We start from the raw sequence: 71,929 nt of genomic DNA, 5'->3' as shown, positions 1-71,929 counted from the left end.
ACAGATTCTGGAAGTTTCTAGAGGAGGCTTTGGGATTTATACCTTAGTGAGCTTCAGGCTTTAATTGTGGAGTTTTGAAGCGCAGCCTGAGAAAAAAAGCTATTACTTGAAGCCCATGTTTTATGAAACACAGATGTAATATTGATGCTCAGAGCCACTTAAGGAGTAATTTTGTGCAGGTTTCCCAAGCGATTTATTGGACAGGTCTGGAGATTTGCAAAATGGATTTTATTCTATTCATATTTTGGTTCTTAATCCCCTTTTATGCCAAATACTTCACATTTCAATTTGGAATTTCAGAACCTATTTAAATAAATCACGAGAGCTTAATGGAAAATCAAAATCAAATTAGATAAATGGGTTAGCTGTTCAGCTGCTAGGTTTTACTTCAGCCATTACAGGGTTAGGAAAAACCACAGAGCAATTTATAACCAACCCGTCTGCTCAGGGAGAGACCTCTATATCACCATACCCTCCTGGGCATACTTAACCCATCTCAAATGACACATGGAGAAAACATCTGTTCTTTGACAAATACCTACACAAGAACAATTCAAATCACAAGCCCAAATCAATACCAAACGTACATCCTGCTGCATTTTAAATAGAAATAGGAGATCTAGCAATGTAGAATTCATTGCAAGTCATTAAAGTTTATTTACCAAGTGTAAAGCTTGGAAGGGAGTTAAATTCCTTGAAATGGAGAGAATGGTCTATAATGCTGAGCAGTGAAGGAGGAGAGAGCCTGACAGGGAAGAAATGTGTTTTCCAGAACTTACCCTTCTCTTGGGGTCCCTGAGGCTCTCACACATCTTCAGGACTCTTTATTTCCTCTCTCTCCCTGTACCCCCGCTTTACCAGTTACACTGTCATTCCACCCCACACTAGCACTGCTGGACAAAGTTCCTGAAAAGACAAGTTGCTCCCATTTTCTAAAGTTGTTTCCTCACCTTTGTCTCTTCCTAACCATCCTCCTTGTCTTTGCTTCCATATGCTAAAGAGTGGTCTTAGTTGGTAGTTTTCTACAGTAACAAACGACTCCAGGTTCTCATGGCTTATGAAAATAAACATTAATTTCTCATCATGGGACTGTAGTTCAACAACTGAGGCTCAGTGTGTCTCACTTGCATTTGGCCAGACTCCACTGGACTGGACTAGGTTTGGTTCCAAGCCTCAGGTCAGATTCAAGCCTGCTTTGTGTGTCATTCATTTGGAGCCCCAGGCTGGAGAAGTAATGGCTCCCTGGGGCATTCTTTTCTCAAGGAGGATGGTAGGAATGCAAGAGAGGAAGGGCAAAGCCACAATGCCTGCTCAAGTCTCTTCTTTGTACTGGCCTGCTACAATGCATATCAGATTCCAATGGTCAAAAAAAGTCATGTGGCCAAGCCCAAAGTCAAGAGAATGAGGATCTATACGTCATCCTGGGGTGTGGACAAGGAATATAAACTTTTCCTGAATTATGGGGAGTTTGGGAGACTGTGGAGTGCAGGGATCTCTCCATCATGTTTTATAAAGAAAAACCAATATTTCTCCAGCTTTTATTATGCAGTGGAGGCTCTGCCCTCATTTTCAGTGCTCCTGGTTAGTGCCTTAACTTCTCTGGAGAAAGAAGGCAACCTAAAAATATAGCCAGTCAATAGCAATCATAGTAATACTTAGAATTTATCTCGCAACCACCATGTGCGTGGGTACTTGATGCATATTCATACAGCAAGCTTTGCAAACAAAGCAACTGTTTATGTCTGTACCTATTTTCTGTTTCAGCATTCAGTTTAGTGTTCCCATTCCCAAGGATTGCAGAAACCCAATCTCAGTCACTTTGGGGGTGAAGCAGGTGGTGTGGGCATGGTGGGTTATCACCTACCAGAACAGGCACGTTCCTGAGCATCCTTATTCCCACCTGGCCTCCAGTGATGTGAGTGGCACTGCCACTTCACCAGTCTTATTGAATGAGAACTTTTAGGTGTGGCTCCCCGTCAGCCCCACTCCTCTGCCTTTTTTTGGGAACATGGAAAATCGCCCCTTTGTTCATTGAAATGCCACCTGCCAATTTCTGCTTTACTGCCTCTCCTCACTCTTGGGCTCAATGGACTTTGAGGTCTCATGGACCTTGAACATTTTACACATGTTCTTGGGTCTTTAAAACTAGTTGGGGTTTCCCTCGATCATCTTCCCTCCCTGAGCTTGGCCTGAGATGGTTGAGATGGGGCAGGAGGCAGGGTTCTCTCTGGAAGCACACGCCAACAACCAACTGTCTGGACTTCTATAAATTTTTCTCTTTTCCCAACCTACAAGCTTTTGTCTAGGTTTAGTTGGGCTGACTCAGCTTTAGGGAGTCTTGCCAAATGTGTTGTTTAGGGCTTAATTTTATGCTGTGATTCCTTCACTTTTGTCACAGGTAGAAAATTGACTTTGGGGCAGATGAAGTCAATTTCCAAAGTTGATTAAGTTGGGATCCAAAGGCTGCCATCCCTCCCCCAGTATAACCTGGACAAGGACATTTTTTAAGTAAAAATAGGCAAAATGGGGATCTTTTGACATCTCAGCTCCAGTATGAAGATCGCAGTGACATGCATAGGACCTAATCAAACAGCATTTCTAACTCAGGATCATCTGTTGGGTGGTGGGAGTTGCCTCTCTTGTTGGGGCAAAGTTTCAAAGTTTCAAAATGGCACATTTTCAGCTCTTGTTTCTAAGTCTACAGAACCCAGTCCAGATGGAGAGAGTAAGAGACAAAGTTTCCCCCGCTCCTGGAACTCAAGCTGCAAGGGTCCAGGACGATGGTTGGCCACACTACTCCATAACTGCTCAGGCATGGGGTTTGGAAAACAGGCTTTTGCCTGTGTGCTGAGAGAGCATTTGCTTACACATGGCATGATTCCTACCACTTTTGGAAAGGACGTGGTGAATGTTAACAGTCATTTCATCTTCTCTGATCTCTACTACAGGTGGTACTTCCTCCATCAGGAAAGATTTTATTCCATTGCTGAACACTAGAAAATACAGTTTTGTGACTTGTAATGAAAACTGTGTATACACACACACATAGATTATCTATGATTGACTTGGCGAGACACCCCGTTCTCTTTATTCTCTGTTAAAACCACATAATATCCTTCTCTCTCATTCTTGGTTTCTCTTGGCTGTCAAGCATGTGGTGGTGTACCCAAATATTATGCTTGCAAGATAATAACACCAAGGAAAGAGAGAAATTAGATGAACATTTTTGTAGTATAACTGTTCATCTTTTCTAGTCTCTGCCCATTTTGAGAGACGTTAGAAATTAGGACACTTCTTGAAATATGACTGTCTGCCTGTTACTTAGTTTCTTTGAACCTCATAAAAGGGGAATAACAGGAACACTGACTGGAGATCAAAGAGGGGGATCCAAGCTGCCTATATGGCGTATCCCATTTGTGTTAAAATCTATACATAAGCAACTTGCTGGAAGAAAATACGCAAATGTGTTGATGGTACTTATCTCTGGGTTGGGAGATTATGGGCACATTTGAATTTCTCATTTATATCACTCAGCTTAACCTCATCTCTTGTTCACTATACTTTTTTGAAATGGCCTTTCCTGTCTCCAAAATCACATGCATTCTCAAAGGATGGAGATTGTTGCCTTTAACAATATATTTTGTAATTGAATTACAGTTGATATACATATTTTTTAAGTGTATAGTTAGCTCTGATGGAAATTACAAAAAAGATTTTCAGCACACCTTTGAGCACTGGAAGTTCTTTGCAATAAGGTGACTGATTTGAAGGAACAGCATTCGTTTTGGTGTTTAATTTCTGGCATATCGTGAAATCAGTCATGGTGCTTTGGTAGTTACTCACAGGTGGGAGGAAAAGCTAGCTTACCACCATTGTTCAATTTTTTTTGAAAACTCCAGATCAACATACTAGCTGAATATAATAATTTGACCAGTCATCTGGAAAGTTCCCGTATATGAAAAGTAAATGTGTTTTTTAAAAAACCCCAGTTCATTGAATGCTTTCATATAAAACAACTCTTTCAGCTTACATTAATAAAAAGAGGAACTAGATTGTATTTGAAACTAAATTGTTAAAAAAAATGCAATTCTGAAGAATTTTCTCTACTCTCAAATATAGAATACGGAAATCAAGGATTATTGGCCTTCATACACAGAAGGTCATTTTTGTTAATAAAAGTTAAACATGCAGAGCTGTCTAATTGGGAGTGAATATTTGCTTTTCAGAAGGTTTTACTTCATAGGTATTTTAAATAGGTGGATTCTGTAGCTCAAAGTCACAGGGCAAGGTCATGTGTATTGAATTCTGTAATAGAATGGAAAATGGTAATTCAGTCTGGCAAAGTCACATATTCGAAAAACAGTGCCAAAATTGCAGACAGTACAGATCAGAACCCCTCACAGTCTAGGACCCAAGTGAAGAACACGGATATAGATCATCATGTTTCTAGGCCCAGAATGGAAAGACTAACGGTCATACTGTAAGGTTTCGGAAATTTGTGATAGCACTGAGGCTGACTTGTTCATCATCTTGGATGAAAAAAAATATTAGTAGACCAAAGTTAAATAAGAACTTGTTAGAAAATCTTCTCTCCTTGGGAACTAAAAAACTGGTTGAAAGTGCTAGACGAGGCGGAGCATCTATTTCTGGCTCTTCAGGTAGAGGGGGCTGTGTCTCGTCTCATAGAGGTGCATGGACACGATGATCCCTTCAAGCCTTTTTTCCAGTTCGGGGTTTCTGTGTTGTCATGCTGCTTCCTCTCCCAAAACCCCCCAGCAGTGGCTAAGTGTCAGAAGCCACAACTGACAAAACCCGTGACGGTCTTTGTTGAATTCTTCTTTTGGTTTCTCTGGCAGGAATCCAAAGGAGGAGGAGTAAAAGGCTAGAGTCCTGCTTTGGGGCTGTGGTCTCAGGATGGTTGGTTCACTGATATCAAGATGCCACCCCTAGAAGCCTGGCCACCAACCCCTTGATGGCATCCTTGTGCTTAAGAATGTTATGTTGTGGGAAACCACAGGTGCCTGATTTGTGTGGACTGGACTTTATCAAAGGCCAGATTCCATTTCCAGAGTTTTCATACAGATAATAGGGCCCTCGAAAGTCATCCAGGTGGAACAAAAGTGTTATTGAACCTGACTTTGGAGGCACCTGGGTGGCTCGGTGGTTGAGCTCAGTGGTTGAGCATCCTTTGGCTTGGATTGTGATCCTGGGGTCCTGGGATCAAGTCCCGCATCTGGCTTCCCACGGGGAGGCTGCTTCTCCCTCTGCCTATGTCTCTGCCCCTCTTTCTGTGTCTCTCATGAATAAATAAATAAAATCTTAAAAAAAAAAAAGAACCTGACTTTGCCTCAGTATCCTCAAGGTGCAGTGGGGGTGATACCAAGCTACCTCACAGGGCTATGGAGATTGAACATGAAAACATATGTCCAGCATAGTGTCCAGCACCTAATAAGTATCTGTCACTGGCACCTTTTCTCCTTTTTTCTTTTTTCTTTTTTCTTTTTTTTAAAAGACAACACCAAGAGAATCCCATGATATGGAAACAATCAGGTAATTTTTTTTTTTTTTAGAATTTTCATTTTTAAAAAAAGATTTTATTTATTTATTCATGAGAGACAAAGAGAGAGAGAGAGAGAGAGAGAGAGAGAGGCAGAGACACAGGCAGAGAGAGAAGCAGGCTCCATGCAGAGAGCCTGATGTGGGACTCAATCTCAGGTCCCCAGGATCACGCCCTGGGCTGAAGGCGGCGCTAAACCGCTGAGCCACCCAGGCTGCCCATTTTTTTTTTCTTTTTAAAACTCAGTTTGGCATTATACAGACACTGCTAGCCTTAGGCAATACTGCTAGCTGCAGGTTGAGGTCCTAGTAAAAAAAAATCCCTCAGATGCTCCCATGTAGGGAAGTCTGGTTAAAAACAAAAAAAATCCCTTATCAAGAACTGTTGTTAATCAATGGGCAACATGATCTGGCCTTGGACTCCACTGCAGAAGCATGGTGGACAACTTGGGCAAGCCTCCCCTATCCTCAATGGTTTTCTGACCCCAGATATACACTTGACCTGATTGGCTTGTAACTTGTTCCAAAGTGAAGGTGACATCTTATTCATTGTTGTAGGCTCCATGGTGTTAAGTCTAATGGATTGTAAACTCCATGTACACGAAGTAAATGACTATACCTATGGTACAGGAGATATTCCATCTCATGAGACCATCCCGTTGGCTGTGTTTGAGAACCAGGACGTCGTGCTGAATGAGCTGTATAATGAACCCTGGCTGCCTCACCAGCTAGGGCCCTCTGGCTGAAATTTCATTAAGCTTTGATAGACCTCTCATCAAATTTACTGAGAATTTTATTTCCTCTGTCAAAGCATAAAACTACATTTAGGGGAACTTCCTCATTAGTGTGTTGAGACTAAACACAGTCTCTTGTGGGTTCCACATGGAAACCCATCAGAATGTCACCCAGCCTTTGTAAGTTTCTGCCTGGCTTCCTGTCCCCCCCACCAGCTGTGCTTGTTCTCACTACCCGGACACCAGGCCTGACGTGGACAGCCAGCAGCGTCACTAGTTCCCCTCCCAGGGAAAATCCTAGAGGCTGGATTTTTTTTCTTGCCTCTGAACTTGCTCTTCTCTGTCCTTGACCCTGTTCCTGCACAGACATACCAAGTTTACCTGTCTACCTGCTAATCACTTACTTTCCTTCTCTCAAAATCTCTAGATTTTGTATCTCAACCCACAGAACATGAACTTAAGTCCTAATTCTTCTTTCCTTTCTTTAACCTGTGAACTTTATGTACCAATTTTTATTTGTGGTGGTGGCTGGAAACTCAGACGCATCTCAGAAGGTCATGTCATGAGTGATGCTGCTGGGCAGTGTGGAAGTGGGAGTGGGAACGATGAAATCCTTTGATGGCTAATATTTTGCCTTCTCACTTTGGAGGACATACAGGTACAGAGCACTAGTTCTCTGCCACGAGACAAATAGTGGTGTGAGATTCTACGTGGCCACTGGAACCCACCCTCAGTTCAGATGCAGGTGGGTGATGGGGAACCGGCGGGCATATGAGCCTCTCATGCTGGATGAAGTGTTCTTTACACACAGATCTGGCCAGTGTTCCCAGTCTTGTTTGTTTGTATTCAAAAGGAGGCAGAAAATCTGGATTTGTATATGAAATCCCAGAATTTTTTCAACACTGGCTGGCTTATTAAAAACAAAGCAAAGCACAGCAAAACAAAACACCTGTATGTTGGCCAATTAAAACAATCAGTAAGCTGTGTTCTGGCCTGCTGGCTACTGGTCGAAGGACTCTAGCTTACAGACACCTTTTGTAAGCAGCAATTCTCTACTTGGGGCATTATTGTTATTGTCCATTTGTATTGTGCGAGTGAATGGGAGAGCCAGGATCTGAACCTACATCTTCCGGCCCCACATCCCTGGGTCTTGCTGCCATAGTAACTTACTGTCTTCCCAGTTGCAGAGGTTCACAACACACACCCTGCTGTGCTTAAGTTGGGATAACAGAACCTTCATTTGAGCCTTGCGGACACTGGGTCTCCTAGACCCTTGGGCTGGCCTGGGAAGTCCATGTTCTCCAGGGAAGCTCCTCCCAGCACAGCTGGAGCTGTGGTGGCCACGCACGATGGCCTCAGAGCATCTCCTGTCTCCACCCGAAGGAGATCTATGGTTTCTGATCAAACCCACTGCCTGTGAGCAGATGGGGGCAGGCTGACTGCATACTGAAGGTGGTCTGGGGCACATTCTTCCGGGGTGACTTTGGACCTCTCTCTGCGCCCTGTCGGGCCTCAGATTCCACATCCATAAAAGGAGAGGCTGGACTTAGAATATCAGTTGAGACAGAATGCGTGTGACAGAAAACCCGACTCCAGCAGGCAAAGGCAAACACTTGAAATGGTTGGTTCACAGAATCAAATAAAAATAGTAGGTGCTTGAACGATATTTCCAGAAATTGGGCTCTTATATCTCTTAGCTCTGCTCTCCTCCATTTGGCTTCATTTCAGGGTGGCAAGAGGGCTGCCAGTTGTGTCAAGTCTACAACCTCCTGGATTCAAATCCAGGGAACAAGAGGAAGGTGGCCTTTCTCTGAACAGCAGTAGCCAGAGGTTGGTGGCACATTGATGACTCCATCTGTGTCTGGTGCCCAATGCTGAGCCAGTCCCTGCGGTCAGAGAGGTGCAACATACAGAATTGTGTCATGTGCCCACCCGACCTGAAACACCTGTGGGCCAAGCATGTGGGAGGAATGCTTCCCTAAGGAAAATCAGAGCATGGCCACCCAAAGAAGGGCAAAGGGGTACTGGGTGTGAAACTCCATCCATGACTTAACACAATTTTTAAATAACAGAACATTGAAATTCTACCCAAAGTCAGAACTATACAGAAAGGTACACTCAGAGTAGCATCCCCCCGTGCCATAATGCTTTTACCCCTTTCTCCCACACTCCTTACAGGAAACCAACAACATTATTTTTTTATTTGTTCATCTTGTGCTTCTTTGGAGAAATATGCATGCAAATCTTATTTTCCTTTTTTTTAAAATATTTTTTTTATGTACTCATGACAGACATGGAGAGAGAGGCAGAGACATAGGCAGAGGGAGAAGCAGGGCTCCCCACAGCGAGCCTGATGTGGGACTTGATCCTGGAACTCCAGGATCACGCCCTGAGCGTGAAGGCGGACGCCCAACCGCTGAGCCACCCGGGCATTCCTTGTATTTTCCTTCTTTCCTACACAGAAGATAGCAGACTGCATACGCTCTTTTGCACTTGGCTCTTTGCTCAACAGTGTCTCCTGGAAATCACTGTATCAAAACATTTCAAATAGAGCCTTAGAACTCCTCCTTGTACTTTATTCATATCTCAGCACCTCATTATGTGTACATAACATATTTTTTTGCAACCAATCTCCTGTGCTTGGGCATTTAGGTAGTTTCCAATATTTTGCAATTTTAAATAATGCTAAAATGATTACCATCCAGATACCTAGAGTCCATTAACCTTGGGTATCTGTATCTGTACTTTTTTATTTGGAGCAAATTCTTAGAAGTGGAATTTCTGGATGGAAGGATAAATGCATCTTTTCCTTGGCTGAGCTCCCCTCCACGGGGATGGCACCATATCCCAATCCCACCAGCAATGGCACTTATTTAGTCTCATCAGTAGCAAAATAACAATTATTAACAATAACAGAGGGTACTGTTAAATTCTTGAAAATTTTTTTGCTAATCTGATGGGTAAAAAATGGTTTTTAACATAAATTTAATTTTCATTTTTTATTTGGAATAAAATTGATGGTATTTTTACATGTTTAGGGAATAATTTTACACCTAATAGTCTGTTCGTGTCTTTTGTCCCTTTCTTTTTAAAGATTTTCTATTTATTTATTAGAGAGAGAGAGAGAGACAGAGACAGAGACAGAGACAGAGACAGAGGGAGAAGCAGGCTCCATGCAGGGAGCCTGAAGTGGGACTTGATCCCGGGTCTCCAGGATCACACCCCGGGCTGAAGCCAGCGCTAAACGGCTAAGCCACCAGGGCTTCCCTTGTCCCTTTCTCTACTGGATTTTGGATCTTTTGCCTCAGTTTTTAGAAGTTTTTGAAATATTAGATATTGGTTCTTTGTGATCAATGTTGCAAATATTTTTCTGCCAGTTTTCATTTGTGTTTTGATTATTTTAAAACTTAAAAAAAATTTATTTTAACATTTTCTGTACTCAAATCTACCAGTTTCTCATCTAGACTTTTAGTCATATTAAAAAACATTTTCCTGCTCAGATTACATAAAAGCTCATTCTTGTCCTCATGTGGTACCTGAACAATTTCATTTTTGCATCTAGATTTCCAATTCCTTTGGCAATTATCCTTGCAGATAGTACAAGAAAAGATCTAATTTTATTTATTTATTTATTTATTTATTTATTTATTTATTTATTTAAATATTTTATTCATTATTTGTTTGAAGAGACAGAGAGAGCACAAGAGGGAGAAGGGATAGAGGGAGAAGGAGAAGCAGACTTCCCATGGAGCACAGAGCTTGACATGGGGCTTGATCCCAAGACCCAGAGATCTTTACCTGATCCGAAATCAGATACTTAACCAACTAAGCCACCCAGGAACTCCTGTATAGTTTTATTTTTTAATAAATAAGAATGACTATCCTGTCAGCCTAATACCAGTTAGCCCCAGTGATTTTTGGAATATTACTTTTATCGTAGCTCAGATTTCTACAAGTATTTGAGCTGATTTCTTGACTTCCTATTTTATTCCACTCATTTGTCTTTTTTTTTTTTTAAAGAATTATTTATTTATCTGAGAAAGAGAAAGAGAGAGTGCACTTGTGTGTGTGTGGTGGGGTGGGGCAAAGGGAGACAAGCACACTCCCTGCTGAGTGGGGAGCCAGATGCGGAGGCTCCATCTCAAGACCCAAGATCCTGACCTGAGCTGAAATCAAGAGTCGGATGCTTAACCAACTGAGCCACTCAGGTGCCCCTCATCTGTCTCTCTTTAGGTGTTGGTATTAGGCTGTTGTGATGATAAAGTTTCCATGGTATGTACTAATATCTTATGACCACTCCTCTTTCATAGAAGATTTTTTAAAGTGAAGAGTTCACAGAATATTTGCAGGCAGATGGCAATGACCACGTAGACAGATGAGTCAGGAGAGAGGGGGACAAATTCCAATGTCCTTGAATAGGCACAAGTGAAGTCTATAGGGAACCAGAGAATACTGATTCGGGAAGTTGGTAGCTTTGTTGGGAAGAAGAATTTTCTTTTGGTTTGGTTTGGTTTTCCAGTGAAATAAGGACCAAGGTCAACAGGCCAGGTGGGGAAAAGGATGAAGAAGAGAAGGAGTTATCTTGCAGAAGGAGGTTGCAGAGTGACCAGGGAATTACTCAGATGACACAGAGGACCCACCTTCATTGTGGTCATGAATACCAGGCAGAGTTCATTAGCATGATTGTGTGTTTTTCTCTATCCTCATATAAAGGGCTTGAGTTTGGGAGCTGAGTGGACGAATTTAAACAAAGTTGGGATTTAGCCAAACACACATGACAAATGGAGGGATGGGTTAAATAGTAGTGGGACCTGGATGCAAGTGAGCAAAATGATGGGCCAGGGATCCAAGCCAGGTAAGATGGAGATGAGGACAGTGGTGGGTAGTGGGTGGAATGGATGCAAGAAGATGGAAGTGGTCTAAGAAATGTTAAGGTCTTTGGAAGGGCAGGTAATGATCCTGGGTAATGGCCTACAGTATGGTCTTAGGAGTGGGTAAGACATCACCAGAACATGAAAAGACCAGAAGGTCAGAACACAGGGTAGGTTGTCTTTGGTGTTGTGATAGTGACAGAGAGACAGTGAGTCAGATCCTGAAATCTTTGTAAGAGACATGGCTGGGACACTGGAGATGACAGCAGCAAGAGGCGTGGCAGCTGGTGCTCCGTATTTCATTCCTCATGGACTTGCAGGATTGCAGCAGCGGGAAGCTCTAGTCCCCATCGCCTCTAGAAAATCTCCTCATGATCCTCTTTAGTCTGCTCCCCTGGCAACGTTCCAGGGTTGGATTTAGCTGTGAAGTCTGAGTCTAAGAGACTTGCCTGAGGGATTTGTCTTTAAGTTTGTAGAGGCTGCTGCTTCTTAAAACTCAGAGGCAACGAGGGAGTCTTGAGGGAGATGATGGAGAGTCATGTGGGACATTTTCTGAAGGCCTGGCATGTGTTCCTTCATAGGTCCTGGGGCTCCTCTGCAGTGTAGGCTGGGTGAACGGAGATGCTATCTGTTGTCATATAGGAACTCACTCTTAAACGCTCAGAGTCAAATGGGCAAAACCCTGTGGAAGCCAGGGGGAGCCCTGCCTACATGAGGAGGCACTGTACACCCTCAGGTCAGGCCTACCCAAGCTCCAAAGCCAAAACCTTGGCTCTTTCTTCAAGAGTTCCTAAGTGCCCAAACTACCCTCTTGCTTCAAGCTTCCTTTCCCATTCAGACCTCCTGAGAATCCCCAAGTATCTGAAGTCCCAGCCCAATGAATGGACCTCGGCCACTTTCAGAAAGACCATAGCTGTAATGAGCCCTGGCCGAAGCAGTGACCGCAGTGTGACTTCAGACACGGAGCTGAGGCTCACTACTGGAGGCCTGTTAACAAGAAGGGCCCCAGGTCTCCATGAGGAAAAAATAGATAATGTCCAAACAATGAAACTTTGAGAGAACTGGTGTATCAATGGACTTACGATGGTGTCCCTGGGTGACAAATGGGACAAATGAAATGTAAGATCTGGGTCTGTGTTAGAAATTAAAGATTATGGTCTGTGGCAAGTTAAGATGTTAGAAATAAAACTCAAATAAATATTATTTTTAGTTATGTACAGTGGTTTGGCAGTTGGTGTAGAGGTAGGAGGAAAGTGCCCGCTGGACTTGGGGTCCCCTGACTCACGCTCACATGACCAGAGAGAACCGATAAGAATTCAATGGGAATCATTGTAAGGATTAAACCGTGGTGTGTGTGTGTGTGTGTGTGTGTGTGTGTGTTTGGTGAGTACCACTCTGTAGAGGTCACTTCTTTTCTCTTCCTAGTCCCAGTGGAATGTGCTTTGCACATTTGATATATATTCTTTTTTTTTTTATATATATTCTTAAAAGTAAAACCCTTGGGGCACCTCGGTGGCTCAGCTGGTTAAGTGTCAGACTTTTGATTTCGGCTCAGGTCGTGATCTCAGGGTCCTGGGATTGAACCCCAAGTTGGGCTCCATGCTCAGGGGAAGTCTGCTTGGAATTCTCTTCCTCTGCCCCCACTTTCTCTCTCTCTTTTAGAATAAATAAATCTTTAAAAGGCAGTAAAGCCCTTAAGAAACCCTGGATGTCTTTGTGTGTGAACACCTTTGCCGCCCTTACAATCGGAGACTGATATATCAGCTCTTCCTCTGGCAGCTGCTCCCAGGTCTGTTCGAGTGGAGGAGACTTTTCCTGGCCTTCCACAGAACCATCATTTGTGCAGCATCCCCACGGCTACAAACAGCAAGGAAATGAGGAAAAGCAAGCAACATCTGGTGCTAAACAAATACCATCATCTTACAAATGAGTTGTCTGTGGGATAATGATTCTTGCATATGTAGAGCAGAGGGAAGTCAAGACCAGGATCCGATACTAGAGAATAAACACCTGAAAGGCAGTCATAGGACCTGGCGATAGCTCTGCTGTGTCTACAGCTAAATTCCAGGAGAAAGCTAAATTTAGACAAAAGAACAGGTGCTAACGTTCATAGATTTTAGTCACACCACACAGAAAGCCCACCTCTTGCTCTGTTTTGAAGAGCAGGATTCTGCAGGCACAGAAGCATGAGAGCGGGTCAGGTCAGTGTTGGCAGTGGTGCCTAGTGGAGGATGAGCTTGTGTGGGCCCCAGAAGCATCTCCTCTCTTGCTCCCTTGTCCTGGCCGAGACCATTCCTGCTGTGCTGCTGCCACGGTAGTTGGGAACTACTGAGATGTTCTCCAGCATCATACAGAGTTATGTATGTAAATGACTAAGACAGATGCTTTATGCCTTGTCTGGATGGTTCTTCTGGATGTTATACCCCCAAAGAAGAAAAATATTAATGAATCATTCAGTAACACTTAAAACTCCAACCAGGCTGTGATGGGAATGGCCCTGGGCCAGATGGTGATGGAGAACTTTGTCTTTGGCATCCACTTGTTATGTCTTCTTTCCCCTTAGTGTGATTTTTCCTCTCACCTGAAATTCCAGGCCATCAAGGATCCTCTCTGTAAGGTCCTGGACAAGCCTGCTGCCACCAGGTGTTGCACACCATGACTTAAAGAAGAGGTTGCATGGTGACAGCCATAGAGGGGTTAGGTTCATCTTGCATGGTGTTTGCACAAAAATCTATAGTTTGCAGCATTTAAGAGATTTCCTTAAAAAAAAAAGAGATTTCATAACTATCTAGATTCTCAACTTCTCTCACTTTCTCTTTCATATATGCAAAAACACAAAAGAAAGATTTGGCAAGCCTGAGTGAATTTCACATTGGCTGGAGCCAAGTAGCGGCTGCTCCTTTTCCATGGGCTCCTGCTGTTCAGTCTACAATAGTCTTCACTATTCCCTATTGCCTCATTCTCACTTAGTTCAAATTTATAGTCAGGCAACTGGCTCTTTTTATTCACTCACACTTTCCTTCCTGGTCCTGTAGGTGTTTGAAGTCTCTGCTTTGGATCTTCTGAACATTCCACCTCCTCACCTGTTTCCATACAAACCTCATCTACTTGTGCCTATTTCCACAAGCTACCCTATTTCAGTGACAACCGAAGAAGCTCTAATTGGATCAGCAAACTGATAGAACAATATTCATGGTCCTTAATGGTTTGATAACTTTATCAGTTAATGATGGCCATGAGACTCTTGCTTAAAGACTAATCACAGAATCTTTGCAGGGATACAGCAGAAGGCATTCAGTTTGTTCGAGTCTGCTCGGTGGATGACGGTCAGCTGTTCCAGGTTGGGTTTGGCTGGTTGGAGAAGGCAGAATGGCTCTGATCCATGTTTCTTACCTTCTTCCTGGGACTTGTGGGCTAGCCACGTTCTTTGTACGGTGATTGCAGAGGTACGAGAGAGAGTGAAATTGGCACACCTTGATTACTACCTCATTCTACCAGCCAACAAGTCATAAGATGAAACCCAAGGTCAAGAGGTGGAGGAGCATTCCCACCCACAGTTCAAGGGTATGACAAAGTTACAAGGCATATGTACAGTGACAAGTTAACCTTACCCCAAAAGAAATCTGGCCTTTGCTGGCTATTGGGAGGTGATCTCTAGGCCCCTGGAATGCCCTGCTTGATAGGATTGTCTCTGTCAGCCTGGAGGCTTTGGCCACTGGACAGTTTAACAATGTGATCTATGGTGGAGGTTTGTGATGGGGGTAGTATATCGATGCCAGCTCTGGAGGGACTGGGGACTAAAGGTTGAGCCATACAGGTAGTATATGATAGAACCCAGTGAAACCTCTGGACACTGAGGCTTGGGTGAGCTTCCCTGGACAGTAACATTCCCTGCATACTGTGGCACATCATGGCTGGGAGGGCTTGATGCTGTCCATGGCTACGTAGGGAGAGGACACCTGGAAGCTCCATGTTTGGATGCCTCCCAGACTTTGCCCAAAACTTCTTCCTGAATTTAACCTGTGTCTTTTCCCTGGAATAAACCATAGTTATGAGTGTAAAGGTTACCAGTGAGTTCCAAGAATTTTTCTAGTGAATTTTCAGAACTGAGGGTGGTTTGGGGAACTCCCCAGAAGTGGAGTCGGTGTCAGAGGTGAAGGCAGTCATCTTGCGTGAGCTGTTGCCTAACTTTGCAGTTGGCCTAAACTCACAGCACAGAAACAAAAAGGGATGAAAACCAAAGCAAATAATGCAAATTGCCACAATATCCCTCTCAAGTACATCTTTATCTATTTACTCATCCATTCAGCAAACATTTGTTGAGCACCTACTATATATGTCTAAAGCTATTCCAGGATCTGAGACTGAAAGAAATTAGTAACACACAGCCTTAAGGTCTAGTGGAGGAGACAAAATATAAAAGCTAACACGTCATCACGTCAGATTATCAGACATACTATGGAGAAAAATAAAGCAGGGTGGCAGAGGTCAGTTCTATTTATATAGGGTAGTTAAGAAGGACTTTTAAAGGGGTGCTTGAGTGGCTCATTCATTTGAGTGTCTGACTCTTTGTTTTAGCTCAGGTCATGATCTCAGGGTCCTGAGATCGAGCCCCATATCAGGGTCTGTGCTCAGCAGGGAGTCTGCTTGTTCCTCTCCATCTGCTTCTCCCCTCACTCTCTATCGCTTACTCTCTCTCTCTCTCTCTCTCTCTCTCATGAAAAAATGAAATCTTAAAAAAAAGAATGATTCTTAAAGTCATGGAAGGCATAGGACCTAGGAGCATGTGAACAGGGCACTCCAGCAAAGATGTTCCTGTAACACAAGGAATTCATCTTGTGATGAGGAAGCTTTTCCTCATGTGTCCTTGGAGGATTGTGTTGTGCCTAAAGGCTTTCCTCCCAAGGGTCTCAAATCAAGCCTGAGGCCAATTTCTCTGCGTTTTGTTTTTGTGCAACTTGCTTATTAGGTGGTGTGGTTTCTTCTGTATGGTCAACATGGGGATCATTTCACCTGCCTCTTTTCTCCCTTACAGTGGATGAGCAATTGTCTCTAGATGCTTTGAGTTTCCCAGAGGGCGAGAAAAAAGAAGAAAGTAAGAAAAGCACAAGGATACAAGTTATTTCTGTTTATTTTGTTCATTAAGTGAACAAATGAGCACATAGCTGGAAAGTACAGGGTGACTAAGAAGTAGCCCAAAGGGAAAAACCTAATGGGGGAATTTTATTAAAAGACGTAATTTACATATCCACACTTTGGGCTTCCCTCTCAGCCTCTCTGTGGTTCTCAAAATCCCGGGGAGGGGGTGGTGCAGGTGCCTTGCTAGAAGAAACACGAGCTGTGAAGGGTGTGCACCAAAGGTCTTCTCGGCTTAAGGGAAGAACCCTGGGAGTGAGAACCAGGACCTTGTGGCCAGCTTATAAGAGCTCTCCACATAGGACTATTTTGGGGGCTGTGATTCAGAAGGTGCTTCCCACAAACTTTGACTCTTGACAAGGCTCAACAGTTGGTAGCTGCTGTGGTAAAACTGTTGCTGTGATAGAATTGTTGGTAGTTCGAGTGTATTCTTTTCTCTCAAAAACCCTTTTCTGGAGAGGAGGTTCAGAAGGTACCCTTGGGGCAAAGGAGAACCCTGTCTTCCCCTTTTGTGGGACTTCCTCATCTACTGGGTCTGTCAACCCAAGGGGGAAAGACTGGAGACAGTTGGGTGCACAGGGTATTAACCCTGCATTTTGCCCCCCATCAACCCACAGCAGTCACTAGACAAGCTATTCCCAGTTGACCTCAAGCAGTTTTTGCAAATTTGTGATGGGCTCAGCATGTGAGAGGTGCCTGAAGGCTAGACCACAAATGGGCTCACAGGGCCCTCCTGTAGGACTTTTCCTTAAAGGGCATGCCTTCCTCTCAGTTCCTTTTTCTCCTTATCCAAACTGTGCCTTCCCTGAATGTCCTCCTCACTGGTTCCTTCCCTCCTTGTAGAGCTGCCCTCCCACCCTGTATGCCACCCCCCTCGCTCCCAACCTCAGCCTTTCAGAGACAAGTGGTGTAGAATCGAGAGACAAAGCAAGGTCCACTTGAAGAAGTTGTGTCCTCCTTTGTAAACCTCTTGAGAACACTCTTTCATATGCACAACATCCATGCTGCCTAGTAAATGCTTAACAGTGAGCTACGATTTCCTCCTGTCTGTGCCCAACCACCGCCTCCTCCCCCTCCACTCCGGCTGTCCCAAACCTGGAAGGGGTAGATGAGAAGAACGCATGGAACTTTCTAGAACTTTCTCCTCCCAGTCTCCATTCTCTGACCAGGTTCTCAAATGTCTGGGTTCTAAATGTTATGACATACTTTTATACTGGCATGCTCTCTGAGAGAAATAAAACAGAGCCGCAGGCCTGACCTAAGTAGTAAGGAGAAAGGAGGCTTTGAGGGTTAGCAGAAAGGGCAAAGAACATCAGTTGTCTTCTATCTTGCCCACAGTTAATGAATGCCTGCCCAAGGCAGTGAGGATGTGTAACCACGATGTTTTCTAATGATTTAGGGTTTTTCTCTTTTTAAAGTAACAGAACAGAAAGATGTGAGGGTGACAGCTAGTGGTTTCAGGAAGACAATAAGCACTTTGTATTCACTTTCTTTTCTCTCTCCAGTCAAAGTGGAGATCAACCCGTTTGTAAACTTCTCTCACTTGTTCAAAGAAGACCCCGAGCTGGTGCTTGGACCTGTGGCTTTCCCACATCCACCACCACTTCAGACACACGCTGTGGGGCACTCTAGTTTTTCAGTGAAATGTGGCCTGTAGTTAACCTGAGAATGTTTCATAGGGAATGGCCTTGTCAGAAATACGTTCATGCCTCAGTATGAGGGACTATTTAGAAGATGAGGAAGAGTAAGTGTTTTCACACTTATATACTTGGGTACTCCAGGGGGTTAAGAGGGCGTTGCTGTGAAGTCACATTTTTAGGCTATTAAATAATAGATTGGGTACTTCTATTTTCAGCAATATGGTTCTTGGTGTAATTAAAAAAAATCTTTTGCAAATTTCTAGAACTAAGGGATAAAGTCTCACTGCTGTCTAGATTACCTGTGAAAGGGTAAAAGCAATCTGGAGGGCAGAACTACCAAAGCTTATGAATCTGCATGAGCTGCCCTGGAGGCAGGGCTGCAGGTGTGGGAGGTAGGGGGGGGGTGCAGGTGAACAAGAGCAGTAGTCCAAGTTGGGATCTGGCTGTCGAATCAAGGAGCTTAGGTTTTAACGACCAGCAGACACACAAGAGGCACTTGGATACCAGGGGAGTTGAAAGGTAAAACTGAGACCCCTCAATCTCCCTCAGGGAGAAGGATGAATTGAAAGCAGCTGCCCACTCCTACCCAAAATGAAAAGGAAGCTTGTAGTTTTTTAAAACAAAAGCCTCCCCTTAAAATAAATAATCATAGAGATGCCCTCACATGAATGTGATATTTACATTTATATTACTAGAGTGGTCTAGCACACAGCCCACCAAGAAATTAATATAAAATGCTGTCACAGGCTGGTAACGTCCTTAGGGCATCTGGTTAAGACAAACATAGTATCTCCCTGGGAGTCTACACCCTCCACTCAGACCATTTAGGATTCTTCTATGTGAAGTCCCAGCTAGAGATTAATTTACAACTAAAACTTGGGGCTCCTGGGTGGCTCAGTCAGTTAGGGTCTGCCTTCCGCTCAGATCAGGATCTCAGGGTCCTCGGATGGAGCCCCACATTGCACTCCCTGCTCATTGGGGAGTCTGCTCCTCCGTCTCCCTGTCCCCCTTGCTCATGCTCTCTCTCTCTCAAATAAATAAAATCTTTAAAAAAATTTACGACTAAAAATTGCAAAACATATGAAAAAAACAATCCATAAAAAAGTTAGCAACCCCAAACAAAAATCAATATTAAAGAATTTCGGATAATACAATTGTCCAGCTAGATTATAAAATACACATGTCTAAAATTTTGAAAGTCATGAAAAAAGTAGCAAAGAACACCGTAAAAGAGTAAGACACCATCAAAGAAGATCAGACCTTGAGTTAATTAAGAAATCAACTCTAACTTCAGAAATTAAAAAAAATTTAGAATTTAATATGTTAAACTGAAGATTACATATCACTGAATAAATAACTAGAGTATGGGAAGATGGGTTGGAGGAATGTTCAGAGGTCTACATAGAGGGGTGACAGGTGGAGGAGGGGCTCAGTGACATGGGATGTGTAGTGGGAGAGTCCAACACACATCTATCAGGCGTTCCAGAAGGGAACAGCGGAGCAAAAGGAGATCAGGCAATATTCCAAGAGAATAAATGAGATTTTTCTCGAACTAATGAAAGCTGAATACCTTAACAGGTTAAATAATACCACATTCTCTATCAGATACAACAATGCCAAATAGAAAGGGAAGATTTTGGAAGCGTTTTTATAGAGAAAAGACCCATTGCCTACAAAGGAATGACTATCGGATTGTCTAGAACTTTGCAGCACCAACAACAGAAGCCAGAGGACCATGGGATAACATATTCAAGGCCCTAAGAGAAAATAACAACCTACTTACATTCCAACTAAATCATTGTTTAAGAATGTGGACAAAGAAATATTTTCAGACAAATGAAAATGAAGAGTGTCTGCCACTAACAGGTTTTTGCTATAAGAATTACTCAAGAATATATTTCAGAAGAAAATGACCGTAAAAAGCAGCAGTGAGACTGATGATATTAGATAGATTTGAACATATATTTAATATATAAAAAAGACTAATGGGACTAGAGAAACAGGTTGGAAGGAAGGTATTGGTCATACCAGTATGATGTAAAATGGGCAGGGAATGGGTAGAGGTCAGGCATTTAGACATTTTGGGGAGATGTGTGGCAATATTGGTTAACTTTAGACTTCATTAAATCAACTATACTTATTAAAATTAGATAAAGATAATCACGTCAGATGAGAAATTGTATGAATAACATTTTTGTTTTCTATTTTTTATTTTTTAAAGATTTTATCTATTTATTCATGAAAGACACAGAGAGAGGCAGACACGTAGGCAGAGGGAGAAGCAGGTTCTCCATGGGGCGCCCGATGTGGGACTGGATCCCAGGACCTGGGATCACAACCTGAGCCGAAAGCAGACACTCAAACACTGAGCCACCCAGGTGCCCCTTGTTTTTTTTGTTTTTCTTTTTTTTAAAGATTTCATTTATTTATTTGAGAGAAACCAAGAGCAAGAGAGATCACAGAGGGAGAGGGAAAAGGAAAAGCCCACTCACTGCTGATCAGAGAGCTCATTGCAGGGCTTGATCTCAGGACCCTGACATTATAACCTGAGCTGAAGGCAGATGCTTAACTGACTGAGCCACCTAGGCACCCCAATAACTTTCAAACCAGTAGAGAGAACATCACTGAATACAAAAAATTTGGTCAATGTTTAATAGATGCAAGAAAGAAAAAAAAAGAATCAGATGGAAAGCAGGTTAAGTATAAAACATGAAATAAGATGACTGAACTAAATTCAATATAGCAGAATTCAGATAAAAGTAAAATTAAACTCTGAATTAGAAAGACAGATTGTTAGCTGTATTGGATTAGAAAAATCTAGCTATATGCTTTAAAAAAGATATTAGGGGCACCTGGGTGGCTCAGTCGGTTAAGCGCCTGCCTTTGGCTCAAGTCATGATCTCAGGGTCCTGGGAGACCCAACCCATGTTGGATTCTCTGCTCTGCGGGGAGTCTGCTTCTTTCTGCCTCTGTTTTTTTCTCTCATTATCTCATGAATAAATAAATAAAATCTTTAAGACATTTAGAATTTAAAGGCAAAGAAATAGTGAATTTGAAAGTAAAAAAATAAAAGTATAAAAAAAATACTGGCAAGGTATTAGCCCAAAGAAAGTGGTGTGGTTGTAATGAGTGGACAAAATTCTTTGAAGCAAAAAAAGGAATATTAAGGAGACAAAGGTCACAAAATAAAGATAAAAAGGAACAATTCACTGGGAAGAAATAATTATAACTTGCTATCACCTAAAACATAGCATCAAGTTATATGAAGCAAAAAAATTTGATAAGAATTAAAAAATAAATGACTTCATAGTCACAAGGAGGACTTCAACTCATCTCTTTCAGTGATTGATAGTTTAAGATGATGAAAAGTTAGGATGAATGTAGACTCGTCACACAGGAACAAGCTTGATTGGAGAGACCACTGTGGGTGCATCTGGGGGGCTCAGTTGGTTAAGCATGGGACTCTCGATCTCAGCTCAGCTTTCAGTCTCAGGGTGGTGAGTTCAAGCCCTGCATTGGGCTTCACTAGCATGGAGTCTACTTAAAAGAGAGAGAGAGAGAGAGAGAGAGAGAGACCCATGTAGAGAATGCACATTCTTTCCAAGAACAAATGACACATTTACCAAAAATCCACATAATAGGCCAAAATAATTTCTTGAGAACCTGCAAAAAAATCATACAGACCACATTCTTGGATATTTGCAACTGCTAAACATCAGTAGCAACAATTAAAACAAACCTACATATTTGAGATTTTTCGAGAAAAAATCCTCCAAATAATTCATGACTATAAAAGTGTCTTAATGGAGAGTCTGAGAACAGGTTGCTAACATTAATCAGAAAGTTCAACAAGATTGCTGACTATACAAAATTGATGTTTTATTCACTTGTATTGAGCAACTAGAAAAATTTAGTTTAGTTTAGAAATTTTTATGTCAAAATAGCCACCAAAAATATAAAGCTACTGTGGCGGGGAGCCTGGGTGGCTCAGTTGGTTAAGCATCTGCCTTTGGCTCAGGTCTTGATCCCAGGATCCTGGGATGGAGCCCCATGTAGGGTTCTCTGCTCAGTGGGGACCCTGCTTCTTCCTCTCCCTCTGCCACTCTCCCTGATTGTGCTCTATCTTTGTCAAATAATTTTTAAAAAATCTTAAAAAAAAGGTACCTGGAAATAAATCTACCAAAAATGTAGATGTTAATGTATGAAATTGTAAAAATTCTTGGAGACCTAAACAAATGGAATAAGTAATATTGATAGATTTATAGAATCACTTTTTAAAGATGTTAATTTTCAGGGCGCCTGGGTGGCCTAGAGGTTGAGTGGTTGCCTTTGGCTCAGGTCATGATCTGTGGTCCTGGGATCCAGTCCCACATCGGGCTCCCCACAGGGAGCCTGCTTCTCCCTCTGCCTATGTCTCTGCCTTTCTCTCTGTGTCTCTCGTGAATAAATAAATAAAATCTTTAAGAAACAAATAAAGATGTTAATTTTCTGCAATATATAATTTGAATGTGTTCCTTTTAAAATTCAAAAGAGGTTTTCTTGAGATTCAGAAGCTGATTTTAATACGTATAAGGTAAAGCAAGAAGAATTCCAGGACAATTACTGAGGAGAAGATCACATATGAGGGCTCCCTCATCTCCCTCATAGCAAGACTTAACTATGGTTTAACTAAGTAATAAGAAAGTGATAGTTCAGGGAGAGATGGACTATAAACACACATAAGGAAATTTGTATATAACAGAGATGGTATTTCAAATCAATGGTGGAAAATAAAGATTTTTCGTAAGCAGCACTGAAACAACTGGTTATCCATATGGAAAAAATAAGTTAAATCTCTACATCAAATCATAGTTAAGTGGATTAAAGACTTGCTTACAAAAAAGCATGACTTAAAAAGTTTTGAAAGAAAATGAAGGAGGACGTTTTTATGTTCCCAGGGTAGGAAAAGATTTCTTAAACACAGCACCAGAAGCATAAAGCATAAATGAAAAGACCGAGACATTTGACTACATTATTTTTAAAAAACCCTTTTGTACATGAAGGCATCATAAACAAAGTAAAGAACACAAACCTTTGACTTGGAAAAGCTCTTTGGAATGCACATAACCAAGAAAGGATTTGGCCCAGAATTTACAAACAGCTCCAATGGAAAAGGCCAAACGATACGACTGGCAATCCTCAAAAGAGGACACCCAAAAGTTTCAAACTGTAAGAAGAGATGTTCCTCCCTCCTGTAATCAATGTCATGCAAATTAAACAAAAAAGATCTGATATTTCAGACTCATTAGATTGGTGAAAATGGAAAAAAAAAATCTGATGATGCCAAATCTCTCTGAAGAGAGACTCTGAAGAGGGTGTATTTTGGAGGAAAAGATGTCAATGTCTGATAACGTGGTGGGATTGCTGGGCCAGGGGATTTGACTATCTCCAGCTTCAGGCAACATTGTTTATCACAGTAAAAAATTGGAAAAAAAGCGTAAATGCTCAGGAATGGGGTCTGGCAAGGGACAGATGTTTTACTATGAGTATATTGCATAGAGATGTGTTTGATTCCTTTATTTTCTGTACGTGTAGGCCTAAAAGTTTCCTAATAAAAAATTAGCTTGACGAAGGTTATGGGGAAAGCACTGGCACAGTCAGTTGCTGTAACCACTTCTAAGCGCAAAGGTGAAGGTTTGATGACAATTTATGCCAGCAAGAATGAGGGGAAAAAGGCACTCTCATACACTGCAGGTTGAGAATGCAGGTTGAGAATACCTCAGTAGAGGTAATTTTGGCAATATTTAACAAAATTGTAAATTCCTTTTGGCTTAGCACAATTTCCTCTAGGCATTTATTCAAAGAAAATAATACTAGAGCAAAGGTTTATCTCCATGGAAGTTCATCACAGCAATCACAGCATCTTTTGTAATGTTACTAACAAAGAAGCAACCTACCACCACCAAGGAGAGCCTACTAACTACGACCTTACACTAATCGTGTCTCACACGATCTAATTGGTTCTAATCTACACAGAACTGTATGATGGAATATTCTTGAGCCCCCAACATGACACTGTGGCAACTTTTTAATGAAAGTTTTAAATGGTTCTAATCTACACAGAACTGTATGATGGAATATTCTTGAGCCCCCAACATGACACTGTGGCAACTTTTTAATGAAAGTTTTAAATGGAAACTCTTGCAAAATATTCAGCTAAAAGAGAGTAGGTTACAAAATCGTATGCAGAATGTCCCATTAAAAATACCTATGAAAAATTAGAAGGATCCCTGGGTGGCTCAGAGGTTTAGCGCCTGCTTCCACCCAGGGTGTGATCCTGGAGTCCTGGGATGGAGTCCCACATCGGGCTCCCTGCATGGAGCCTGCTTCTCCCTCTGCCTGTGTCTCTGCCTCTCTCTCTCTAGCCCTGTGTCTCTCATGAATAAATAAAATCTTAAAAAAAAAAAAAGAAAGAAAGAAAAGAAAAAGAAAAAGAAAAAGAAAAATTAGAGAGGATGACCAACCAGGAGAGACTAACTCTGGGAAACAGCCAAAAGGTTTCAGAAGGGGAGGTGGGTGGGGGTATAGGGTAACTGGGTGATGGGCATAAAATAAAGGAAGGCACATGATGAGATGAGCCCTGGGTGTTACACTCTATGTTGGCCCATTGAGTTCAAATAACATTAAAAAAAAAAAAAAGAAAAGAAATAAAAATAGCTATGTGTGCACCGAGGCTAAGACACCGAAGTGCTAACAGAATTTACTTCTGGATGAATAGAAGGTGATTTCTATTTTCTTCTGTTGTTTTATTTTGGTCTTTCCCCCCAAACTGTGCGTGTGCGTGTGTGTGCGTGTGTGTGTGTGTGTGTGTGTGTGTGTGTTTTAACAGGAGAGGTTCTCCTTTGGCTGAAACCCTTTGGACAGGCGGACCTGATGACCCAGGCCAGAAGGCGGGGGCGCCTAAGGAGTCTCGGGTTACAGCAGCATCTGGGGAAGAGCAGGCCCCGGGTTCACCTCCCGCGTCACCACCCTCGCCTCTGCGGGGGGCGACCCGGGCAGCAGCGCCACCTCTCCGGGTCTCGCCGGGCCTGCGTGGGGAGGGGGGACCGCCCGGGGCCGGAGCCTCTGCCCGGAGCCGTCAGGCGCCCCCAGCCGCCGGGAGAGCCCAGGAGGCCCGCGTTACGCGCGGGTGGTGACCACCGCAGCCACGCGGACTCCGGGCCGCGGGGGCGTGTCGGGGGCGTGGCCTGAGGCGTCCCGCGGGCCGGGGGCGGGGCCGGGGGCGTGGCTGGGGCGTGGCCGGGGCGGGGCCGGGGGGAGGGCGCCGGGGGAGGGCGGGCCGCCCGGAGCGGGGGATTCCCCGGGGCTGGCGCCGGGGGAAGTCCCTGCGCGCGGGTACAAGAGAGCGGCGCGGCGGAGCGCTCCCCAGGCCGGCAGTCCCCAGCCATGTCGCGCGGCCTCCGGCTCCTGCTCCTGAGCTGCGGTAGGACCCCAGACGCCTGTGGGCCCCCCCACCCCGGGGCCCCCGGGGCCCCCCGTCCCCTCTCGCTGGCTCACGCCGCTCTCTCTGTCCCCCGTGCAGCCTGCAGCCTGGCGCCCGCGGCGCGGGAGGTGAAGGTGGCTTGTTCCGAGGCGGTGGACTTGCCGTGCGCCGTCCGCAGGGAGCCCCGGGGCCCCTACACCGTGTCCTGGGCCAAGGTAAGCGCGGCCACCCCCGGGGCTGCGACCCTGTGGACCCCGCCGGCCTCCGCGCCCCGCGTCTTCCCGCACCTCCCCCCCAGCTCCTGCATCTGCTCAGAGGTTGCTCCCCGGGGACCTAATCCTCGTCCTGCCCCGGAGGTGGCGGGGTTGGAGCGATCCGAAGAGCCGATGGGAAGGCGGAGACTCTTACCTGGGGGAATCCGGGAGGCCACCTGTGGCTGTGGCCCGCGGGCGGCCAGGAGGCGGCCCGGGCGGACCAGGGGATCCGGCAGGAGGCGTGTCCCCAGATTTCTGATTTCTCGTGTTTGGGGACTGTGATGCCTGGAGTTCGCGGGCAGGGAGGCAAGGGCGAGGCGCGTGGAGAGGAAGGCCTGAGACGCAGGCTGCCGTGGTCGAGGCTTGCTGCCCGGGGGGTAGTTGTGTGTCGGCCACCCCCACCCCTTTGTGGGCTACCCTGGCCCCTCGCTGGTCGCTGCCGCTGGGCGCCCCCCCCACCCCCGAGGCCCCGCCAGGGGGGCGCCTGGGACCGCGCGCGAGCAGAGCAGCGCTCACTGCAGCAGCAGCCAGCGTCGCTGGAAAGAGAAGGGAGTTGCTCTGGGGCGTTTTTTTTTACGGATTCTGCTCAACTGGAACATTTTCAGATGCTGAGACTGCGGTTCTGGCGCCTTTGCAAAGCCAAGCAGCCCCTGCTCTGTCGCTCACCTCCATGCTTGAGGTTAGGGCCCCCAGGGCACCTCTAGCTTCAGCCCAGTGCATGTGACAGCCTAGCCTTCCTCCACAGCTCTGATTGAAACTCCTGGCCTTAGAGGACATCTCTGCGTTTGCTGCTTTCCACAGAGTGCAGGGCTCTTCATCTACCCTCCAAAAAAAAAAAAAAAAAAAAAAAAAAAAAGATGCTATCAAAACCTGCATCTGGCCAGTTAGCCAGGCAGCATAGGACAGTTATCTCTTGGGTGTGTGTGCGTGCGCGTGTGTGTGCATGCATGCGCGTGCAGGCATGTGTGTGACTCCTCTCCTGGCCAGATTTCAGTTTCCCGGATGGTGCTGCACACTGCTTTTGTGTATTCTGCACAACACGAGCGTTTGCCCTGCTAATTGGGAAGGTGCTCAGTGAATTCAGGCTGGCACTCGGTGGGTTACGTACACTGGCCATGTTGGTGCTGCCTTGGAGCTGGGTTCTGTGTATGAAAGTAGGTTTGTGATCATTTCCACTTTATTTAGTATGGGATCAGAGAAGGGAACAATTCAGAAATCGTTCTTGTAGTAAAAACAAGGGCGCATAAAAAAAAGTATTGTAAAAACATGATTTGAAAAAAAAAACATAATTTGAGTGCTCTCTCTGTGCCGACCTCTGAGATGAATATTTTTCCTAATTAATTTTTTAAAAAGATTTTATTTATTTGAGAGACAGAGATAGCGACCCAGGTAGCACAAGTGGGGAGAAGAGGGAGAAGCAGGCTCCTGGCTGAGCAGCGAGCCTGATGTGGGGCTAGATCCCGGGACTCTTGGATCATGACCCAAGCTGAAGGCAGACGCTTAGCCGACTGAGCCACCTAGGCACCCCCGAGGTAAGTATTTACTATTCCAATGGACTTAAGAAAGAAGTCCTGCTACTACTGTTCCCATTTTACACATGAGGACACTGAACCTCAGGGAATGAAGCAGTCCCACTCACTGTTCCGTAGCTGGCTACGGAATGATGGAGATGGGATTTGAATCAAGTAGCCTGAGTTTTTAGAGGCCTGTCTTGATGTCTCTGTTTTCTACCTCAGTTACTTAAAGAAAACAAAAGTGTCCTTGATCTAGCTGGGCAGGGACTTAGTTATCTTAAAGAAGAGGGGGTGGGGAAACATGAAACCACAATCTCTTCCTGAGAGGAATTTAAAAAAGAAAAATAATATTAATATCCCCAGGGGAGTAATTAAAAAGTACTCATGAAACAAGTAGATGGAATTTCAGACTGTAAAGTTCAGACAGTTGTCAAGGTAAATCTTCTTGCACAAGGTCATTTGGAATGATGCAGTAAACCATAGCAATTAACCTTTGGCTTCTCCTTGGATGTCAGCTGATGATGTAACTCTATAATGTATGGGCTTGGTTATTGAACACAGTTCTTCCATGATTTACCCTGAAGGTCTCTCAAAACTCTGTTAAAAAAAAAAAAGATTAGCAGTCTCTTGGCATTTTCTTTATTTCTGTTGGATCATGGAATAGGATCATTGCAAAATCATACCATAGTTATTATTTTTTTTTTAAAGAGGTAAACAGTGATCGAGTTGTGGTGGACAGGGAAGCTGTGCTATGCCAATAAACTATTCAGATACCTTGAAAGCAAAATGCATTGTTCCTTCAAGTACTTTTTAACAGGTCTCAGCATGTTCTGTAGATGTGGTTCTTTTCCAGCCCAGTAATTATACCTTTGTGTTGATTTTGTTTGTACAACCATAGTGGACAGAGTATTCTGGGAATAAGGTCAGTGGTGAAATACTGAAATACTTGGTTTTACAGAAGATTAAGCATCTTGTCTTTTTTCCCCACATACCTTTCTTGTAAAATGTTTTAGTGAACTGGAGAGGTGGCTCTAAAAGGAGGACTTTAAGCCTGATGAGCACAGCTAGCTTCGCTCATGTCACCTCCCTTGTCATCACTAGTGTGGTTTGTCAGGCCTCTTTGCACAACTGTGGGCTGTGGGCAGAAGCAGAGCAGAGAGTCCCTTGGAGTGGGGTTTTTGGTTGTTGTTTTGTTTTGTTTTGTTTTGAACCATCCACCAGATTGATTCACATTCTCACAGGGCTTCTACATATCACAATTATGGTTATAATGACTCACAATTTAAAATTCCATGTACCACTCGGTTCTCCCGCACCATAGCGCATCCTGCCACTGTCCAATTGGCAGTGATTACTTGTGATTACCAAAGGACCCATGTAAACCATGTGTTTCTTATCATGTCCCTTTTACAGAAAGACCCAAAGCAGAGGGCATCCAATTAGTGTTTGTAACATTAGGGTGAGTGGGGGAAGAAACAGTGTCCATTTTATCCTCTGTTTCAAGGGTACAGTGAGAGGGGGTTGGGGGAGGCTTAATACAGACATACACAAGGGGACATGGGGGAGCCAAGAGTGGGTGGAGATAGCCCAATGCCTCTTAACCTGACTTACTTCCCGTGGACCAATGTCCTTCTAACTGAGATCCATCATTGGGTCCTCCTCTTATCCTCTCCTTATGTACCTGTTAAGGCAGAGTGGATGATTGAGAAGAAATAGAAATGTGCATACACATAGCCATCTGGATTGTAGCTAAATTTAGCCTTTGAAGTTGTGAGTTGACTGTGGTTGTTTAGGGTATTTTGAGAAAATATGCAAGCCGACTTTGGTCCAGCACTCTCTCTCATTGGCTGCAAGCGATGCAGGGAGTCTTTTATGTCTGCCGGGAGTAAGAACATCCATGGAAGGGCTACTCCTGTGCTCCATGCTGAGCCTAAGCGGAGGCATGCTCTCTTTAATGAGGCTGCGCTAGGTTTGGAGGGAGAGGATGATACTGGATGGAGGGTTTGAGCATGCTGATGTTGGCTATTAATAATAACAACTGGTTATTTATCAGGGAGACGTAGTACCATCTTGTATCACACGAGGAGCCCGGATAACCTATGTCGATGCATAACGAAAGAGGATATTTAATGTCAACCTAGGATGACATTGCGGGGGTGAGGACAGAGATGCGTCACAAGACAAATGCCCTTTTGAGATTATTTCCAACGGAAGGAAGAAAGAGGAAGTCACGCTGGTTTCAGAGGTCAGTCTTGATTTTGTAATAGTGAGAAGAGCCCCAGCTGCGGCAGATCATGGACCGTCCCCCTGGCCCTCGATGCTGGCCGAGAGCAGGTTCATGGTTTGCATGAAGCTGCTTCAAAAGTTCCAGGATAGTCAACCATGCAGAGCTTGGTTGTCCTGGATTTGTTGTGAAACCGTCCCATGTATGTTGCCAATCTCCTCTTCTGTGTAGTTGTATTTCCTGTCTCCATCATCTTGTGTGATAAAGCACCACAAAGCAAGGAAGCATTGAGAGAAGCAGATCCCGTAATAGGGCCTGAGGGTGATGAATGGTCTGGGCAGATGTAATCTGTACAGACATAAAGGCTGATGGACTCACGAAGGAGCCAGTGTGTGCCACTCACTAGACTTCCTTGATTCTAGAGTTTTGTCTGTTATAAGATAGAATTTAAGAGCACGTTTTTAGGAGAAAAAGGAAACAAACACACTAAACATAGAAGCACTGAAACATTGAAGCATGAAAACGATGTATGTAGTTAGCATTAAAGAAAAGTCATCCTGTGTGCATTGGCACCTATATTACGTGTCCTGGTTGAATCACTTTTATGGGCTGTACCTTAGGTCAAACCACGAAAGACATAAAGTTGGTTTTCAGAGGTCTCTTATATTTACACTTCATTAGTCAATATTTCTAAGTCCCAAGTGTGTTCCAAGCCCTGGGCCTTGTGCTGGCCATCTTAAAATCAACAGGGAACTTTTGCCAGAGAACCATCTAGAGCAAAGGCAAGGAAAAGGAATCCACAGCAAGCATTTTGGGGAACCAGTGGGGGGACTGGTGATCTGGAAGGAGAATTACACAGGAGAGGGCTGGGGGATGTTACAAAGAAGGCTGGGATAGATGGTGAGGACCCTTGAATGCCCAACTATGATGGCTTGAACTCCTTTTGGTAGCAAGGAGTCATTGAAAGTTTTTAAGCAAAGAGGATGTAATGACACAAATCTATAAAGAAAAGCGTATTTCTTGTGGTGAAAGACACACTCTGATTCATCCTGGAAGATGAGTCCCAGAGGGAGGCCTTGTTCCCTCACTACAGCAAAATCCAATCAGGTCAACTCAGCCAAGACTTCAGCACATTGCTGAAATTTACCTTCCTTTCTTTCCTGGCCACCCATTGTGTCCTCATGGTTCTACAGAGGAGTGGGCAACACAGCATGTGGCTGCCTTGGAGGGCTTCTAGAAGTCTCAGTCAGCTGTGAATGAGCCATCACTGAGATTTTGGGACAGTGACAAATCAGAGCAAAGTTACTACAGTCTTTCAGTGTGCAAGAGAGTGAGGAAGAAGAAGGCAGCTGGGGGTTAAACAGAAATCGAACACTTATTTTCCATGAATAAAAGGGGGAACCTAGGTCATGTGAGAAACAGCATTATCTTAGTTCTATATTTGGTTATGTCACTACACAGAGAAGAGGAAGTTAGGAGAAGGTCTCAGTGATGTAAGGGAAGGTCTAGTGTAAAGCAGGGTTAAAAGAGATTCATTACCTAAAAAAGGGTGTCTTCATCTGAAATCATTTGCATAAGCTTTTCCTGGCCACTCCAGTGATAACCCCAAATTTTCTACCAAAAGCTGTAGTCAAACCAGAGGTAGACCCAAGTACTTCCCCAAGATTTAAAAAACACCCATAGACCTACTTGGATTTTTGTTTTTGCACTGGGGTCTATTTGGTTAAAATTCCCGTGTGGGACATGTAATATTGGTACAGTCTTGGGAGCCCAAGGCTTATTTATATCACCTGGTGTTTTTGTCGAGACCAACTAGTCTACTGCATATTCTTGTCCCAAATCTTTGAGATGACAGATCCCAGAAGAGTGAGTAGTTGTTTAAGATTATAAATCCAGGTGGGGAAAACCTACAGGAGAAAGGATGCCAGTTGCCATAAACAATTCATAATCACCTTAGACCAGACACTCTGGTTTCTCAATCAGATTAGGCCTGTATGTCTCACTTCCCTGAGGAGAGGGGAACATGTGAGCCCAAGGGACAAGAAGGACTGGTCTACATGTGGAGATAGCTCCCTCTGTAACACATTTATTTATGGGGCAGTTCAAAGTGTCCCTGTGAGTAGCACCCTTTCAGTTGCGAAGCATTGTAATCCAGGCAAAACTCACTTAAAGTAAAGGGCATATATTAGTTCATATAGTCGAAATGGAAAAAACTTCAAAATTGTAATTCACACTTCAGTTATCTCTGGTGTTGTGGGTAAAATTGTTTCCCACAGAAAGATTATCCCTGGTATCTGCAAATGTGACCTTATATGGAAATAAGGTCTTTGCAGATGTCATCAATTTAAAGTGAGCTCATACTTGATTAGGGTGGGCCCTAATCCAGTGACTGGTGTCCTTATAAGAAGAGAAAACAGAGATACAGACATTGCACACAGAGAGAACACCCTAAGGTGGAGGTAGTGACTGGATTGATGTGTCTACAAGCCAAGGAATGCCAAGGAAGGCTGGCAATGCCAGAAGCTTTGGGAATGAGGCGTGAAACAGATTTTTCCCTAGAAGCCTTCAGAGAGAGCATGGCCCTGTCAGCACCTCTCTTGTGGACTTTTGGCCTCCAGAACTATGAGAAAATACTTTTCTTTATTTTTTACATTTTATTCAAAAAATTTTAATTCCAGTGTAGCTATCCTACAGTGTTATATTAGTTTCCAGTGTGCCATATAACAATTCAGCAATTCTATACATTACTCAGTCCTCATCATGGTGAGTTATCCTTCATCCCCATCACCTATTTCCCCCATCCCCCCAACAACCTTTCCTCCGGTGACCTTCAGTTTCTTCCCTATAGTTAAGAGTCTTTTTGTTTGTCTCTTTTCTTTTTTTGTTTCTTTTTTCTTTGTTCATTCATTTAGTTTCTTAAATTCCACATATGAGTGAAATCATATGGTGTTTGTCTTTCTCTGATTGATTTATTGCACTTTATATTATGCCCTTTAGATATGTGTTGTTGCAAATGGCAAGATCTCATTCTTTTTTATGGCTGTGTGTATGTATACACACACACCCTACATCTTCTTTATTCATTCATCTATCAATGGACACTTGGGGGGCTTCCATATTTTGGCTATTGTAAATAATGCTGTGGTAAGTGTAGTGATGCATACATCTTTTCAAATTAGCCTTTTCATCTTCTTTGGGTAGATACCCAGTAGTGGAAGTAGGGTAGTTCTTTTTTTTTTTTTTTTTTTTTTTTTTTGGAAGTAGGGTAGTTCTATTTTTAATTTTTTGTGGCACCTCCATACTGTTTTCCACAGTGGCTGCACCAGTTTGGATTCTCACCAAAAGTCCATGAGGGTTCTGAGAACATACATTTCTGTTAATTTAAGTCGCTCAGTTCGTGGTGCTTTGTTATGGCAACATAGGAACAAATACAGCTGGATTTAGAGGTTCATGGATATCCCCAGGACTTGGTGTCTTTCTGTCCCTCAAGTCTTCTTTCTTCATATTAGTTTTATCATCAGCCTCCATCCACATGGCACTGAGGTAATAGCTGATAGCTGCAGTCTTGTTTACCCTCTTGGGATTATATGCAAAGGAAAAGATAGTGTCTCTCTTCTAATATCTCAACAAATGTCTGATTATATTTAAGTGGCTTTGATTGGGTCGTGTGGCTATCAGAGCCAATCTCTCTGGTCACAGATGTCAGGCCTGAGCTAAATGTGCCTCTCTAGAACCAGGTGTAGTGCCCTCTGAAGGACGTGACTCAGAGTCATAGGAGTGCCCCTTCCAGGTCCAGCCGGACCTACAAGATGGCAAATGGAAGAAGGATGGTTTGCATGAACAATGAATGGGCAAATCCCAGTTCCAAAGAGTTTTGCCACATTTATTATCATGATGCTTTAGAAAATCCAGAATGTTGTGGATATTTTGGACACATTGTGGGTAGAAAAATAATTTTTCTTTAGAGCAGAGGTTGGAACTTCTAGAACAACGTTGCCAAGGAGGAGACGGGAAGTATCAGCAGGAAAGAATGACCAAGAACATGGATAGAATGGAAAGCTATGAGACATAAGAACAAATTCTATGACCAGCCTTACCAATTGTAAAGCACTTTCATGTATTTTCCCTTTTGATACTTAAAATAGCTTCATGTGGCAAGTAAGAGAGTCACAGTTGGGGAAATGAGACTCAGAGATGAGGTACTTTACTGAAGAAGACCCAGCTAACTGACCACGAATCTGGACTTTGGGCCTTCGATTCCAAAGCCAATGCCCTTGTAACTCCCTTGTTTTCTCTAAAATTCACTCATTCACTCAGCAAATGCTCTTTGAATAATTCCAATGTGCTGGGAACTATTTAGAATGTGGGCTGGGAAAGTGAGAGAGAAGAGTAACATGTTTAGGGCTCCGTGTGTGATGAACAGACACTATGCCATACCATCCGCGCCCATCATCATGGATGTCTTCACACCACCCTGATGAGATACAATTACCCCTGTGTCCACTGAGCAGATGGGAGCCCAAGAGCTGTTTGGTCAGTTGGCCAAGAGCAGAACTAGCAGGACTGGAGTTTGCTTCCAGGTCTGTTTGACTCCAAAACCTGTGCTCTTAATTACGTTGCCTCTGCCATACTCATAACTCTCTCAGCAGCCATAAATTCAGCTCTGTCTATTAGACCCAGTAAATTTCAAAGTGGAAAATCATTTTTCCAATAAAACTACACTTAGAAAAAAACGATGTTAATGCGCATACATTCTACCCTCATTATGACATCAACCTCCGAGCCAAACTATTTTGCACGTTATAAAGAGCTGTTTTTATGATGAATGGGGATTATATTGGCACTTTAATTGAGTTAGAAACCAAAGTACATGAAAGTTAGTGCATGAGAAATGCAATAAAGAAAAAGCTGTTCAGTGTGATTGGAATATAGCAGATTACTCTCATACCATGTTTAAATGCATAACGTCCATACCTTTAAATACATTTAATCAAATTGTTGAGTTAAATATTTATATGTATATATAAGCACACACATTTTGCCCATCAGAAAAAAAATCTCTTCCTTTTCTTCTAGTTTTCTATCACATTCTTAACAGATCTCATGTCTGGTAAATTTGAATTCCAGGTTTGTGATCTAAATCCTTTCTTTGCTGTAGGTATGGAACAATTACTCTCTTCTATTTAAACATGGTAATCTAGAAGGTGAGCATATATTTGGATAAAATTATTTAAACTTAAAAAAATAACTTTCCACCATAATAGGATTTTTGACTGAAATATCAGTTCAATTTCAAACATATTAATTCTTCATTTGATTTCTTTTATTCGAGTTCAAATTTGTCCCTCATTTAAAAAACTCCACTTAATTCACATGCCCTTAAAATTAATTCTTGTATTTGCTTGCTTTAACGTTGAGCAAATTAAAGAGTTTATTTAATTTGGGGCTTGTGGTTTCCTTAAGGTCAAATTTCCATTTTAGGGAGAGAATATGCTGCTTAAATTATTTAGTCTTATAGAGGGCTTTGAGACAAATCAAATATCCTTCGGCTTTCTGAAAATGAGATGTCCTGTATTTTACCCTTCTCTAATCCAATCAAAAATATAGAATTGTCAGCGTAAGAGTTAAGGCATGGAGAGTGGATTTTTAAAACATAATTGGGATGAGTGTTTTGAGGAATTAATTTGCCCAAATCGTGTTGTGGTTTAGCGCACTACAATATTAGCTTTGTAAAGTACGCATTAAATAGTCCCCATCAATTATGCTTGGCTGTGAATGAATCTGAGGGTTCCTTTTGTTATAAATTACTATTTCCTAAAATGCTTTTGCACAGAGGCAATGAAACACTTTCAGATTTGGAATGTTTAAGAGCTGTTCTTTGCCAGTGGTTGATTTTGAGCCAGCTCAAATGTTTATAAGAACTCATAAAACAAAGCAAAGTTGAGGATGGCCCCATGTGCTGGTTGCTTCATTGGCCTCTTTCTGAAAGTCTCCTCCGGTTCTTGAATGGTGCAGCTCTTGCCACAGCAGACTCACCTGGTAGCTGCTTGGCCACAGAACTGAAGTTAATGATCTGAACTTTTGCATAAAAAGTCCCTCAGTACTGGTGGTACCTGCTTGCATTTTGAGCGTGCAACACGAACATAAAATCTGCGACTATTTTTGCAGCTGTAGGCAAGTCCCAGAATCCCCAGATGGAGTCACATGAGAAGGTTTATCTCGAAATGGCATAAAGAAGGGATGGAATAGGCATCGTGTGTACCTACAGCTTGAAGCTGGAGGGAGCATTCTGAAATATTTCCAGGTGCATTGTATGAATTCACAGAAGGTTCCTTCTGCTGTAGTTAGTCATCAGGCAAAGACCGCTGCTCATGACTTTAACAAGAGTTCCCAAGTTCAACCACTAAGTTTTCTGGGTCTTTCAGGAAAAGCCAGGAAGAGGTTGCAAGATGGCCTCAATGAGAGTTGAGATATTTTGCGATGACCCCACGGATGGGTGTGATGGATCAATCAAAATTCTGTAGGTTGCTTTGGCACTCCTTGTTCTGCCTTTCTGTCTGCCCTCTGTCTTTCTCGTGATCTCACTCTGCCTTTGTTTTGCTGGTTGAAAATAACTAGAGGCCACTGGAGGTTTAGCCACAGGCCCATGGAAATCTGACCATCAAATAAGCGACTGTTCACTGTTGTTACTGCTGATTTTTAAAGGGAATTCTTTTCTGCAAATAGGTGGAAGGCCACCGCCAGCCAGTGTTGATCATCTGCACACACTCGCTTCAGCTGGCATGATAATAGGGCCACTTTTTGTAAATAAATGTAATAGTTTATGTTTCTGCCCCCTCCAGAGGGGTCTGCAGTGTTGATCTTGACTTTCAGATGGATCTTTCTGAGTTGAGAGAAGGATCACTGGATGGGACCAGGGGGCCCCAAGGAGAAACCCGGAGATCAATAATCTCAAAATGTTTGCTGCAACCAAGTTTCCGTCCTTCCAGATGCAAGGTTTTTAGCAAAGCAGAGTCCGCTGAAATCTATTAGAAATAAACCTGAGTTGATGTATTTGGAGGTAAATTCAGAAAAGAAAAGCAGGATGAGACATCAGTGGAGACTGCAGAGACTGGGCTGAGTTCGTTCAAACTGGTCTCGTGAAGGTGTGAGGGCAGATCTCGGGACCCATGGGCCCTGGAGGGTCCTGGGCACCTGCCCCTCAGTAGCGCTGGTAGGAGGGAGCCCCTCTGCCACGTGTGGAGGAGGGGACAGCATGAGCACACGATGAGGCTGCAGTTTTTGGTTCAGTTAGGCTTGGAAAGGGAAAACCTGGGTTAAATTGGATGTTTAACCACACACATGCACTACACATGCCACACACACCAGATTCAGTTGGATGGCTTTAGCCCCTCCTAACTTTCCTTGGGCACTCCTTATTTTTTGCTTTATTTTTGAACATCTAAAGGCTCCAGTCTGTAGATCCTTGATTATTTAGGAAGGGACCTTTCAACACAAGAAGAACCGTCAAGAAATGGGATTTACTTTCATAGACTCTGCCTGAGAGAAGCCATTAGTCTCAGCCCCGTGTGCTGGCGGTGAGTGGAGCAGGGTTCCTTGCGGGAGCGGTAAATCTGCCACCAGATGTCTCTGTAGCCCGCTCCGCAGAATGCTAACAAGCATAACAAGCACCGAAGGCGAAGGCCGTGCAAGCTGGAGCCCTGGCTTTCTCTTGACCTGGAGGTGCATTCCCTCACTTAGTAAATTAAGCAGAAGCCACTAAGTGTGTGTAGTACATGGTGTGTGTTGTGTGTGGAGTATACATGTGTGGGTTGCATATGTGTAGTGTGTGGGGTGTGTGTACAGTGTGTGTGAAGTGCATGTGTGCTGTGTGTAGCATGTGTACAGCATGCGTGTCGTATGTTTGTAGTGTGTGCTGTGTGTGTAGTGTGTGTGTAGTGTGTGTGGTGCGTGTAGTGCATGAATAGTGTGTGTGGTGTTTGTAGAGTGCATGTGTGTTGTGTGTGTTGTGTGTGTACGTGTACAGCATGTGTGTAATATTTTTGTGGCATGTGGTGTGTGTAATGTATAGTGTGAGTAATGTGTGTGCAGCACGTGTGTAGTGTGTGCTGTGTGTGTACCGAGTGTGTGCGTGTTCTTCCCTGAGCTGCCCCTGCCTCATGGTTACTGCTTCTCCGCACCGATGGCCCTTGGAGAGCGGGAGAGGAGTTGCCGCCTCCCAGCCCAGAGTAGCTGCGGGGAAGGGCAGGTGAAGGCAGGGCAGTGAGACCTGCTAGTCGCTGTGTCTTTCCCTGGGGTGGCTCCTTGGTGCTGTCCCTGTGGTAGGGACAGGTAAGGAATGCCACTGAGTCTTATGCTCCCTGCTGGTCCCTGGCATCCAGCCAAGGGCAAGAGCTGCTCCTGAGCTCTGAGAACAACGACTTGCCTTCCCCATTTGTGTAAATCAGTTTTAGAAGCTTGAAAACATTTCAGTGGAGGACCAGCGGGCAAGCTACTTAGGCAAACTGAAAGTCTATCTGGGGGAATGTGGTGGTAGCCTAATCTCTGAAGTACTAGATGATGAAAAGACCCCACCGATTTGACCGAAACGATAGTTCAGGGAGAGAGACCCAGCCAGGTTAGGTTGGCTGAATTTGGCATCTCCCACAGTCAGGCTGGTCTGTCCTGGCTACGAAAATTTAAGCGGTCAGTGTCCTTCCATGTACATCTTGGTATGACCAGCACATGATCTGACATGTAAAGTGTCCACATGGCACTGCTGCCAGCTGCCTTCCCGCCCTGGCAGAGAGGCAGGGTGGTACGACCTGTGACATCATGCGCGACCCCACAGATAACCCAGGTTTGGAAGAACAAGATGTCCACTTAGAGGGGGTGTTTCTGATTCATCTCTGTGCTTTTCACTGGGGTTTTTGGGCAGTGGTTTTTAGTTTAGGAGCATTTCCAGACAAAGCGCTGAGATACAATACTAGGAATCAATCAGTGGGTGAGTTGATATCTGAAGAACACAAGAGAACATTTAATACAGAACAATCAGCAACAAAATGGGACTCAAAGTGATTCACGTACTTCATCTCATAACCCTTGTCAGCACGTCGTTATTGTCAGCAGCAGCACTCTGCTTTGTCGGGGCTGGAAGCTGGGGTACACAGGATCATGAAATTCGAGCCTGATCTGATTCCAGAAAACAGAGCCGTAAAGAATTTTCATAGATTTTTCTCCTCCTCCCCTGAAGGTCATATGTACATAATATTTTGTTTAAAAAAAAAAAACTAGCTGAGGATGGATGTTATGAAACCCAGAGGTGGAACCCTGGTGGTGGTGGCGGGGTCGGGGAGCAGTGTTTGCAGGCTCCGTCACAGCCTGATGCAGTGGGATTCTCTTTCGACAGCTCACAGAGGGCGGCGAGGAGAAGATTGAGGAGCTCCGGGATGGTCTGTACTCTCAGAAGGAAGGCTCCTTAGCGGCCCCCGAGGAAAGGCTGCACTTGAAGATCCGAAACACTACCGCCTCTGACTCAGGGACATACAGGTGCACCGTGGAGGAGCTGGACGGGCAGAGAAACCAGAGCGGCACTGTGACCTTGAAGGTGACAGGTGAGGTGACCTCTGTACCTGGTCCCTCCTGGCAGCAGGGGTGTGCACTTGCAGTCGGGTCCTCGAACTCATCCTCTCGGGTCCTCGAACTCATCCTCTCGACTGGAGTCTGACCCAGAGCTTCAGATCTTGTCTGTGGCTGAAAGCTGAATTCTCCTACGAGAGTGTCAGAACTTTTTCCCTCCCTCTCTTCCTTCCTTCCTTCCTTCCTTCCTTCCTTCCTTCCTTCCTTCCTAATAAGGACAGATCTACCCTAGTAGGACAGATGCCAAATGTAGCCAAACCACTAATCTGGGTGTTGTTTATTCATACAAGAGCCCTTTGAAGCAAATAGGAAGTATCTCAGACTAATTTTTGGAGGACAGAGAAACTGTGTAGTCCAGAACACATCAGGTTACTGTATGATATTCCGCTCGTTTGCGCCTTCTCACCTGGCCTAAGGGGGCTGTATCATGTGGCCACCTTTCTACCATGAGAATAGCATTTCCCTCCCATTTACGGTAATTACATTGCCCAATACCTCAACTCAAGAAATAGCGAGAAAATAATGTTCCAGTGATAGAATACACGCTTTTGCTCTATGCAGTAATACCAAGAAGTGAGCTCCAGGACGAGGATTATCTCTTTGGACTCCCCCCCCCCCCCATTATTTTTCTTTATGGAGCTTAAAATAGGCCTTGCCTTTGACTTTTGCCCAGTGCTTTTTCGTGGCTGAGGCTTGAAATGACAAACACGTTGTTGTCACAAGAGTGCCTGATTTTTGTACCATAATGGCTTTCTTTTAGCGGGAATCTGACTTAAGAATATTAGTTTTTCACAAGAACACGGTCGCTGTGTAGGGCTCACCATACACACACACACATACACACACGCACGCACGCGCCCTGCCCTTTTCAATCTGGGGCCCCTTCTGCTGCTTTTGTTTGTCTTCACGCCCTAGCTCCACTGGACACCACACGCTGGCTGCTGTTCTCCGCCGCGCCAGCCCCACAGGAGGCTGTCCGTGAATACTCGCACTTGCGAGAGTGATGGAGGAGAGCCACCTTGCAGGGGACAGCAGAGAGAGGAAGGCATGTGGTGCAGGGAGTGGAGCTGAGAGAAACGGAGAACAGCTGCCTTCCTCTCCTTTGTTTTCCCGAGGCCAACATTGCCTGCGAGTTCGCTGGTCAGACTCCGGAGTCACTTGGATCTGGTTCAGTTAGGAGCGATAGCACTTGAGTGTGTGACCTTGGGCCACTCTCAGTTCTCTCATCTCTCAGATGGGGGCGAACACGTCTCCCACAAGCGCTGATGGTGAAGGTTGAATGGGATGTCACACAAAAGTGCCTTGTCCCGTGCCTGGGGTACATGGAGTGTCGCATAAATGTTAGGAGCCATTAGGACAGTCGCTCTCCACCTTTCTTTTCTTGAGTCACGGACCGTGGCATGAACCCATCTCACCCCTGCTATTGAAGTTTTGAATCCAGCCTCATGGGTTGCCAGCTATATCAAGGCCCATTCAGGGCCTCAGGGAGGATCCCCTTGCCCACCCCTCCCCCCATCACCCAGTTGTCTGCATCCACCTGCTCCTGCCTGGGCCTTCCAGCAGATCCAGCACACATTGCATATCACATCTGAGTGAGGGCTGGCTATCCCTTCCACGTCTCCTCCTGGGCTGAAGGCCTGGCTCCTCCTTCCTTTGCGTCCCCAAGTGCTGCAGCCACAGGGGAGCCCCTAGCCCACCTTTGCTGCCGGCTTTGGCAGAGGAGCTTTCATGATTCTATAAAAATGTGCCGACTTCTTCCTTCAGTACTAGCTGGGCAGCTTGCCTGCCTTGTTCCTTCAGCCCCTAGTCCTCCTGAGGTGAGAACACCTAGCGTTCTGCACAGCACCGCCGAAGCTAGGTAACTCAGATTAACAAATGGTGTGTCATCTGCTGTGAGGACATCAGAGAAGCCAGGAAAGACCCAGCACTGGAAGTGAAGGCAGATGGGCAGCAGGGTCAGTCTGGCCCGGACTCGCGGCTCCACCACCTGCCCTACCCCCAGAGCCTCTCTGCACCCTCTCTGCACCCCGACCCCTTCATCTGTAGGATGGGGATCCTCAGGCCTGCCTCCTGTGATTGAGATGTTGTAGGCCCAGCCCATTGCACACAGCCAGGCACAGGTGTAGGTGCACGAGTAAGCCCCAGCCGCTCCCGTCACTACTGTCACGGCTGTTGCTGGTGCTCTTCTTTCCCAGTGGCACAGACGTGAGCTTAGGAGTGGAAGACAAGCAGAACTGAAAAAACGCCGGCGCAAAGCATTCTCAGCTTTTTATCATGGTAGGAAAGTCCTGTTAAATGGCTTCACATTTTACTCTTTTTTTTTTTTTCTTTTTTTAAGGATGCCCTAAGGAACGCAAAGAGACTTTTCAGAAATACAGAGCCGAGATTGTACTGCTGCTGGCTCTGGTCGTCTTCTACTTAACACTCATTATTTTCACTTGTGTAAGTATCTTTTTAAAAACACCTATTATTATGAAAAGAACACCCAGGGTGCCAATCTGAATATATTTGGTAGATAGTGTGAATCACTTAATGGTGGCGAGAGATGTTCTTCTCTGAACCCTGCACTTGTCGAGCACACTCCCCCCACCTGCACCGTGAAGATCATTGAGGGAAGGGCCCCACTTGTTTTCAATCTGCTTGCTCTGCACACAGCACTGCAAGGAGAAAACAAAATAAAGTGTTTGAGAAAGGCCTGGTGGGTACAATGGTAGAAAGCACAGCACCGACTTTCCACCGTCCTGGGGCAGAGGCACCCCTCTTCCCAGAGACTGGTTACCCTGCACAGCCGTGGCGGTAGATCAGTCTCTATCTCCTGTCCTTGAACTATTTCCTCCTGGTGGGTTCTCCTCTTATATTTTTGGAACTTCCACCCATTGCTTGAGAATTAACCCTGAGAAGCCAGGATAGTGGGGTATATACAGGGAGTGTCCTGCGATGGAGGTTGGCTGGCCAGGATTTAAATGTCCTTGGCATGCCCTTGAGCTATTGGTAGCAGACCCTCCAGCTCAAAGACCCTGAACCTCTTTCTGCATGGTTGCACACCTTGGTTTCCCAAAGTTGTAGGGGACCAAGGCCAGCTCTGGTCCTGACCCACTAGGAGGTGATCTGTCCTATATGTCTCAATGCCATCAGGTTGGACTGGCTACTTAGGGACCAGGACAGAGCTCATCCAAGAGCTATCTCTGGGCCAGTGCTTGTCACTCATTGGCCCCCTCCATTCACTTCCTTGTCTCTCTGGCCATGTACTTATCTCTTGGGTGCTATTTTGAACATCTGTCCATCAAAAGACCCCAGGGAGCACCTACTGTGTACAGGCACTAAGCTAGGCACTGGTAGGGGACATAAAAAGATTATAAGACATAATTCCCGCCCTCCAGGAGCTTTCAATTTGGTCATTAGAGGCATTTGCACACAAGATAATTGGAATTACTGGAGAGTAAATTTTAAAAATGAGTGACTTTAGTTTCTTGTTGGCAAATGCCTGTTTCTATGGGCACTGATTTTCTATGCAGATAACAAACAGTAGGGGCTTGAAATGGCCTCGGTCTGTAGTCAGAGCATCTTCCGGTCAGTCTGGAGCTGCCAGTGAAATAGTACGAACCCACTCGTAGAGTGAGTGAGGCTGCCAGAATGAGCTGGCCAGCCAGCATTAAGTGAATGATGCATTTTCTGTTATTCATTTCTCAACTTAACTCTTATTTTTCAGAAGTTTGCACAACAACAGAGTATTTTTCCAGATTTTTCTAAGCCTCGCATGGAACGAGCTTTTCTCCCGGTCACCTCCCCACATAAGCATTTGGAGTCAGTGACTTTTCACAAGACAGAAGTGGTATGAGCAGGATTTCTGCAGGTTGTTTTTCCGAAAGGCGAAGAAGGCTCAGTGGTGTGCCTGTATGTCCCACCGGACAAGAGAAGAATGAGCCCCCACACGGAAGAAGGCATTCCTTCCTCTGAAGTCCTTCTGAAATCCCTGGCAGCAGGTCCCGGCCCACTTTTTGTGAGCAGGACTTTGGAAGCCATTACATGACCATGTAGCATGGGGCCACCTGCAGGGAGTCCCTCGTGCTGCTGCTTCACAGCTACCTTTTAGCATTTTTCTCAGCTATCTGGTCAACCTCTTGGAAATCTTTTCAGTCATATACAAGCTATGGTGAGACACAGTTGGAAAAGGGTCTTGGGAAATTCTGATGCCTGGAGCTGGCCCTGTGATAGACTCTCGAGGACTGCCGTCCTCTGCACATCTGGGAAACATCTTTTTGAATTTGCTGTGTTTTCTTGTACTAACCCAGATGGTTTATGTCTGGGAGAAATCGACAGGCCAAACTGTAAGACAGTGGGGAATATTTAGCAAATAATTTCCTGGTGTGAAGGCTCTGCTAGTACTAAGGAGTATTTCTGTACATAGAAATAACAAGTTGATGAAGTGTTCCCCAATGGGGCCTTTTCATCTGGGAAAGACACCCATAAGGAAGCAATAAAGAAGAGTGCCACATTTATTTTTAAATCCATAGATACCTGTCAAAGAAGGATTTGTCTTGTTTTCTCCTTTAGAAATCTACATCTGTAGTTGTCAGGGCTGACAGACAAGTCATCTCAGTATGGAGAGTAAGTACAATATCAGAGAAGCCAGAGAACATGACCACAGGATAGTGAGCTAGGTGATGACCTGACGGAAATGTTGGGCCGATTGTGTAATCTGGGTTCTAGCCTGTTGTCCCACTACCTGTCTGTATGATCTCAATCATGGTCTTCATGATTTCTACTTTTTCAATGGTAAACCGAAAGGTTGTTGTCTGAGTAGATTGCAATAACATGTGTGGAAATGCTTTGGAAAAGCATAAAGCACTATAAAAATTTGAAGCTCTATTGGGTCATTATCATTATTACAGTGGTGTTCTGAGCCTGAGAGAATGCCTTTCATTTTTCATGTTTTCCGTCATTCCAAACAAAGAAAGCCACAAATAAGACATTCCCATAGTCTTCTAGGAGTTCTTCTGGGGAAGTAAGGAGGCCAGGTGAGTGACACAGCAGCTAAAAGTACTCCAAGATATGGACACACAGGAACCACTGGTCCATGGGGACAAGGGAGTCCATAAAATGCTACATCGACATTTTGATAGTTGTTGGGTTTCTTTTATAAAATTTGGCCCTTTCCCAACTTGCTTTCCAAAGAGATTTGATCCCATGAGTAGTGTGTGGATGGCCCACACTGATATTAGGGAGTCAAAGGGAAGCCAAGATAATTCCATGTTCTTGCTTCTTTGTCACACCCTTCATGTCATGAGATGAGTGCATGTGAATAGGGAGTGTTCTTTTTTTATATTTAAAACTACTCATAAAATGTTGGAATAAGTGCTAAGGTATCTGTAAACTAGTTTGAGAACCAGAACCCAAGATGAAGTTCTAGAGATGTCACATTGGCTGAGCCCTTCCTCAGGGAGAGCGGTTATGGCAGGTGGACCTCTATGCAACAGCACCCCCTTGTGCCCGATGATGCCCTGAATCCATCCACCAGTTGCCTTGCCACTACGTAGCCCATGATCATCTTGACTACATGCATGACCACTGGCCTGGGGATTGAAAGAATGGGGGTTTTGACTTCAGAAGGATGTGTACAATCAGAGTCTCTGTACCTGGGATTTCTCAGGTTTCACTCAAGATTCTCAGATAGATCCATTACCCTCAAAATGATAGGAGCAGCCTAGTACAGGTGGTTATAATAGTTGTAAAAGTATAGGTGAATCCTCTTTGGAACATGGCTCTTTATAAAGATGAAGGTTCATAAAATGTAAAAGCTGTAGATTCCCTTTCAGTGGAATCAACTCCCTTCCCAAATGCTTTACCAAAAGTGCTGGCGAGACCATTGGCATGGTAATTAAGAGCTCCTTACCCAGATTTGAAGCAAAACTGACAAGTTTTGCCCCTTTGGCAGCCTAAGCTGGCAGATCTTTAGACTAAGACCTAAGCTGGCAGATCTTTAGACTAAGAATAAGAACAGTGTCTGCCTAATAAGTGCCTTGTGAAGATTAAATGAGGTAAGAGGTCTAAAAGCTGAGCCCAGCATCTGGCAAATAGTAAGCCTTAGAGTAATATTAGAACAAGAAAGAACAAAAATGGCAGCAGAGAAGGTGGCAGTGACCATGAATCTTTGACAAAGTGCTTCTGTTAAAAGGAAGGAATTGACTTGGTGTGGGAGGCATGTTGCTTTCAGAGGATAAATACACAATGAAGCCAAATGCTTCGTGGCCATTAGGGTTACAGTTCAGGAAAAAGGAGGATGGGGGGCACCCTTCATTAGCTTGCATTGACTCAGGCTAAAAACATGATGGAGATATCAGACTCCACAGTTTGCACCTACTGTTTGGTATGAGAAAAGATTATGTGTGTGTGTGTGTGTGTGTGTGTGTGTGTGTGTGTGCAAGAGAGAGCAGAGTAAGTTGGGTAGGGCAGGATTTATCAAGGACAGTGAACTGCCTTGATTGAAGAAGGTAGATGATCATATTTGTTCTTTGTCTCCACTGCCAGGGAAAGCTTGATTCTCCAGGCCCTCCTTTGTCTATGGAGTTAGATCTATAGTTCAAATAATTTCACCTTGGGATGTCCCAAGACACAAATACAGACATGAGTATCAGCTCCACATCTTTCCAAAAGACAGCCTGTGGTTTTTGTTTTCATAAAAATTCTTAGGAGGTTTCATCATAGAAAACACTGAGCTGCACTCACAGAACCCAACAGAGCCCGATTATTTGCTGGGGTTGCAGGAGAAGGGATCTAGCCACAGCCTGTGGACATAGAGTATGTGAGGCTCATGTGTTCAACCCCATAGCTCAGGGACAGTAGGAGTCTCAGAATAATGCTGTCTGGTTCTCCCGCCCTTCCTTCATTGGCAACTTTATTTGGCTGGATTAATTGGATAGTTGTTTGATACTCCATCTTTCCTACGTAAAAACATCCAAAGGCATAAAAATCCTAGTCTAGGAGCTGCTTGCTTAATTCAGCAACTGATTTTTTTTTACAACTGATTGTTTGCAGAGCCAGATTTGATCGAATTGGTTGGTAAAACACAATCAATCAGCTCTTTGGTCAGAGTCTATTATTACTATTTATTCACTTAAGACTGTGTTTGTTTTCTTTCATTTTTAAATTACATAAGAAGTTAAAGTTCTACCAACTGTAGAATTCTAACGCCTGGAGTGTCTTGTGTGGATGTGTGTGTTGAATGGGTAAAGTTAAATGTAAGTGCGTTTGCTGAGCGCTTACTCGGGACACAGTACTACTGTAGGCATTCTGTGCTCTACTCAGAAAAAGCAAGACCCCCGCCCTTCCATTCAAGAGCTTTAAGCACAGCTACTCATTAACATTTGGCTACTATGCAAAGAAGAATGGGAACACAAAGGACTGTGGGAGGGTCCAACTTAATGTAGGAACTCCTTAGAAGGCTTTAAAGAACTGATTCCATTTGAACTTGGACTTGAAAGATAAGCAAGATTTGGGGTGGTAGTGATGGGTACGGAAGGGCGGTGGGAATGGGAAAGACACAATCTCTAAGGCAAAAGGTAAAGCACACACTTGAATAGAGAATTGTATGAGGGTTTTGTAGGCAGAGAGGACCCAGAGTCCAGGCCATGTAGGGAGGAAGCAATAAAGGATGGTAGACAAGATTTTGTAGAGAATTTGTATGGCGGGGCGGTAAGGAAGGATTCTGAATTGGGCAGCTGTAAGGTTAGACCCATTTCCAAGAAAATAACCAAAGAAGCCCAAAGTGAAGGATGAAACAAAGGAGCTGGAGAAGATGGGAAGCAGGAAGACCATCTGGGAGGCTGATGGAAGCCCGAAGAAACACAGCATGAGTAGGAGAGAGAGGGAGGAATGAAAAAGAGCTAATTCTTATGCTTTGTCATTTATTTATTTATTATTATTATTATTATTATTTTTTGCTTTGTCATTTCTATCTTCAGTCCTGGGTTTGCTTACGATCCTAGCTGCTGTAAACTTAGGTCTGCTTTCTTTTTTTAAAATAACAGAACGGGAAGAAAGAAGCCATCCTTTGTCCTGGTCTCTCCATCACAGGTTGAATTTGAATCATCTTAGACCACAGAAAAGGCCCTTGTGTGTCACAGCCATTGTGGTAGCTCATAGGACCCTGGTGTTGCTGTAGTGACCGGATGTGGCATGGGTAAAACCGGTTTTATCCATCTTTGCGCCCACTCCTGCCTCAGTTTCCTTGTCTTAGCAGAATAGTCTGGGGTCTATTGACCAAATGATACTACATTTGGTCCATGGGTGGTTGATTCAGGGAACACGGAGTGCATCATCTGAGCTCTGCAGGTGTATGTTTTCCTGTGCTTACCACCACATAGTGAACGTTGTTTGCTTCTTTTGTTGGTTCGGAGCCTCTAGACCTTTGTCCAGCTGATGACATGTTGCATAATTGCTCCTTAGCAAATTTGACATATAAAACCGGGCAGTTGGCTGACCAACAGACCCCGTCCACGCAGCGTGATGATAAACCCAAAAGAGATACCTTCCTGGGAGCCTACTAGGTGGTGTGTGGCTAGCATGGGATGGGTATGAATATGTCTACATGGAAAGTGATGCCACGTAACATGGTTTGTCGCCCCAGGACTTGACAAATGCCACACGAGCCCCATTCTGTCTTTGAGGCAAGGCATTTCACTTGCAGACATGGTCTTTCTTTTCCACTTCTTTATTTCATTCTCCCCGTGGGATCCCAGGCAGGCACACAGTTAGGTAACAAAGGACTATCAGGAAAACATCATCTAGGCAGGGTGTGTTTGTTTCCATGGTTCCTGAGAAGTTAGGGTGAAGGGAGGAGGGCAGAACTTGGCTCCTACAAGCAAATCTCTTCTTTTCTCCTTTCAATGCATGAACACGTACAGAATCCCTCTGGGCAAGGGAGACAGACCTCACTTAGTGGTTCATTTAGATTCTGCATGAGAAGAAGATATTGTTTTATTCTTCATGGTAAGAGGGGCTATTTCTTCAAATTGACCATTTCCCCTCCTCACTCTTTGCCGAAGCAGCCTGTTTACAATCTACTCTTCTAGATTATGGTACTTAGTAGAGACAAGTAGAGAGAAATTCAGACACTGAAAAGCTTCGAGACATCCCGCAGAGTTGGAATGCTTTTTACAAAGGGGGAAAAAAAAATCTGCAAATGTGTATGTACTTGCCTCTGCACCCGCAAGAGCCAGCTGGACAGCCCATAAACGGTTCCTATTCAGGAATAACAAAAGCCCATGTCAGAAGTCAAGGGACAGGAGGCTGAGAACTAATAATAATTTTGCACTTACACAGCAGTTTTCATCCGAAGACCTCAGAGTGCTTTATAAACATTAATTAAATTGCCCTGCAGCCCCGTGAGATGGCTGTGTATCACTATTTCCAATTTGCAGGGGGTGGAGGGAGGAGAGATGTATGCATGGAGTGAAGTTGGAACCGGGCCATGCTACAATGCACGTGGATTGTGGACTCAGAAAAAGCAGCGGGACCTTGTCCCCTATGAAGCCAAGGCTAGGGTCATGTGCCATGGTACCTGCTGGGCCGGGGAGGAGACAGTCTGGCAGCAGAGCAGCTTAGGACCACTCCCCAGCGGGAGCTTCCTTATGCACAAAGTTAACAGGCGGCCACCTGCCCTGGGCTTGAAGGGAGCCGGCACATGTTCATCACTGCATGCCGGACTGCTGTTACTATAGACTCATTCCTTTAGTGGCATTTGGGATGGCAGGTCGGGGTCACTAGAGGTGCTGACTATGCCTACCTTGCAGTATAGCCGGGACGGTGGTGTGATGAAGGATTATGATGCCCTGCAGAAAAATACCACGGTCAATTACCAATATTTGCCCTGCACATGGGAAAAAGTAGTAGTGGGTTGGATTGTGTCCCCCCACCCTACAAAGATACATTGAAGTCTGAGCCCCCAGCACATGTGCACAGGACCTTATTTGGAAATAGGGTCTTTGTAGATGTAATCAAGTTAGAATGAAGTCATATTAGATCAGAGTGGACCCTAAATCAAATGATGAGAAAAAGGACATTTGGACACAGACACAGAGGAGAAGGCTATACGAAGGTGGAGGCAGAGATTGGGGGCATGAGTCTAGGAGTCAAAGAAGGCCTAGGATTGCTGGCAACCACCAAAGCTAGAAAAGGCGAAGAAGGATTCTCCTATAGAGTCTTCAGAGGGAGTGTGGCACTGCCAACATCTTGATTTCAGACTTTGAGCCTCCAGAACCATCAGAGAATTTCTATTATTTTAAGCCACCCAGTTGGTTATAGCAGCTCTAAGAAATTAACCTGATAGTCTAAACACTGGAAGTTCCAAATGTAGCATCATAAAATGGTCATTTACTTAAAAACTCATTCCACCATTGTAATAAGTGAAGAAAGGTTTCTAGGAGAGATTGGGATATGATGGGGGGAGGTGAGGACGGGGGCGGGGGGGGGGACCTTGAAATGCCAGTGACAGTGACAGCACCGTGTCCTCTGACATGGCACACACTGATCGTTCTCAGCCTCTTAGATGTTTTGGCAGGTCAGTCCTATTATAATGTGTTGAATTGCAATTGTGCAAATGTGCTTAATGCATCCCATTTCCTAATCCGTATAAGGAAATGTGAGGAAAATCAAGCAATGCATCCAGAAGCCAGAACAAGTGTAGCAAGAAGGAAAAATAATCTACAGGAATTCAGATCCAAAGTCTGGGAAAATTAGTCTGGCGTGGCTGAGGTTGCTGACATTTAGGGCAAGAGACTAACTATTGCATTTGAGTTCAGTATTGCCCTTTTGGTGTTCATTTTTTAAAAAATGCAGAGTCCTAAGAGGGGCAACACTTAAAGCAATCCAATCATGCCAGGCTCCATACTGGCAAGAAAGAAATGGTCTTTGGAGTCAGACCGATGTGAGTTGGAATCCAGGCTCTGTCCTTTACTAGCTCTGTGGTATCAGGCAAGTCGGTTGACTTCTCTGTGTCTCGATTTACTCATCTGCTGAGTGGGTATAATGATATTCTCATAGGCTTGTTGTAAGAATTCAGTGAGTTGGTATTTTTTTCAAAACCTGCCATCTAAGGGCCCCTGGGTGGCTCAATTGGTTAAGCATCTGCCCTTAGCTCGGGCCATGATTCCAGGGTCCTGAGATCAAGCCCAGCATCAGGCTCCCTGCTCAGTGAGGAGTCTGCTTCTCCCTCTCCCTCTGCCCCTTCCCCCTGCTCATGCTCCTCTTCTCTCTCTCAAAATCTTAAAAATAAAACACTTGGCATGTAGTATGTGTAGTATATCAGTAGTGCTTGTGCATGTTCAGTAAGTGGCTCTCCTTCCTATGGAGAGTGGATGAAGAGGGGGAGGCAGGTTGGGGAGGGGCAGAGAGGGAGGTCGAGGGAGATCCCCTGGTCAACTGATCCTGAATAGCTGAGTCGGCCAGGGACTGTGGTTTGAGAAGTGGCTCCGTTCTCTGCTTGGCCTCAGATTGACCCTGCTCCCTAGGATTCTTCTTTTTTCCTTACCTAGCACCCCCCACCCCACCCCTGCCCCCAAAGAGCTGCTGGGAGTGAGAGCAGTAGCAGCCTGCCTGTAGTAGCCAGCCGTGGCCAATCGGGCTGCTTCCTTGTCTGCCTTTGCCATCAGAGGCAGGGCCCACATCCAGGGGCCTGGAGATGGGGAGCCACTGGAGGCAGCTCCAGCTGTCAATGGAGCCATTTTCACAGGCTGGGAGCTATGCAGTGCAAAGAAAAAAAATAGAAGGTGCTCCCATCAGATTGGGCCAAGGGAGAAACCAGCAAGCTTACCTCCTTGGATAGTGATCTCTGACACCCAGTTAAATGCATCAGCTCTAATTGACCCAAACTGAAACAATTTTTGCCAAGTGGCTGCTTATCTTTTCTTTCTTTTTTTTTTTTTTACAATGCTAACAAGTTTTGAGTATAACTTCTTATTTTCCCTCAGGCTCTATACAACCAAAGGAAATAGTATCAGCCTTGATAATGATAAAAAAAAGTATTTTTTAAAAAAACGTTTTTTTGTTTGTTTATGAAAGAGAGATGAGCAATTGGGGAGGAGGGGAAGCAGGGGAGAGAGAGAGAGAGAGAGAGAGAGAGAGAGAGAGAGAGAATCTCAAGCACATGGAGCCTGACAACGTGGGGCTTGATCCCACAACCCTGATATCATGACCTGAGCTGAAATCTGGAGTAGGATGCTCAGCTGACTGAGCCACGCAGGTGCCCCAATGATAAAAATATCTTTAATGTTGAGTTTCCGCCACCAAATATGGCTGGTATCCCAGACGCAGAACCAACTCCTTGTGGGTCCTGAGTGGTTCACCACTGCTCTTGGCCATCACCATGTTTTCCTCTTGGAAGGCCATGTTACTCTCGCTCTGCCACTGCTGGACTCATTCAGCAACTGCATCCCCTATACCTGCTGCTTACCTGTCGGAGGCCGACCGGTGCCATTTATGGCTGTTCCTCCTAGAGCTGCTGAGGCCAGGAAACTTGGAAAGGCTTCTCTTACCAATAAAAGCTCCCTAAATAAGTTAACTTCTTGAAATGTCTTTCCTCACTTCCTAGAACTGGGGTATTTTCCACCACCCTGGTGCTGTGTTCAGAAACATATTGTCCCTCTGCAATTATCCAAAGCCCGTGGTAGGGCCCAGACACTTGACAAAGACTCTCTCCTTTGACCAAACCTTAGCCAGGCTCCTCAGAGCCTTCTGCTGGACTAGACCCAGCCTTGGCTTCCCGTTCTATTCTTGTAGAATCTAGTTCGAGTAAAGTGATCAAAATCCTATGAAGTCAGCTTAGTAAAGATTCCCCACCCTTGCTGTCTGACTCCTCACTGATATCAGGGTGGCCTGTCTTCAGCAGAGATTCTGTGCAAGAATCCCTCCTATTGCTGAGGTCTCCTCTTAAAATTTTCCAACCACTGACCCCCACTCTGCTCCTTTGCTGCAAATCCTCACTAGTGCTTGTTAGAGGCAGGGTTGAGTCCAATCTCTCTCCTCTACTGCAAGGTCCACTGTACTAGCCCAGGTTGAATAAGGCCTGCCTTATCATCTTCAGCGGGTATCATACATAATTTTTTCTTGAACACACCAGAGTTGTTACTGCAGAAGGCCTGCCCTGCCCACATGGGGCATCAAATGCTGGGGCAGACTTTATCTCCCATCTTTAAGACTCTTAATCCCAGGGGTGCCTGGGTGGCTCAGTGGTTGAGCATCTGCCTTCAGCTCAGGGTGTGATCCCGAGATCCTAGGATCGAGTCCCACATCGGGCTCCCTGCATGGAGTCTACTTCTCCCTCTGCTTCTGTCTCTGCCTCTTTCTGTGTCTCTCATGAATAAATAAATAAAATCTTTAAAAGACTCTTAATCCCAGGAAGAGTCTGACCCATCAGACTTAAGGTCTCTCAATAATCTCCCCCAGGAGGCTTACTGAAGTTGGCTGCCACATATCGTAGATTTGGATGGGTATTTGTAATTCCAAATCATCTTTCTCACTGCCCTCAAGTGAGTCTGAGTTTTTTGTTTAAGAAAAGGTCTTCATACCACCTCACACCAGTCAGAATGGCTAAAATTAACAAGTCAGGAAACAATGTATGTTGGTGAGAATGTGGAGTAAGGGGAACCCTCTTGCACTGAATGCAAGCTGGTGCTGCCACCTTAGAAAACTGTATGGAGGTTCCTCAAAAAGTTAAAAATAGAGCTACCCTGTGACCCAGCAATTGTGATACTATGTATTTATCTCAAAGATGTAAATGTAGTGGTCTGAAGGGGCACCTGCACCCCAGTGTTTATAGCAACAATGTCCACAATAGCCAAACTATGGAAAGGGCCAAGATGTCCATTGACAGATGAATGGATAAAGAAAATGTGGTATACATACATACAGTGGAATATTACTCAGCCATCAGAAAGGATGAAATCTTACTATTTACATCATTGTGGATGGAACTGGAAGATATTATGTTTAGCAAAATAAGTCAATCAGAGAAAGACAATTACCATATGTTTTTACTCATATGAGGAATAAGAAACAGCACAGAGGATTATAGAGGAAGGGAGGGAAAATGGAATGGGAAGAAATCAGAGAGGGAGATAAACCATGAGAGACAACTACAGGAAACAAACTGAAGGTTGCTGAAGGGGGTCGGGTGGGGGGAAGGGATAACTGGGTGACAGGCACTAAGGAGGGCACGTGATGTAATGAGCACTGGGTGATATAAGCAACTGATGAATTACTGATCTCTACATCTAAAACTAATGATGTTCTTTATGTTGACTAATTGAATTTAAGTTAAAAAGAGAGAGGAGGTCCTCATATTTTAAGCTTAGGTATATTAAGGCTCTTGATTGTACTGGGGGTACTGTTAACATTCCCTAGGGTTCCTACACCATCCCTTCTGCGGGAGGAGGTAAGACCAGGTGTCCATGGGCAGCCTGGGTGGCTCAGCGGTTTAGTGGTTTAGCGCCTGCCTTCAGCCCAGGCGGGATCGAGTCCCACGTCAGGTTCCCTGCATGGAGTCTGCTTCTCCCTCTACCAGCCCATGAATAAATAAATAAAATCTTAAAAAAAAAAAGAGAGAGACCAGGTGTCCAGCCATCTCCTTGAGCCTCAGACCTGCATGCCCTTCATGACCTTCCTGATGACTCAGCTTAGAACTGTAGCTGACTGGCTGGGATGGGACTGCTTTCTTGGTTTCCCAGGTCCTAGGGACAAGATAGGGGCACAAAGGGACAAGGGAGAGGAAGAGATGTGGTTTGTTCTAGTTCCTCCTCCCTGCCTCCCTGCCTAACCTCATGCTGGCTGGGAATGTGATTCGAGAATCTGGGTATTTTTTTGCTCATGAAAATCCAATCCCATGGTCCCCAGTTCCCAAATGCCTGGTAAGGAGAGGGCCTTGAATGTGATGACAGGGAGCAAGAGTAACCCTGAGATTCTGGGCATTAAAAGGAGGAAGAGACAACAGAGGTTCTGTGACAAGTCTTTGTGAGAACAGGGGCTGGAGTACACACGTGAGGAGCACGGGCTTTGCGCCAGGCACTTCACATCCATTAGCTTTCCCTCACTTTATAGATTAGGTAACTGAACCTCAGAGAGGTTAAATCATGTCCCTGGGTCCCATAGCTCATGAGTGGAGCCAGGATTCAGACTTGGGTCTGCAGATCTATTTGACTTCCACACTCTGGCTCTTTCCATGAAACCCTACTCCTCCCACGGGGGGAAAATGTGTGTGCTCCTGGGAACAGGTACACAGCTCTGACACATCGACAAGCAAAGCCTGGCTGTCTCCCTCTGCTGCCCCTCCAAGCCACAGATCTGGTTACTGTTCATGAGCTTTCCAATAAAATATTTGTAATAATCTCTTAGGTGACAGAAGTGGCACCAGTCCACAGACATCTGGAAGGGCTCAGGACTGCCGTGACCACTGGTACCGGCTCCAAGCTCTGCCTATAGACCGCAGATGGTCTGAATCTGACACCTGAGCAGGGAAGGGCGTGCGTAAAATGGCAGCCAGGCCTGGGAAGTTTTCCTGAGATATGGCCATGAGTTATGTCCCTTTGGTAAGGCTGATCTGTGCAGCAAGCCCTTGGGGAGTAGATAACCCAGCCTGACAAGTGACCTTGACAGAATTACAGCAGTAATATTTTCAGTTGGTTGAGCCAGTCTTGGCCAATTTCTCTAGAGCGTTAGGTGCAAACATAAGTCTGCGAGTCCACATTGCACGTGCATGTGTCTGCCTCTTCCCCTTCGCTCTTTAAAGTATTTATCCTGTGGCTTGTACAAGCGACATCTTTCTCTTCCCTGGTGAGAATGAGAGTCTCCAGTCTTCCCTCCTCCCTCCACTGGGTGTGCAGCGAAGCAGTGCGGACAAGGATCTTGTTCCAGGCCCATTGAGCAGTGCTAGCATTTACTGACCTTCTGCACCAGTAATTCTGTCCTTCGGGGATTGAAATTGATTTTCCTCCTTTCTGTGTGTGAGCACAACCCGAGGGTACAGCTCTGTTACAAACGCTGATCTCAGGTGTGTATTTAAAGGTGAACAGCAACACTCTTGGAACAATAAATGAGAAGAGTTGTTTCAAGAATGCCCTCTATAACCTCTACAAATGAACAGGATGTGTGCTTACGTTTCCAAAGAGTAGCTTTTAATTTCTCCATGCCATTGTGTGTGTGTGTGTGTGTGTGTGTGTGTGTGTGTGCATGTGTGTAGGGATGGGTGGGGGTGGATGATGCTGGGAGAGAAGATATATTCCTGCCCACATGGCCAGGCTGAGAGTCAGGCAAGCAAGGTGCTTGTCTCTGTTATAAGATTTAAGGAGGTCTTTCAAAAAGTCAATACTCAAGCTACAATATTTTAATGTAATATATTTTTAAGAATAAAAATTAATGCAAAATGTACACAATAAGTAACACATCAAAACTTTATTTATTTATTTATTTATTTATTTATTTATTTATTTATACGTTTTATTTGTTTATTCATGAGAGACACAGAGAGAGGCAGAGACATAGGCAGAGAGAGAAGTAGGCTCCAGGCGGGAAGCCTGATGTGGGACTAGATCCCAGGACTCCGGGATAACGACCTGAGCCAAAGGCAGACGTTCAACCACTGAGCCACCCAGGTGTCCAACATATCAAAATTTTAAATATATAAACAATTGACGTTACTGATCTTCCTTTTTTTGCCTCAGTCTCCAATGTGACTCAGCACAGCACCTTTTCACAAACTTTTGGTCTGTCATTCATCATTGATTTTTTTCACATTAATTTTGATTTTTAAAATACCACATGAAGGCATTATTTATCTTGATTACTGAGTTTTCTAGCAGCACTTTAAATTTTGCATGCCAGATGAATGACCTCTTCCTGGTTCCAGCTCCCTTCAGGCATGGCTCGAATCAGAGGCAGGGCTGTTTTTGAGATCAGCTGAAGATACTTGCTGGCATCTATTTTCAGCCTCCAAACTGAAGAAGAGTGATTGCATTATTCCTCTAGGTGATAATTGTCTAAGGCAAGAATGGCATTCGGTTTTGGCATTTGCTTGGTCATAGCTAAAGTCCTCTCCAGTGCCAAGCAGGAGTTCATTGGAATTGGTTCTCTTGGGAGTAATGTCAATTCTCTATGTGGCATGGAAAGTCCAGGAACTCTCCAGGCCATGGAAGGATATAGTGAGGGTCTTGGTAGGTGCTCAGCTTTAATTTCGATGTCCAAGCCTTGCTGCTGATGTTTGTAGAGGAGCCTCAACCTCTTCTCCCAAGCTATGTAGCTCATGGCGTTGCTCAGCTGTGCACCCAGAACTCTTTGCCCACACATGTCATTGTCACTGGTGTGCTCACTGGCGAGAGGCTGTATGGGTATCACTTTGATCGATAGTTGCCCTTGAAGGACATGGCCTGAGGACTTCTGGTGCTTCTGGAAAATCCAGCTATTTCATAACTGTAAAGCTGACCTCCATTCCTCAGCTCTACTCTATTAGGGCATATTTCCTGGCAAACCCGTCTACCCCCAAATTAAGTGACATTTCCTGGCAAGGGATGGGCAAGCAGTTGAAAATATGACAGGAACTATTGCACTCAATCCCTTTTACTCCTCTACAATCAATGGCTCGGGCTGTTCTTGGATCTATTAACTGGTAAGTTTCAGGGGCGACATCGCGAGTTTGGAGTCCTGCCATTTGGAATAAGAGGTCAGTGAGAGGCTATCTGACTCTGGTTTTCTGTTTTAACTTTCCCACTGTATTCTTTCCTGTATCAAACCTGCTCTTTCCCCTCTTGTATACGTGCCTTCTTTGAGGTGTTGATATCATCATGTGTACCCAACCAAACATTCCCAACTTTAACTTTCACCATCTAGATCCTACTCGACTGCCAGAATGAACTCATTAAAATGGTGATGTGATCGGGTTGCTTTGCTTCTTAGAGCCCTCTGCAATTCCTTCTAGGCTAGAAGATGAGGTTCAAGTTCCCTATTTTGGCTCTGCCCACATCACTGTTCTCGTGGCTCACTGTTCTCCCCATTTGTCCAGTTGTAGCTCCTTCTGAACCCCCGGGTCTTAGCACACATCCTTCCCTCCTGTCACACTCCAGTTTCTTAGGGTAACTGCATGGCTGCCAACCTTCTCAGATTTGAGCAGCTGATGAGGTGGCAGTAGGGTCTCAGGGTTCAGCATGTGGGCTTTTACCCAATGCCTTGATGTCAGTAGGGTGCACTCCCTTGCCCTCCAACATACCCAGTGGTTTGGGTTTTGGAGCCTCTCAAATAAGACCCATGCACCACTTGGTGGGTGGGGATGGAGATCAATTGCCTGGCTGGACAAGCCAGTAGAACTGTCTGGGAGATCTTGCCTGTCATGACTTCCAGTCAATCCTTCCGTTTCTAGTCTCCTGCCTCCCTCCTGCCTTCAATGACACTCTAACTTCTGAATCTTTCTAAAATTCTAGAGAGTAGATCCTTGTTCATCCTTGACATCCCTTTTTGGAGACACTGAAGATAGGGTTTTCCTGGGCTTGCTAATACCTTTGATTGGACTTCGTTTTATTTATCTGTAAAATGATAAAAATTATACATCATGTTCAATTCCATTGAAGGAGTTGGATGAACTAAACCCTCAGGTGACTTCTCAGCCAGGATCATCTTCCGATTATTCAGGGAACTAATTGTGGGAATGTTGTGACATTTCTCTTTCTTTCCTAGTTGACTGTGGTCAGAGGGAAATCAGGCATTGTTGGCTCAAGGAAAGACTGGCCAATTAATGTACATTTGGTTTTAGATTAAAGCAAAAGGTTTATTGATTGTACATATCAATCTTTCTTTTTTTTTACAGTTCCTCATTTTACTAGACTTTTTGATTGATTGCCTGGCAGTGATAGTGTGGATAGCATTTTTTTTTTTTTGATAGCATGTTTTTTTAAGAGACTGTGTGAAAGGAAAGGGGCTCATGCTGGAGAAAAGCTTGAAAGGCCTCTTTACAGGGGCATGAGTGATGTCATCCTCTGGCTGGAGGAGTAACATAACACATAACCTGTGTCCCCTCTGTGACTTGGTGGGTAGTGGGGTGAGGTTCAGGGAGAGATGTTATTGGACCAATTTAATAGTTCATAGCCCTTCAAAAAAGACCAACTTTTCATTATGCTCTCCAAGAGTGGCTGTAACTTTTACTTAAGTGCACATCAGCCATAGGAGTCTGAAGTACATTACAACTCAATGTATGTACTGTTCGGTGTATGGGACATCACCCTGAATTGCTATGTGGGGAGCGATGTGTGGTCACTGCTGGCCACAGCCAGTTACTGGGCAGTGCTTTCCTGGCAAGCATGGATAGGATCTTAATGCTGCAATTATTTTGGAAGGGAAAATGAGCAGATGTGCCCCTCGCCTGACTCCCTGGCTGCCTTGGGACTCATTTGTACCTTCTATGGGGCTCTGATACCCTAAGGCACATAGTTGCTTTTGGTTAATTGTTATTACTGTGTGTAAGAAGAACTCTGGGTGAAACTGCCAAGGCTTCTGCTAGAGCCAGAAATGGAAAAATCTTTCAAACAGAAAATGAAGTTTAGTTTGGCATCCTAATAGATCATTAGCCAGAAAATGTATACTTGGCCTTGCCAGTAGGTTTGAGGAAGGGAATAGTGACTATGCAGAGTTTATAGGCTCTGCCATTTGAGGCTGGCCTCCTGTCCCATGGGACCCGTACAGCCCTGGATCTGGCTAAAGCTTTACTTCAGATCGGCACTCCTGCCCTGTTTCTTTGCTGTCAGGAGAAGGGTTGGTCTACCCCAGAGTCTCATTTACCCAGCATGAGCATTTGGCTCTGTTGGATATTACACTTGGTCTTTTCAAATCTTACTGCTTCCGTGGCTATGCCAGCTCCATCTGACTGGCCCTTACTCTCCTGCATGACTTGGCCTCACTTCTGCCTCCAGCTCCCCCTATACAGTTTGGGAAATTCAAACGATACTCTTATGATTTCTTCTCCTTTTCCTTCTCCTCCTCCTTTTTTTTCTTTTTAGACTTATTTATTTATTTTAGAGAATAAGAAAGAGACAGAGAGAGCATGAGATGGGGGAAAGGTAGAGGGAGAGGGAGAGAGAGAATCCTCAAGCAGACTCCACACTGAGTATGGAGCTCAAAGTCTCCATGTATGTATCCAGTATGTATCCAGTATGGGCTGGATCCCAGGATCCAGAGATCATGACCTGAGTGAAATCAAGAGTTGGACACTTAACAGAATGAGCCACCCAGGTCCCCAAGCTGTGATTTCTTCTAAAGTTGGAGTCTCTTCTTGACGAGCCTGTGCCTATAGAGGATTTTGTCTATTTTTGTTTGGTCTGTTGCATGGTTCCCACATAGGCAGTTTACCTAGTTTCTGATGTGGATCAATTTTATCCCATGTGCAAAGAAATGTACCAGTCTTTGGACATTCACAGCTGGGTTTGGAAGTGAGTTGATCTCACTGATGATGTATGGGTTACGCAGATTTACGTGATGAGCTCATCCAAGGACAGCCTCAAACCCCCATCCTTTCCAAGCTGTAACTGAAGGTTATCGTGTCTTGCAGTATTCTTCAACTTCAAGATTCACAGACCCAAATGAGGTGCAAAAATAAAAATAAAAAGTTCTGTTGAATTGACTCTGTATGTGAGGGAGGGTGAGCAGAAGCAGGGAAGGGCAGAGAGAGAGACACCAAGGTCTGGTGGATGGAGGAAACAGGGGCTGACAACTTGCGTGGGGGAAAAACAAGAATTCCAAGCAGACAGAACAGGCTGTTTCAAAATGGTTTCTGGGATCTTGCACTGGCATAGCTCACAGAGGAACCAAAAAAGGTGGACTGGGGCTTGACACACCTTTAGGGTCAAATATGTGGAGTCTGAACCCTGACCGTGCCAATCACTTACTTCAAGACTTGATTCCTTGCCTCAGTTTCTTATGTGTGGGTACCATAAAGACTAAACAGTCAGCCCTCATGATTGCTCCCTGGAACTTCTAGGAGTCTGTTTCCAAGTGAAGAGTGGGATGTGTGATAGCAGAGACCAAGGCTGTGTCCAGGACATAGTGATCTCTCCAACATAACTGGAGGGCAGGTGCTAGAAGTGGCCCAGATGCAGGAGGAAAGGTATCATTTGGTCAGGATCCAGAAGGGATAGAGCATAGGTGAGCATTAGGAGGAAAGAAATCCTTATCAGAGCTGGGCAGGCCAGTCTAAGGAGCACAGTCTGTGGTGCTCACTATATCTCTTAAAATGTGGCCCCAGAAACCCCTAGATTGTGCAACACCACAAATGAACTGTAATGTAAACTCTGGGTCTTGGGTGGTACTAATATGTCAACGTAGGTTCATTGATATTAGTCATCTTATCACTCTGGGGGCCGTTGGGAAGGGAAGAGGCAATGCGTGGGCGGGAGGGAGACCAGGGGGTGTATGGGAAATCTCTGTACCATCCCCCAAATTTGCTGCAAACTTAAAACTGCTCTAAGAAAGAAAAATCTTACTACATTAAACAAAATTATGACCCCAGGAACCAAGATCTACATGTAGATGGATATTAGCTAGTCAATGACGAACAGGCCATTATACTTGGATCTAGGCATTTAGACATTTATTAACACAACACATTTTCTTTTCTTTTTTGCAATCATTTTATGCTAGTGGCTCAAATTAGTTAGAGATTATTTGAATCTTTAGGTGAACATATAGTTAGGCCTCTTCTTTCTGATGTTGCAATTGTGTGTTTGATTTCAGTGATTCTAAATATGGTATTTTATATTCTGTTCCACCAAATCTAATCGTCTTTGATTTAGATTGTTACTCCAATTTGCCAAGCTCTTTTTGAGGTCTGTATTCAAATATGCTATATGTTGTTCCAAGCTTTCTGATAAATGCAGATTTGATACTCATGTTTGATATGCTCTTACTGGCAGAAAGTGTTGAAAAGATATGGCGAGGGACAATTTCTGTAGAATTCCATCAGTGATTTCTTTCCAGCTTAATATCAGCTCATTTCAATCAGCCAGAGGTTGATCATTCTAGCCAATGTGCCTGATACAGAAGCTATTTCTTCTTAGTGGCTTCTTAGTGGCTGTCATCCTGGCTCTACTGTCTTTTTTTTAAGGGTAACTCCCTTACCTAACCAACTTATGGAGTCTGGCTTTACCTCTGTCACTGCTCCCCCTTGCTGGCTCATCCTGACTCAGGAGCAGCCTTCTTATTATCTTTGGCTTAATGCAAAAAAGCTAGACCAATCTGAAATGACAAAAGTGAAAAGAATTATAAAATTTGTAATAGGTCTGGAAAGTGAAAGGATATCATCACGTTGAGTTGGGGCTGAGGTAGGCCAAAGCTTGCCTCTGCCTAGGGAGAGAGACAGATGAGGAAGAGGTCTGAAGGCTTCTTGTGTGTCTGGGATCACTCTGAGAAGGTCATAAAGGTGTGGACTCTTTCCTCCCAGAGAAATGTACAAATGAATTCATATATGACATTTGGCTTATAGTTTCAAGACATTTATATACCTTCTAAATTTTGGGGTAGTTAGTCTTAAAAAAGAACTCATAAATTTGGTTGGTACTGAGACAATGAAGAAGATGCACAGAGAGAAATGAGGTTGGAGAGAGACAGAGACCCCTGGACCTGCCTCATCTTCTAAGGTTCTGGTCACCTGACTTTTCCAATAAATCCCACTTTTCTTGAGATATATTGAGGGAGTCTCTGTTCTTGCAACTGAAGGTGCCTGACTTAAATAATGGGGTCATCAGGCAATCAGTCATGCAAGCCATACACCCTAGAGTCACATCTGCATCTCCAAACATCACTTTTCAAGGGCATCATGCCTGAGTCTCCATCCTTCTTACTGAGCTAATATTCCAGGGGCAAACCCATCTCTTCTCTAGCACTTATTGCCTATATCCTAATGATTTCTATGCTTCTTTTCCAAACTGTAGGCCAAGTATCCAACCACTTTTTTTTTTTTTTGCAGTTTTATACCTTTATTTGACAATCAGCGATTAGTTCTCATCCACATTAACAGTCTGTAGATTTTTGAAAGTGGTGACTGGTACGTAGGTAACCAGCATGTAGAGCTTATTTGGTGAAACTTCATCCTCCTTACGTTTTCTGGACAACTGCATGTGGATATGCTTTGGAACATTCCTTATTCCTTTGGCCCAGACAGCTTTGTTGAGCCTGGTGTCAATGTGCACATCTGGAATTCCCATCTCCTTCATGGCAAATTTCCGGATCTCTTTGAGTGTCCGAGGGGCACACTTCTTGAAACCCACTCCATGGATACGTTTGTGAACGTTAATGGTGTATTCTCTGGTCACTACCTGGTTGATGGCAGAACGGCCCTTCTTCTTCTCACCACCCTTCTTTGCGGGAGCCATTCTGCCGGGCCCTAGTTGGAAAGGAAGACCCAACCACTTCTTAAACATTTCTACCTGTGTGCCTCATAAATAGTGCAAATGTAACCTCAGAACCAAACTCATACTGTTTCACAATAAAGAAACAGAAAGTGAAAACAGAAGGAAGGCATACACAATTGCTCTTCTTTAAATAGGCTTTGTCTTTTTTTCTCATTTGTCAACAGTATCCATTCTAAGAAGCATCCCTAACACTCTTCCCTCATCTGACCTCAATTGAACCCATCATTACAGCTTGCTGATTCTATCCTCTGAAAAGTTCCCACACCGGTGTGTTTCTTTCACCCTTGCACCATGACTCTACTCTGCCTTCTTCATCCACCACCTGGATGAGGTTTGTTGTAAAATAAAAGTCTGATCTGTCTCCCTGTCTCCAATCTTGACCACTGTGAGCTGTCCTTCAGCTGCAGCCACACAGTCAGTCTTAGTGACAAATGTAAGAAACGCCTACTTGAAGCTCTTTGGCGGTTCCACATAAGCTATGAGGTCAAGTCCACACGTCCTACAGGGCACAGTGGTCCCCACGATGTCTCCCGCCTATTGTTAGCGTATCTCCTGCCCCTCCCTGTGTGTCACTTCATACTCCGGCCAGCTGGCTTGCTTCCACTTCCAGTGACTCTTTTGGGCGTGACCTTCCCTAGCTGAAGGTCTCTTCTAGGCTACTCTTCTGCTAAATTTCTTTTGGGGGTCTCATATATAGATATACAGACATGCAAAATTACTGGTGCTTTCATAAAGAAATTGAGAAGAATTGCACATATAAGCCAAACATCATAAAATTCCATTTAAAAATATATAGCATGCTAAGCATATCTAATATCTACTACATTAGGTCTCCAGCATCCTTTTTTTGGTGATCTCTTCATGGCTCTTTTCTGCTCCCAGTGACTTTACTCTGCAACCTCTGCAGCCATGCTCACTTCAGCCTTTGCTGGCTCTTCTATTTCTATCCGTCCATCATAGCTTCCTCCTTTCCTTCCTTCCTGCCTTCCTTCCTTCTTTTCTTAAATAGAGACAATGATGATTCTTATTTAGATTTTCCAACTAGCATCCTTCCACTTAGCTCTACATCAGCAAAAGCAATATTTTTCTAGTAATTGACCTTCATTGGAAGGCAAGGCCAATCTGCAATATATGAATTTTAAGTAACATGTGAATTTTTAAAAAAATCATATGAATTTTTAAATAACATTTTTCCTAGTTATTAAAGTAATTTTTTGCTCATTGAGGAAATATTAGAAATTACAAAGGAGTATAAAGAAGAGCATAACAACTACCTCATCATTAACTACCATATATAGAACATCTTTCTCTGTCTGTTTGGTTTAGCTAGGATCCCCACAAGTAACCAATTTAGGCTGAAATCAAGCCTAAATTGCAAAAAAATTCTGAAGAAAATTGGAATTTTCTTTTAATGAAAACAAACCACTGCAACCAGTGAACCCATAGGTATTCACTTTCAGGAAATGACTGATTTTAGGGCCTCTGGGTAGCTCAGTTAAGCATCCGACTCTTGATCTCAGCTTAGGTCTTGATTTTGGGTTGTGAGTTCAAGCCCCACATTGGGCTCCAAGCTGGGTGTGGAGGCTACTTTAAAAAATGATTAATTTAATATTTGAATTATATTTGGTTGAATATTTGAACGACGTGGCTCAGAATTCTAGCAGTATAAAAACTTAGTGTGGTTTTTAGATAGGTCTTTCCTCCCATCAAAAGATAGAATCTGATTCCTCTCTCCTTGAATATAAATTGGCCTTAGTGACCTGATTTTTTTGAAGGTCCATCCAGAGATTTTTATGCATTTGAATAAAATGTAAATATGTATTTCCCCTCCTCTTCTTTACACATCGTTTCACACTTGAATTTTTTTCAACCATCAGTACAGTTTGGAGATCTTTCATTCTTTTTTACAGTTGAATAATATTGCCTTGTCTGGGTCCCTTTTTAATAGACATTTAGGAAGTCTCCAATCTTTTGCTCCTACAACGTTGTGACAAATAATCTTGTATATACATCACTTTGCATATATGTGGGTATAACTGTAGGATAAAGGTCTTGGAATGGAATTGCTGGGTCAAAGGAGAGGCACATTTGTAATTCTAATAGATACTGCCATCCTGACCTTTGTAGCCTTCCAATTTATTCCCCTCCAGTGATAAATGAGTCCCCTATACTTCAGGCCTTACCAACTCTGGACATTATTGGACTTTTGGATCTTTGCCAATCTGACTGACAAAAAAATAGTATCTCAGGGCAGTTTTAAAGATTTTATTTATTTATTTGACTGAGAGAGAGAGAGAGAGAGTGCACAAGCAGGGGGAGCGGGAGAGGGAGAGGTGAGAAGCAGGTTTCTGGCTACTTCCCAGACCTTGAGCTCATGCCCTGAGCTGAAGGCAGATGCTCAACCACTGAGCCACCCAGGAGTCCTGAAGAGTCTTTTTGTATTTACTTTTCTGTGAACTGCTTATATCCTTTGCCCACTTTTGAATGACTTGATCGTCTTTTTAAAAATTAATTTGAACTGGGGATCCCTGGGTGGCACAGTGGTTTGGCGCCTGCCTTTGGCCCAGGGCGTGATCCTGGAGACCCGGGATCGAATCCCACATCGGGCTCCCAGTGTATGGAGCCTGCTTCTCCCTCTGCCTGTGTCTCTGCCTCTCTCTCTCTCTCTCTCTCTCTCTCTGTGTGTGTGTGTGTGAGTGACTATCATAAATAAATAAAAATTTAAGAAGGAAAAAAAAAAGAAAAAAAATTAATTTGAACTTATCTATCAGGGAAACTGAGATTTTGTCTACGGTGGAGGAAGTAAAAGTTTTCCTGATTTGCTGTTTGTCTTTTTGACTTTGCTCATAACATTTATTGCATGGAGAAGTTTTATTTTGTTTTTTCCATAGTGGAATGTATTATCTTTCTTTTTTTTTTTTTATGGGCCTTGAATCTTATGTCACAGTTGGAAAAATCTTTCTTATTCTAAAGTCACTAAATAATTCCCTTAAACTTTTTCCTACCACTTTGGGGTTTCGATTTTCTACATCTGGAATTTATCCAGTATAAGGTATGAGGTATTGATCCAACTTTACTTCTTCAAGATGGCTTCTGTGTGACTTCAACACGATTGATCAAGTAATCCACTTTCTCCTCACTCACTGGAAATGTCACCTATGGATGCATTTTTATTTATTTCTACATTTTCTATTTTGTTCCATTGATGTGTCTGTCTGTTTTGAGGTAGTCTCATACTTTTTCTTTGTTATTGTCTTGGAATAGGTTTTTATATCTGGCATATGTATTCTCCATTCACTGCTCTTTTTATTCATAGTTTTCCAGATATATCTTGTTTATGTGTCACTGTGAAATTTTGAATCATCATATCTGCATTTTTAGAAGTGATACCTGAAGTGAATGTGTACCAATACCCTTAAAACTTTGATGATATGACCACCGTCTTTCAAAGTTCTTATCTCTTTCACGCTCGATCTTAAATGGTTCTTACTATTTGGTCAGAGGCATTTTTCAGGGACACAACTTTCTCTACCTTCTGAAAATGAAATTATTAGCAAAATAAATCAAAGAAACCGTGCAGCTAGTGTACTGTCTTTAACACCTATCTGGAGAGTTTAAATCCATCACTAGTAATGGGCAGATTTTAGGAAAGCATTAGTGGTGTCCTCTATCCAGTAGGGCAGTCTGCAGCATAGCATAGAGTCTCTACCTGCACACTCTCCTCTGATCTCTCCCTTCATATACATGGATTTCCATATTCATTTATTCATTAGCTATTTTGGGGGAAGCCACTATGTGCTAGGCACTGTTCTAGAACATGGCAATGCAGTAGTGTACTAAAAAATTGCTGCCTTTGTGGATTGTGGAATTTACGTTCTAGAAAGCTTATGGGCACATATACATACAAAAACACAAGTAAAAAATAAAATTGTACTACCAAACCCAAGTCAAGAGTTCCTGACCAATGTCCCAGACACCTGTTGTTTTTGGTAACTCGGACTTCCTAGTGTCTTGTTTTGATAGCAGCATTCTGGCTCTCCTTTGGGGAACCATCCTTCCCACCTCTGGCTATCTAGGAGCCAACAACAGTGCTTCAAACTCTTGAGCTTTGTGAATAGTTCAGGCATATGTAACATATTAAACAGGAAGAATGAGGGACCAGGACTTTTTCTGGAATCATTGAATAACAGGAATTATTTACACTGGGTTTGAAGGTCATAGAAGGCAAACTGTTCTTTCTGTGGCTATCTCAATCACCTTCCAGAGTAGAAATTTTTTAAAGAATGAAGACAACACAGAAGAAAGCCAGACCAAGACAGTTTACACCTATTTTACTGACTGAACTCCTTGATCCACCTTGTTTGTTTATTTTAGAAAGGGAGAGGGAGGGGGCAGAAGGAGAGGGAAGATTTTTTTTTTAAAAAATTCATTTTACTTGAATTCAATTAACATATAGTGTATTATTAGTTTCAGAGGTAGAGTTCAGTGATTCATCAGTTACATGTAACATCCAGTGCTCATTACATTCTGTGCCTCCTCAATGCCTATCACCCAGTCACCCTATCCCCCCACCCACTGTCCATCCAGAAACCCTGTTTGTTTCCTGTAGTTAAGAGTGAGAAAGAGAATCTTAAGCAGACTCCATGCCCACTACAGAGTCCCATGTGCGGCTCAATCTCACGACCCTGAGATCATGACCTGAACCAAAACCAAGAGTCAGGCTCTCAACTGAGCCACCCAGGGACCTAGATTCACCTCGTTTAAAACCAGATCTAAGGGATCCCTGGGTGGCTCAGCGGTTTCGCGCCTGCCTTTGGCCCAGGGCACGATCCTGGAGTCCCGGGATCAAGTCCCACGTCAGGCTCCCAGCATGGAGCCTGTTTCTCCCTGTGCCTCTGCCTCTCTCTCTCTCTCTCTCTCTCTCTCTATCATAAAGAAATAAAAATAAATCTTTAAAAAAAAATGAAAGACCAATCTTTAAAAAAAATAAAAATAAAACCAGATCTACCCCTAGACTTTTTAGTTCTATGAGCCACCGATTCAGTTGAACCCATGAGATCACATTTATTTCATATTCTTAGAATTTTATCTTATGACTCTTACTCTGGTTTCTGGCATATGAACTGTGAAGCTATAAGCATTGTTTTAAATGTTCTTCTTCTCTATTCTTTCCTGAGAATACTTGGGGGCCCATTTTACTACTCTTTGTTCATTCTGTGTCCTGTTTTAGCTGTGCCACCAAAACTAAACCAAGATTGGGAGAGGACTGCCTTGAAGGACTCTGTCCAAATTTGGGTGTTTCTAGGGCTATATTGGGCACGGTGGTCATTCCCTGATGATCTGTCTGGGTGGCCATGATGAAGGAAGAGTACGAAAGCAGTAGCCAGAAAACCAAGCCATGGCTGAGAGCTGGCTGTTGGCTATTCAGTGAATGGAAGTAGGAGAACCAGCCAGAGAGGAAGATGAAAGGCATCTTCCATCAAAGGATGGAAATGAGGCAGCCAAGCCTGGAATGGAAGTAGGGCATAAGCAAGTGAAACGGATAGGACCTCAGTCTATGAACTCTGAGCACTCGGCAGGTGTTCTGTGATGGAGTGAGCATTTGAAAGGAGCAAACTTGGCTGGGCAATGACATAGTGCTTGTCTGAGTTTTTCTCTTTTCTGCACTTGAGTATCATTTAAAGTTATCTTGAACACATTATCACCTCTTGCTAACTAGATGAGTCTGATATTTAACAGGATAAACACTACTTTTTCCAAAAGCCTATCATTTTAGTCCAACAGACTATGATCCAGAAGACTAAGCTGAGTTCCTCAGGAGAATCCATTAGTACTCAACTGGATATTACTCCCCAGGTAGGCAGCTGGAATTGTGTTGTGGCATTTGTTGGTTGTCACTGTGACTGCAGGGTCACAAAACTGGTGTTTGATGGGCAGCAAGCAGGACTGCACTGTTGGTCTAAAAAGTAAATATTGTACCGTCCTGAGTGAAAACTATGTTCACCCTCAAATGGAGAACTCTGAGTATACTCTAGACAGTAACTTCAACTGTTTACTTCTTAAAGGCTCCTTTACTCGCAGTCATGGATTTCAGTGGAAGGAATGCTGAAAACACTGCCTCTACCCCAAACTCAAGCTTGCCTCTCCTGTGGATGTTATCTGTTTACATCTGAATCAGATACGCTGGGTAGCTCTCAGGATGTCTGGGGAATGCTGAAAAGGTGCCCATCATGTTTCCTTTACTTCCCATTGGCTGTGCTATGTGTACCCACAGCTGCCCCCACCCCTAGTTGGAGAGATTCCAACTACCACGATGAGTCTCTTCCTTCCAGGTTTATTTGCCCGGGCATTATGAAATGTTTATGCTGCTTCCTTTTGAAGCTCCAGATACACCTTCTGTGGAAAGAACCTACTCCTGATACATATAATGGATTAAACCTTTTCCACGTACTCATTTAGATTTTTGCTTTTTCAGTCACACGCACGGAGTATTTTGTGCCAGACACCATGCTAAGGGCTGGGTGCGTTTCTACCCTCATATCATGTGTTTTTCACTCACAAGCTTCTTGACATTCTTTTCACTTCTATCTTCTTAGAGTTATTTTTCCTCCTGTTACTTTGGGCATCACATTTAGGAACTTCTCCTTTCGAGTCAACCAGCATTTAGAGGACCACCTTCCAAACCCCTTTCTCTCTAGCAAAAAGATTTGTGTTTATATCATACTCAAGCCACAGGAAGGCAGATGTGTGTATGCCCTGCAACTCCCCCAAACAGCTCAGTCATCAGAACATCCTTCTGGGCCTTTGCCTGAAAGCTGCTGTGGTATTGAGACAATTGTCATATTTATTCACCAGGTCACTTCTGGTCTTGAGTAATTTCTGGAAACTTCTACTTAGAGGCAGCAGTTTATCTGCCTCACACCTAAGTACAATGCCTCTGCTAATGCCTCTGCTAGTTGTTTGTGTTTGCTTGCTATACAAATTGTACAAATCATCGTTACTTACTTAAAAATATCCCCCACTCTGCTGATGACAAGGTCACCAAGGATCCCCTTCAATTGGCTAAGCTTCTTCTATGAGGCCTAAATCCATCCATTCTTGAGGCTTCTGACTCTAGGGTTACTGCATTTATTTATTTTTTATTATTTTTTAAATTAATTAAATTTTTTTTCCTGCATTTATTCAATGGCCAGAATTGGTCTGAGACTTCCTTATCAGAGTAGCTTAACAATCATTATTGGGAGAAACTTCAGCTTCTCTAGTCATTTAACCCTTGTTTATCTAGTCCTGAGTCTCATTCCACATGTTCACATCTTCCGTTCTGCACAAGTGCTGGGGTTTGAGGATGAGTCAGGCTGCTGGCTCACAGGGAAGGCAGAGGTAATATATTCCCGTAGTGGAACCCCAGTCATTCTGTCTCTATGGATAGAAAATGTCCTGGTACCAGGTCCATAGATACCCAACTTTGAACAACAAGAGAGCTCATGGTTTAAAACTGTGAAACTGAGCATCAGGGAGACCAGAGCACGTCTCTATTTTCAAAAGTCTGATCCATTGCAAACATACAGCCCTTGTGAGGGAAGACACAGTTATTAAAGGCATCTGCTGAGGCTTGATCTGCTTCAACCTAACATTGTATGCTTGTAGAATGGAATTCTCTGAGATGAAAGAATTCTGCAAAGAGAATGCCCAGTACTCCTCTCCAATTTCAGGGGCAGGCTTTCATGGAAAATTCCAGGTCTAGATGATGGACAATGCTTGGTTCTTGCCAGAAGCACCTTCATGTGCAAAGAAGGCACTTCCTAAAGGTATATTTAAGACAGCAACTCAGGGTTTCTGGAAGGAACCTGCCTCTGAGGGCCTCAGTGGGGAGGGTAGAGGGAGACATGAAGGAAACGAAGGGGATTTTCTTGCAGGAGGCAGGAACTCAAAGCAAAGACTGGCGAGGATTGGGGGTGGAAAGCAGAGAGACATTAAGTTTGTGAGAAGGAAGATGGAAAATCTTTGAGAGAAGAGGATGGAGAGCTGCTGGAAGCCGTGATAAGTCAAGAAAAGTGGAAGCCAAATCAAACCAAACCAAACACTGAAGAGTAACAAGAAGCAGAAACTCCTTTTCTGGGGTCCCCTGAAGTGTGAATCTTGGTTGTAATTGCACAGTTGGCAGGTAAGAGCTGATTTCAAGGGTGACAACATTTATTTATTGTTTACTTATATTTTCTGGAACATCTGGATTTTTACAATTCTCAGCATAGGCAGAAGTGGCTTACCTTGCCCTGGGATTCATAAAACAAGGTGGAGGCATTCTAGTTTCTTTTTTTTTAAGATTTTATTTATTTATTCATGAGAGACACAGAGAAAGAGAGGCAGAGACATAGGCAGAGGGAGAACCAGGCTCCCTGCAGGGAGCCTGATGTGGCAATTGATCCCAGAATCCTGGGATCATGACCTGAGCCAAAGGCAGATGGATGTTTAACCACTGAGCCTCCCATGTGTCCTGGCATTTTAGTTTCTGATGCATTTTGGTGGCCTTGAAGACTTTTGACTTAAGGCCTAGGCAACGCTAAGTGCCCGTTTAATTCACTGTGCTCTGGATAAACAAAAGAGGGAAGTGATGTCAATGTCATTGCCAATGATAATAAGCATGTAAAAGCCTTGTGTGCCCTGCAATAATATAGCCTGGTTTAATGCGTGCTGTTGGTACTTCTTACTTAGTAATTAACTTGGGCAGAATAGACCCACATAATCTTAAACCAATTTTTGAGCTTGAGAGTGGTTGTCTTTGAATTGATGCACATAACTGGACATAATTTCTGTGTTTACTGTTGAAATTGGGTCCCAGTTGAGCTCCAGAATAGACACTGGAGACACTCTTCCTCTGGACAACACAATGTAAGAGCTGAGTACCTACTATCTGCAGAAAAAAACTTTACTTATGTTACAGACTGAATTGTGTGCCCACCCATTCTGTCCCTTCCCCTGCCCACCACAAGTCCATATGCTGAAACCTTAGCATCCAACGTGGCTGTGTTGGGAGATAAGGTCTTTGAGAAGATAATTAAGGTTAATTGAGGTCATAAGGGTAGTACCATGATCCAATAGGACTGATGTCCTTATAAGAAGGAAGTGACACTGGGCATGCTTGTGCATAGAGAAAAGGTCATGTGAGGATACAGAGAGAAGGTGGCCATCTACAGGTCAAGGAGAGAGGTCCCAGGAGAAACCAACCCTGCTGACACCTTGGTCCTGGACTTGTAGCCTCTAGACCTGTGAGAACTTAAGTTTTTGTTGTTTAAACCACTTAGTCTGTGGTATTTTGTTATGGCAGCCCTTGCAGACTTAGACAACCATTAGCCTCCCTTCTATGGTTTTTATGCTTCCATTGGAGCCATGGGGTCTTGAGCTCTAGCTTAGGCTGTGGCATTAAAGCTTTGGCATATTCATAAATTTAAAAAAATAAGGCGTGGGTAGAAACCAGAGCTTGACCTCTG

At 44.0% G+C, this 71,929-nt stretch overlaps 1 protein-coding gene across 2 annotated transcripts; it reads left to right on the top strand.

Annotated features, from left to right (window-relative positions):
- The first annotated feature begins 25,248 nt into the window (after positions 1 to 25,248).
- On the top strand, positions 25,249 to 43,878 carry CD83 (CD83 molecule). Of its 2 annotated transcripts, none has more exons than XM_025999337.2 (5): positions 25,249 to 25,399; positions 25,499 to 25,614; positions 38,780 to 38,984; positions 41,348 to 41,451; positions 42,719 to 43,878. In XM_025999337.2, the coding sequence occupies exons 1-5, from the start codon at positions 25,363 to 25,365 to the stop codon at positions 42,845 to 42,847; spliced, it is 591 nt and encodes a 196-aa protein (XP_025855122.2). In that variant the 5' UTR covers positions 25,249 to 25,362; the 3' UTR covers positions 42,848 to 43,878. The 2 variants fall into 2 exon arrangements, with proteins under 2 accessions (XP_025855122.2, XP_025855123.2); XM_025999338.2 differs by having other exon boundaries at positions 25,261 to 25,399; positions 42,722 to 43,878.
- Positions 43,879 to 71,929: the final 28,051 nt, after the last annotated feature.

This window comes from Vulpes vulpes, chromosome 12 (genome assembly GCF_048418805.1).
Source record: "Vulpes vulpes isolate BD-2025 chromosome 12, VulVul3, whole genome shotgun sequence".
NCBI lineage: Eukaryota > Metazoa > Chordata > Mammalia > Carnivora > Canidae > Vulpes > Vulpes vulpes.
Note: the sequence above shows the minus strand (reverse complement) of the source record. Positions and strands in the feature narration are given on the sequence as shown.

Coding starts and splice junctions, on each gene's coding strand:
- CD83 (XM_025999337.2), top strand. CDS start 25,363: ATGTCGCGCGGCCTCCGGCTCCTGCTCCTGAGCTGCG. Junction 25,400..25,498: donor GCTCCTGCTCCTGAGCTGCG/GTAGGACCCCAG, acceptor TCCCCCGTGCAG/CCTGCAGCCTGGCGCCCGCG. Junction 41,452..42,718: donor CACTCATTATTTTCACTTGT/GTAAGTATCTTT, acceptor CTTATTTTTCAG/AAGTTTGCACAACAACAGAG.